This window comes from Eriocheir sinensis, unplaced genomic scaffold, assembly GCF_024679095.1.
Source record: "Eriocheir sinensis breed Jianghai 21 unplaced genomic scaffold, ASM2467909v1 Scaffold1384, whole genome shotgun sequence".
Classification (NCBI taxonomy): domain Eukaryota; kingdom Metazoa; phylum Arthropoda; class Malacostraca; order Decapoda; family Varunidae; genus Eriocheir; species Eriocheir sinensis.
In genome coordinates, this window is record NW_026110722.1 from 1 (window position 1) to 65,000 (window position 65,000).

The 65,000-nt window shown below is 41.1% G+C and overlaps 1 protein-coding gene and 1 long non-coding RNA gene across 8 annotated transcripts; one reads left to right on the forward strand and one right to left on the reverse strand.

Annotated features, from left to right (window-relative positions):
* Positions 1-191: 191 nt before the first annotated feature.
* LOC126989944 (uncharacterized) lies at positions 192-2,856 on the reverse strand. Its single transcript, XR_007743902.1, has 2 exons — positions 1,496-2,856; positions 192-1,381 (listed from the first exon to the last, which is right to left on the reverse strand). It is a non-coding gene; the product is annotated as an uncharacterized LOC126989944 (long non-coding RNA).
* A 9,780-nt stretch (positions 2,857-12,636) lies between these two features.
* Positions 12,637-44,475, forward strand: LOC126989942 (uncharacterized). Of its 7 annotated transcripts, none has more exons than XM_050848536.1 (7): positions 12,637-12,793; positions 39,042-41,461; positions 42,423-42,676; positions 42,782-42,942; positions 43,098-43,257; positions 43,557-43,751; positions 44,145-44,475. In XM_050848536.1, exons 2-7 carry the CDS (start codon positions 39,260-39,262, stop codon positions 44,167-44,169), a joined length of 2,997 nt encoding a protein of 998 aa, XP_050704493.1. In that variant the 5' UTR covers positions 12,637-12,793; positions 39,042-39,259; the 3' UTR covers positions 44,170-44,475. The 7 variants fall into 7 exon arrangements, with proteins under 7 accessions (XP_050704493.1, XP_050704499.1, XP_050704496.1 ...); XM_050848542.1 differs by lacking the exon at positions 12,637-12,793 and adding an exon at positions 24,149-24,613; XM_050848539.1 differs by lacking the exon at positions 12,637-12,793 and adding an exon at positions 37,542-37,622.
* Positions 44,476-65,000: the final 20,525 nt, after the last annotated feature.

The window sequence follows — 65,000 nt, forward strand, 5'->3', positions numbered from 1 at the left end:
TGAACAGGCGTGGGAGGGATTCAGGGGTACAGGACTTCTGGGATGTAGCAAGGCATGTAGACCTCGGGGTGGGGATACAAAAGCCACCTTTCACATGCAGTGGTGGTGCCAAAGGGGGCTGAAGCTTTCCCCCAAACCCATGCAGCCCCATTAATCCAGAAACAAATCATTGTTCCCTTCCCTTGGGCAACCACTTTCCATTTGGGATGGACAAGGGCAATAATACAAGAAAAGGGAGTGGTTCCTGGAGCTCTTTTTCACTTTTTTGATAACGCCTCACCAAGTTTCAACGGCATCTGCCAAAATTTACACCACAGGTTTAAAGGTTCAGGGCTCACTGCTTTACATGTGGGTTCAAGCCACGAAGTATCTAAACAGCCTTCACATGTAATTGTTTTTATTTTCCATGGAAAATAAATGAAGTAAGATAATCTTCAATAGCAACTCAGAGTTTTAGAGGTTTATTCACAATGTGCAATGTTTCATCTTTTTCAAGGTTGAATATCTTTGTAAAGATGCATCAGGTGTGATTGTTATTTGAGACTATTTTTGTCATAACATAAATGCCATAAATAACATCTATAACTAAATATCTAGATTGGTCCTTAGGTAAAAAAATGAATGAACTACATACTATCAATTTTAGCTGGCTGTCTGTAGCTGCACTCCTAAATATATTGCTGTCTCTCATAATTAGTCTTGACCTCCCTAAAACTTATAGTTTCCTTTCAGATGTGCTTCAACTATATACTATGACTAGACTACTTCACATCTTTACTATATTTACTCCCACAAAATATTGGTTTTGCGTGTCCTGCAGTGGCTCTTCAGTAATTTGTAAATGTGATCTCTAGTTACTATTCCATTTCAAAGGACCAGATATTAGATGCTGTCTCTGTCCTACTTTTACTGTACAACTTCATAAACCTTAATTGTGTAGCATCTCAACTTTTGGTAGGTTTGAATCCAGATCTGAGGAATTGGAGTGCAGCTCACCCAGCTGTTCATCTGTAATGCGGGGAAAACCGAGAAATCGATAACCTGTAATAACTGATGTGTTGCTTGTGAATTAGGTGGTTACGAACCGCAAGTCAGACAGACGAACCAGATGTGGAGCTGGTGGCGTGACTACGCCTTGGCCGAAGGTGCCGAATGATCATTAGTTAGTTTTTTCACGGAGGACTGACGAGCAGAATTTTTCACCTGTATTGAGTGAGAGAACCAGTTGCTTCGAAACTCTTTCTGAACTGGCAGAACCAGCCAATTGGATGTTAACTAAACCACCAATAAATGCGTTCACTAGCCTCTGGCTAGCCGCGGGCAGTGGGAAGAGGTGAGAAGCCGACCGTGTGAGAGTGTCCCCCTCACACACCATCTCAACCTCACCCCCACAGGTACGTTGAAATCCAGCTCCTAGGCACCAAGCTTGTTAGTGTTATCTTGATACAATGTTAATGTTACTTAAAGAGTGAATTGTCACACACACCATCTGGACCTCACCCCCACAGGTACGTTGAAATCCAGCTCCTAGGCACCAAGCTTGTTAGTGTTATCTTGATACAATGTTAATGTTACTTAAAGAGTTGAATTGACACACCGTCTCAACCTCACCCCCACAGGTTCCCTAGCATACTGAGTGAGCTGGTACCTCACTTGTTGTGTCACTATGTAGTGCGTGAACATCCCCTTTTGTGTGGGCTTATGATCACCGCCTTGGTATCTTAACCCTACACAATACCTTGCCCCCATACTCATCTTTGTGAACACATACCGATCGGTGGTTGAAGGGATACATTTTATTGTATAATTATGCACCATAGAAACTTGACTAGGGTAGTTTTTGTTAGCTATGGTCAGAACTCTATATCTATACACATTTTATGAAATTGTCTGTGATTGAGTATGCCCTTCTGGTGAGTGGAATGATGAGTTGTAATCAGTGTTGTAAAGTAACTCAGTAAGCTCGCTACCATTACCAACAGAATGATGAATTGTAAATAATATTGCTACTTAATTTCCATAAGCTCGCTACCATTATATACCAACATAATGTGAATAAACCTCATTTAGCAATGTCCTTTGCATGGTGGGGAGACCAAAACCACATATTCCAAGTGGGGTCTGACTAAACTATTGTAGAGTGGAAATATTACATCTTTATTCTTGAATAAAAAGTTTCTTTTAATGAAGCCCAACATTCTGTTCGCTTTATTTGCTGCATCGATGCATTCCTGTTAGAATTTGAGGTTTGACACGATTTTGACCCCGAAGTCCTTAACGCATTGAATGCTTTTGAGTTTAATGCCGCGCATTTCGTAATCGAACTTCTTATTCCTCGTTCCAACTTTAAGGACCTGGCATTTGTCTACGTTAAAGGGCATCTCTTATTTATCAGACCAAGCTGAAATTTTGTGCAAATCCTCTTGGAGGCTTTGCCTGCCTTCGTCAGTGTGAACCGAGTTACCAATCTTTGTGTCATCTGCAAATTTACTAATGCGATTATTGAGTCCAACACCCACATCGTTGATGTACATAATGAAGAGCACTGGGCCAAGAACAGAGCCCAGAGGGACGCCACTAGTGCCCGGCACTCACTTAAATCCGTCAATCACCACTCTTTGTTGTCTGTTGCTCAACCAATTCGCGATCCATTGGTGTACTCGACCGTCAATACCTATTTGCTTTAATTTGTAAAGTAATTTATGATGTGGGACTTTATCAAATGGTTTCTGGAAATCAACATAGACTACGTCCAGTTATTTGGTTACGTCAAACTGAGAGGAGGTCGTTATAAAAGGTCATTAGGTTTGATAGGCAGGTGGGTTTTGGTGCCACGTGACACAAAGGTAATATATGTAGACGTTAAATACTCAATGGTCGAGGGATTTGGTAGGGGGGCAAATCACCTTGCTACGCTACTGCAAACAGCAACTTATGCCTCATTAAATGGCTAGTTAGGTGTCCCTGAGTTATTGGTTTATTTCTCGTCACAGGCTCAAGGGCCAATATGTGATGGAGATGAGCATCAAAACAATGTGCAGCCGTAGATCGTACGTGCCCTTAGCTAGGCTATACATGAACCATACTCAGTAAACAAATATACGTAACAGATCAAACCCTGTAACTGCCACTCACTACTTTGTCAAAGCGAAAGGAACTAGACCACGAACAGCTCCACACGGTAGTACCTGTATGTTACAAGCCGGCCACAGGACCCTAACGGTGCTGTCAAGGGGCACAGGCGAGGCGGGTTACCAAGCGAGTCGTGTGAACCAGCGAAGCACCGCGTCACCCTCTTGGATAACACCTGTCGCCGTGCGCACCACCAATCCAGGAGGGCGGTGACAGCCGAGACAGGTGTGACATTACAGCTGACTTACCTGGTGGGAAATTATGGTGCACGAAGTGGCTTGAGCTTCCACTACACGGCGCGAAGATCAACTGAAGAGTGAGCTGACTGACTGGAGTGCAACGTCACCACTAAGGACTCTAGAGTATATTTTAGATTTCTTGGTCACCACTAAGGGCAAGTTGATTTCAATGATTTGTGATATTGACGAGCCAGACGCAGGAATTTAATAACTGCATGCAATTCAATCAAATTTATTAGGTAGTGGTTGTACTCAGACACGCATTAAACCCTTCACTTGTTAGAACAGAGAGAGAGAGAGAGAGAGAGAGATTCCTACCTACTACTATTTCCATCTGGGCTTGCAACACCTGGTAATTACTCGGCCCAGGTAAAGAACAACTGATGCAAAGGGAGGGAAAGAAAGGGGGGAAGGCAAGTGAAAGGGAAAGGATAGGGAAGAGAAGGAAAGGGAAAGAGTACTAGGGGAAGGGGGGCATATATTATTAGGAGTGAATGAGGAAGGGAAGACAGAAAACAAAACCAGACAAACGAAGAGAAGGGAAGGAAATGGATGGGAAGGGAAGTATGTATAGAGATAATGAGGTAGGGGAGAAGGACAAATAGAAGGGAAGGGAAAGGATAGGAAGTATGTAAAGATAGAATAAGGAAGGGGAGAAGAACAAATAGAAGGGAAGGGAAAGGATGGGAAGTACGTAAAGAAAGAATGAGGAAGGGGAGAAGGACTAATAGAAGGGAAGGGAAAGGATGGGAAGTACGTAAAGAGAGAATGAGGAAGGGGAGAAGGACAAATAGAAGGGAAGGGAAGTATGTAAAGATACAATGAGGAAGGGTAGAAAGACACATAGAAGGGAAGGGAAAGAATGGGAAGTACGTAAAGAAAGAATGAGGAAGGGGAGAAGGACAAATAGAAGGGAAGGGAAGGGAAAGAATGGGAAGTACGTAAAGAAAGAATGAGGAAGGGGAGGAGGACACATAGAAGGGAAGGGAAAGGATGGGAAGTACGTAAAGAGAGAATGAGGAAGGGGAGAAGGACAAATAGAAGGGGAGGGAAGGGAAGGGAAGGGAAAGGATGGGAAGTATGTAAAGATACAATGAGAAAGGGGAGAAGAACAAATAGAAGGGAAGGGAAAGAATGGGAAGTACGTAAAGAAAGAATGAGGAAGGGGAGAAGGACAAATAGAAGGGAAGGGAAAGGATGGGAAGTATGCAAAGAGAATGAGGAAGGGGAGAAGGACAAATAGAAGGGAAGGGAAGGGAAGGGAAAGGATGGGAAGTACGTAAAGAAAGAATGAGTACGGGGAGACGAACAAATAGAAGGGAAGGGAAAGGATGGGAAGTACGTAAAGAAAGAATGAGGAAGGGGAGAAGGACAAATAGAAGGGAAGGGAAAGGATGGGAAGTATGTAAAGAGAGAATGAGGGAGGGGAGAAGGACAAATAGAAGGGAAGGGAAGGGAAAGGATGGGAAGTATGTAAAGAAAGAATGAGGAAGGGGAGAAGGACAAATAGAAGGGAAGGGAAAGGATGGGAAGTATGTAAAGAAAGAATGAGGAAGGGGAGAAGGACAAATAGAAGGGAAGGGAAGGGAAAGGATGGGAAGTATGTAAAGAGAGAATGAGGGAGGGGAGAAGGACAAATAGAAGGGAAGGGAAGGGAAGGGAAGGGAAAGGATGGGAAGTATGTAAAGAAAGAATGAGGAAGGGGAGAAGGACAAATAGAAGGGAAGGGAAAGGATGGGAAGTATGCAAAGAGAATGAGGAAGGGGAGAAGGACAAATAGAAGGGAAGGGAAGGGAAGGCAAAGGATGGGAAGTATGTAAAGATACAATGAGAAAGAGGAGAAGAACAAATAGAAGGGAAGGGAAAGGATGGGAAGTACGTAAAGAAAGAATGAGGAAGGGGAGAAGGACAAATAGAAGGGAAGGGAAAGGATGGGAAGTATGTAAAGAGAGAATGAGGGAGGGGAGAAGGACAAATAGAAGGGAAGGGAAGGGAAGGGAAGGGAAAGGATGGGAAGTATGTAAAGAAAGAATGAGGAAGGGGAGAAGGACAAATAGAAAGGAAGGGAAGGGAAGGGAAAGGATGGGAAGTATGTAAAGAGAGAATGAGGAAGGGGAGAAGGACAAATAGAAGGGAAGGGAAAGGATGGGAAGTACGTAAAGAGAGAATGAGGAAGGGGAGAAGGACAAATAGAAGGGAAGGGAAGGGAAGGGAAGGGAAAGGATGGGAAGTATTAAAGAGAGAATGAGGGAACAGAAAAAAGCCAATAAAAGGGAAGGGAAATATATAAAGAGAGAGTGAGGAAGGAGGGAAGGAAAAATGGACAACGAAAAAGATGGGATGGGAAAGGAAGTATGTTATGAGAGAATGAGGAAGGGGAGGAAAAAAGACAACCAGAAGGAAAGGGAAAGAATGAGGAGGAAAGGACCTTACCCGTACGAGGCACCCTGCACAGGAAGGGGGGAGGGATGGGAGGAAATGGAAAGAAGGGCGGGGGAGGAATTGGAAGGGAAGGAAAGGATAGGAAATAAACTGAAAGGTAAAGAAATATGAGAAGGAAGGGAAGGAAAATCGAGGAATGGTAAAGTGAAAATGTGAAAGGAAAGAAGAAAGGTAAGCGCTTTTCATAATTCCAGAAATCATTATCATTAAGCTTTGGAAAGTCTGTGAACCCAGAAGTGATTTATGGCCTTAAATTTAATATTATATCAACACACATAGTATTCATTGTTACCAATTATAATTATTATTCACACTGATATTTATAATATACACACGTACATGCCTTATATAAAAAGAGATTCCATCATCACCATTATCATTGTAATCATCATAGTCATAATCATTACTGCATCGAGTTGACAATGACGAAAAATACAATAGAAATCTAAAGAGGAGGAGGAGATCGAAGGAGGAGGGAGAAAATGGAGGTGGAAAAGGAAAGGGAGGGGGAGGAGGAGGAGGAGAAAGTGGAGGCGGAAAAGGAGAGGAAAAGGAGGAGAAGTAGAGTTGGTATTAGTACAAGCCTTATAATGCGACTTAACAACAACATAAAGATAATACGTAATGATATGCGAATAACAAACGCTTGCACGCCAGAAATCTTTGCAAAAATGTTAGGTTTCTTCGCTATAATTCTTCCTCTACACGAGTACAAACGTTTGGGCTTGGACAAAGTGCGTATGGAAGGTCTTGGGCAGGTCTGTTTAGCAGGTCTTGGGCTTGGACAGGGTGCGTATGGTAGGGCTTGGGCTTGGACAGGGTGCGTATGGTAGGGCTTGGGCTTGAACAGGTCCGTATAGCAGGTCTTAGGCTTGGACAGTGTTCATATGGTAAGTCTTGGGCTTGAACAGGGTCGATATGGTAGGGCTTGGGCTTAGACAGGGTGTATGGTAGGCTTTGGGCTTGGACAGGGTGCGTATGATAGGCTTAGATAAGGTTCGTATGGTAGGGATTGGACAGGGTGCGTATGGTAGGTCTTGGGCTAGGAAAGGGTGCGTATGGTAGGTCTTGGGCTTAGATAAGGTTCGTATGGTAGGGCTTGGACAGGGTGCGTATGGTAGGTCTTGGGCTAGGAAAGGGTGCGTATGGTAGGTCTTGGGCTTAGATAAGGTTCGTATGGTAGGGCTTGGACAGGGTGCGTATGGTAGGTCTTGGGCTAGGAAAGGGTGCGTATGGTAGGTCTTGGGCCTGGGTCACTCGCAACGCGTCCCCTTCTTCTCTTGACAAGGAAGGTGGCGAGTGATATCACAAAGTTACCTTCCTCACGAGGTCATCAGGTGGTGCCAACAAATACAAACACTCGAGACGAACACTTAACAACACACACGCAAAAAATGGCGCGCAGAAAACCAAGCGCTCAAAAAATGGCGCACGCAAAAAGCTCCCAAATGTAGGAAGCTGTCTCCAAACATGAAGAAGACACATATTAAATTTATAGTATATCAAATGTCAGAATTTTCTCTTTACTACACTCACACACGATCTCTGCGTGTAATGAAACACACGAAAAATTAATCCAGACAAGGAATGGTTTAGCCGGCGCCGGGGATCGAACCCGGGACCAGCGAGACGGGAGAGCCACTCCTTAACCAGTCAGCCAAAGGGGTAGGTATCCCACTCGCAGAGTGAGTTATGGGAGGCTCCCCCATCAGGCAAGTCGCTGCACTACACGGCTCCCCATTACTCTTTAGATTAATTTCCGTGTGTTGAGATTTCCCATTTTCTATGAATTTCGGAGAGCATGGGCCATTACTCTACCTGTTACATACTCGGGATGACACAACAGAATTACAGGAGAGGATGCCCACCACCTTGCCACCAGTGAAATGCCAGAATTTACTACACTCCCACACGACTTCTGCGTGTAACGAAACACACGAGAAATTAATCCAGACAAGGAAAGGTTTTGCCGGCGCCGGGGATCGAATCCACGACCAGCGAGACGGGAGAGCTACTCCTTAACCAGTCGGCCAAAGAGGTACCCCCCTCGCAGAATGAGTTATGGGAGGCTCGTCCATCAGGCAAGTCGCTGCACTAAATGCATATGATGGCAGATATGAGAGAGAGAGAGAGAGAGAGAGAGAGAGAGAGAGAGAGAGAGAGAGAGAGAGAGAGAGAGAGAGAGAGAGAGAGAGAGAGAGAGAGAGAGAGAGAGAGAGTAAAGTAAAGAATGGGGTGGTAGAGAGGCTCAGTTTGTGTAGTTTTAGAGCTTAATGGACATTTCACATATGTTAATAGTATGCTGATTTGATAGCATGTGAATTAAAATAGTCTATTAGTACGGATGTTCATTGCTAATAAAACTCATGCCTGAATTCCTCTCCTTGAACTCATCCCCCTTTCCCTGCCTTCTACTGCCTCCCTCCGTGCCTCTCCTTCCTTGTTATCTTCCCTTCCCTTCCCTTCCTTTTTCCTCCCCACCCACCCTTCCTCCCGCCTTTGTCTGTCCTAAAGTGGGAGAGTGGTAAGACAGGCACTGGCATACAGGGCGACAGGCTGATGCAGAAGGTTGATATGGCATGCTGATATGAAAGACTGGCAGATGTGGTAGATAATTATGACAGACTGGTAAATGTATTCGGCAGTAGATATGGCAAACTGGAATATATGACAGACCGGAAGATATGAAAAAACTGGCTGATGTGATAGACTGGGAGATGTGAGACAAACAGATATGAAAAACCATGGTAAATATGACAGGTCAGCTGTATGAGAATCTGGCTGACATGATAGATTAGTACATGTGACAGACAGGCTGTTATGATGGATTGGTAGATGTGACAGACTGGTTGATATGATGGATTGGTAGCTGTGACAGACTGGCTGATATGATGGATTCGTAGATGTGAGAAACTGGCTGATATGATAGATTGGTAGATGTGACAGACTAGCTGATATGATGGATTGGTAGATGTGACAGATTGGCTGATATGACAGATTGGTAGATGTGACAGAGTGACTGATATGATAGATTGGTAGATGTGACAGAGTGACTGATATGATAGATTGGTAGATGTGACAGACAGGCTGATATGATAGATTGGTAGATGTGACAGACAGGCTGATATGATGGATTGGTAGATGTGACAGACTGGCTGATATGATAGATTGGTAGATGTGACAAACAGGCTGATATGATGGATTGGAAGATGTGACAGAGTGGCTGATATGATAGATTGGTAGATGTGACAGACTGGCTGATATGATGGATTGGTAGATGTGACAGACTGGATGATATGATGGATTGGTAGATGTGACAGAGTGGCTGATATGATGGATTGGTAGATGTGACAGACTGGATGATATGATAGATTGGTAGATGTGACAGACAGGCTGATATGATGGATTGGTAGATGTGACAGACAGGCTGATATGATGGATTGGTAGATGTGACAGAGTGGCTGATATGATAGATTGGTAGATGTGACAGACAGGCTGATATGATGGATTGGTAGATGTGACAGACTGACTGATATGATGGATTGGTAGATGTGACAGACTGGCTGATATGATGGATTGGTAGATGTGACAGAGTGGCTGATGTGATGGATTGGTAGATGTGACAGACTGGCTGATATGATGGATTGGTAGATGTGACAGACTGGCTGATATGATGGATTGGTAGATGTAACAGTGGCTGATATGATAGATTGGTAGATGTGACAGACAGGCTGATATGATGGATTGGTAGATGTGACAGACTGGCTGATATGATGGATTGGTAGATGTGACAGACTGGATGATATGATGGATTGGTAGATGTGACAGAGTGGCTGATATGATGGATTGGTAGATGTGACAGACTGGCTGATATGATCGATTGGTAGATGTGGTAAACTGGCTGATATCATGGATTGGTAGATGTGACGGACTGGCTGATATGATATTTTGGTAGATGTGACAGACTGGATGATATGATGGATTGGTAGATGTGACAGACTGGCTGATATGATGGATTGGTAGATGTGACAGACTGGCTGATATGATGGATTGGTAGATGTGACAGACTAGATGATATGATAGATTGGTAGATGTGACAGACTGGCTGATATGATAGATTGGTAGATGTGACAGACTGGCTGATATGATGGACTGGTAGATGTGACATACTGGCTGATATGATGGATTGGTAGATGTGACAGACTGGCTGATATGATGGATTGGTAGATGTGACAGACTGGCTGATATGATGGACTGGTAGATGTGACAGACTGGCTGATATGATGGATTGGTAGATGTGACAGACTGGCTAATATGATGGATTGGTAGATGTGACAGATTGGCTGATATGATGGATTGGTAGATGTGACAGACCGGATTATATGATGGATTGGTAGATGTGACAAACTGGCTGATATGATGGATTGGTAGATGTGACAGACCGGATTATATGATGGATTGGTAGATGTGACAGACTGGCTGATATGATGGATTGGTAGATGTGACAGACTGGCTGATATGATGGATTGGTAGATGTGACAGACTAGATGATATGATAGATTGGTAGATGTGACAGACTGGCTGATATGATAGATTGGTAGATGTGACAGACTGGCTGATATGATGGACTGGTAGATGTGACATACTGGCTGATATGATGGATTGGTAGATGTGACAGACTGGCTGATATGATGGATTGGTAGATGTGACAGACTGGCTGATATGATGGACTGGTAGATGTGACAGACTGGCTGATATGATGGATTGGTAGATGTGACAGACTGGCTAATATGATGGATTGGTAGATGTGACAGATTGGCTGATATGATGGATTGGTAGATGTGACAGACCGGATTATATGATGGATTGGTAGATGTGACAAACTGGCTGATATGATGGATTGGTAGATGTGACAGACCGGATTATATGATGGATTGGTAGATGTGACAGACTGGCTGATATGATGGATTGGTAGATGTGACAGACTGGCTGATATGATGGATTGGTAGATGTGACAGACTAGATGATATGATAGATTGGTAGATGTGACAGACTGGCTGATATGATAGATTGGTAGATGTGACAGACCATGGCTGATATGATGGACTGGTAGATGTGACATACTGGCTGATATGATGGATTGGTAGATGTGACAGACTGGCTGATATGATGGATTGGTAGATGTGACAGACTGGCTGATATGATGGACTGGTAGATGTGACAGACTGGCTGATATGATGGATTGGTAGATGTGACAGACTGGCTAATATGATGGATTGGTAGATGTGACAGATTGGCTGATATGATGGATTGGTAGATGTGACAGACCGGATTATATGATGGATTGGTAGATGTGACAAACTGGCTGATATGATGGATTGGTAGATGTGACAGACCGGATTATATGATGGATTGGTAGATGTGACAGACTGGCTGATATGATGGATTGGTAGATGTGACAGACTGACAGACATGGTAGAGTGACTGACAGATATGCCATATAGGTATTCAGTAGTGGTAGGTACCTATATGGTGACCAAGGTGTGTTTGTCAACTCGTAGACATCATTCCAATTTGTACTCATGTCAGGAAAGTAAAGAACTACTCTGAAAAATAAAATGTTCAAATAAAGTTCGATGATCCAACTTTGTTTTGACAATATTTAATGTTATACCCTTTCCCCCCCTTTTTTTTTTTCGTAGCTTTGTCCCTTCTGAATCCACAAACCGCAAGTCTTCGTCTCATCAACTCCCCTCTTCATACTGACAGTCTTCTACCTCTTAAATTCCGCCGCCATGTTGTATCTTTTCTATAGATATATTCATGCTGACTGCTTTTCTTAACTTGCTAACCGCATGCCCCCCCCCCCCCCCCCTCCCCTTCCCGCGGCCCCGCTGCACTCGAATTTCAACTATAGCCCCTATACTGTCGAAACCACTTATGCAAGAGTTAACAAGCATCTTCACTCTTTCATCCCTTATACTGGTAAGCTCTGGAACAGCCTTCCTTCGTCTGTATTTCCTCCTGCCTTTGACTTGACCTCTTTCAAGAGGAGTGTATATATCAAGATGCCTCTCCGCCCGAAATTGACTTTTCTTTTGGCCACTCTTCACTTTTTTCTTTTGAAGGAGCAGCGATTAGCGTTTTTTTTTTTCCCTACACTTTGTTGCCCTTGAGCTGCTTCCGAAGCTGTAAAAAAAAAAAAAAAAAAAAAAAAAATTGCGGAACAAAGATTTTAGTTTGTAATTTGTGTTTGCAACAAATCCTACAAAATTTTGGGGATATGCGCCTTCAGAACCACTTCTGCAAATGCAAACCTGTCCGCAAACCCTCACATGGTGGCGTGTTGCGTAGGAGTGAGGCTGGCCACAAAAGTGTCCCCCCCAAAAAAAGCTACTGAAATCTTAATAATATCCGTGGGCTACCCGCGGATGTTCAAATCCGTGGATGTTTAATGGGCGGATGTTTAGATTTGACTATATATATATATATATATATATATATATATATATATATATATATATATATATATCTATATATATATATATATATATATATATATATATATATATATATATATATATATATATATATATATATATATGGTCCCGTCCTCAGCCGATTACATACCTGACAGCCTCACCGCCTTTCTAGCCCCTTCCTCCTCGATGCAACCAGCTTTCTTGTAATGAGGCTTTTCCCAACTGGTGGTTCATCGTTGGAGTGAAGAAGATATTTATTAAACAAAGCTGTCTTTTGACGCTCCTGCTGTTCATTTTTAGTAAGAAGGCAAAGTGTGGCAACCGAATTCTTATCTACGTTACATGACTCACGCCTGAAACGGCCAAGTAGGCGTATCAGTGTGCTTCCTGGCGGCGTATAGTACGTGGGTACCATAGTTCCTTGATATCACCCTAGGAAGTACTGTCTCCTTGATTGCACCCTATCTGTGGTCATGGCCGGAGGTCAAGCAGGAAAAGGTGGGTCGCTGCACGTGGCGGCAGGTGGGTCTGTGCATAGTGATGATCAGTGTGCATGATTTTGGACGAAGATGACAAACAAGGAAAAAATACGTGATTTCACAGGACCTTCAAAGGGGCAAAGAGCCAATTAATCCAATGAAATACCAGTGTCGGCACAAACGGCATCAAATCGTTGATTCCGTGAACGGCGTTCAGGTTTTGGAAAAAGTCTTGATAGTGAAATTTTCGAAAAGTTAACACTTGACGATAAATAATTATAAATGGCGCTTTTAGTATTTTTAAGCTTTTTTTTTTTTTTAGTTAATTAAGTTTTTAAAGGTTAACGGCATGTAAAGGATGGCGTTATGGTGGAATTTTGGGGTTAACGATCTAACGAAAACGGCCAACAACTGACCTGTAAATCAAGGCCCAACACAAACGACGTTAGCCTGTACGTTAACGATTTATCTGTTAACGGCGTTACCCTTTAGTAGCATCTTCCATTTGACACAAAACCCGGAACCAGGTTCGGCTTTAAACCCAGACCCATGTCTGGGTTTTCGCGCCGTAAATGGAACGCATTTAGGCGGATATGTAGATGTAGATGTAGATGTGGAGCTATTGCCTTTGCAACGGCAGCTCCTACTAAGGATTTCAGAGGCTGTGCGGCCTCGTTTTTTGGGAATAATATCGTAACGAACAATCGTATCGGTACGAGATTTTGCGACAGTGTATTTCACACACTGCCTTAATTTTGAAGGGTATCGCCAACCGCCACAAGTAGAGAATAAAGGCACTTGTCCCTATACCAAGAGGGTAAAGTCATCAGTGTCAGGCAAAGATACGAACACAACTCCCAGAGGCTCCGCCCACCTTGTTCCTCTTCCCTCAATCTCCCGCCTCCTCCCCTCTCACTCAATCTCTCTCTCTCTCTCTCTCTCTCTCTCTCTCTCTCTCTCTCTCTCTCTCTCTCTCTCTCTCTCTCTCTCTCTCTCATGTAGCTTCGTAACTATAATGAATGAAAGGCATGCATTAATTGTAGTGGCGTTATATACTCTTTCTAATACTGATAGGCATCCTTTAAATAAAGTTGAGAGTAGGGTAACGTGTTACTTACATAGCCTAATTACCTCCGTAACTATTGGTAGCGTAGTGGTTTGGTGGTTTATGGTGTACGTTTTCGTAGGGCTATTGTATAGCATGTACCTACTGATAAAAGTAATGGTGCTCTTATCGCTAAATTATAGTGGTGCTATTAATTTTATTGTCAGGGAAGAGCTGAAAGTATGGTAACGGGAAGAATTGCGAAGGTATAAAATGTTTGAGGTACTACTAAAACGAGAGAGAAACAAATACAAGCGAGCAATCGTTCTACCATCAATCATGGTAGTCATCATTTACTACCTCACCCTACTCTCACATGTCATTACGTCCACGGCCCAGATGTGTATCACTATGCTCAAAATTAAAGTCCCAGTATCACATCAAGCATGCCTTAATTGAAAAAAAAAATCATTCTCGAGTATGTATGTATCTTCCAGAGAGAGAGAGAGAGAGAGAGAGAGAGATTGAGGGAGAAGGGAGGCGGGAGATGGAGGAAGAGGAACAAGGTGGGCGGAGCCTCTGGTAGTTGTGTTCGTATCTTTGCCTGACACTGATGACTTTACCCTCTTGGTATAGGGACAAGTGCCTTTATTCTCTACTTGTGGCGGTTGGCGATACCCTTCAAAATTAAGGCAGTGTGTGAAATACACTGTCGCAAAATCTCGTACCGATACGATTGTTCGTTACGATATTATTCCCAAAAAACGAGGCCGCACAGCCTCTGAAATCCTTAGTAGTGTTCTCTCGGTCTTGATTTATTCTTCTGTCACTGCTGTTACTATCATTGTAGCTTGTTGTTCTTTTTGTTGTCTTCTCTTTTCCCGTAATAACCACATTCTGTGTATATTGTCTTTATTTTTCTCTGCGTCGGTAAAGAGGAGGCATCCAAGCGGCGCGATATGTTCTCCTGCAGCAGCTGGCAGCGGCAGCGGCGGCGCCTGCACTGCCCGGCGCACGCCCTGGTACCCCGGGCAATACAACAGGAAGTGCTGGAGGTTCTCCTCCGCCCCGCACATGATGCATGTTGTGTCTTCATTGTAGAATCTTTTCCTATCATTGAGTGCTAGGTTATTTGTTCTGGCTCTATAGAGTGTAACTGATGATGGTGTATTGTCGTATATAAGTTCTTCACATTTTATTTCAGGCTTGTATATTTTATATAATTCAAGGCTTCTTTTACTTTGGACTTCTTGTTTCCATTCTTCTGTGTCCCAGCTCCTCAGCTTTTCCTTAATTTCTTCTTTCTTTAACTTTCCAATATCTCTCAGAGTTAGCTTGGAGCATTCTAAGTACTTATTGATGTTTTTTATCCAATTTTGCTGATTTCCTTTTGCCATTTTATATACTTCTTTTAACAAGTTGTTTCTGTTATCTTCCTCTCTTGTTAGATTTTCCTGTGTTGTTGTGGTGTATGCGTCTATGATAGATTTCAGATATAGTAATTTACCCTCCATTATTCTCTTCTTCATGCTTGAAGCTCCAACTTCACCTCGCAGCGTGCAGGTTTGGGCGAATCTTGGTGCTCCCAATATATGCCTGTACACTGTTTTCAATGATCTGTAGTTGTTGGATATCTCTTTCAGTAAAATTTATAACATTTGCTCCATATAGAATTGAGGGTAGGCACACACTTTCCAATAGGCTTTCCCTACGGTGATTTTATGACAGCTTTTCGCTATGATTGAGTATGTAAGATTGGCCAGCTTTTGTGCCTTCTCTATCATAATTTTCTTTTGTTTAGTAAAGATATTTCTGTTGTTTAGTAGAGTTAGGCCCAGATATTTGATTTCTTCACAGACTTGTATGTTTTCTATCTGTTGTGGACTATTTTCTAAGTTATAGATGATGATCTTGCTCTTATTTTTATTTATCTCCAGTCCACATTCTCTACTTATTTCTGTTAATAGTCTAATGCTGTGTTGTGCCTCGTCTATACTGTGAGACAGTAGTAGGCCATCATCAGCAAAGAACAGGCTATTTATGTGAATGTTGGTGTTATTGAAGCCTCTGCCTTCCTCCAGTTTCATCATAATGGCATAAGTAATAAGTTTAAATAATGTGGAGCCGGTACACCTTGCCTTATACCACTTGTGACTGGTATCTCTGTTTGTCTGTCTTCTGTCAATTTTATCAGGGTGTTATCCTCTTTATAGATGTTGGCTATTGTGTTTATTATTGTGGGTGCACCTTATATTTCATCATGGTTTCCACGATCTTTTCCCTCTTTATGGAGTCAAAGGCCTTGGTATAGTCAATGGATGTCACAATCAGAGCTTTGTGGTTTGTATAGCTGTCTTCTATGCAGTATTGCAATATGAGAAGGTTATCTTCAATTCTTGCACCTTTGCTGAATCCTGCTTGGGCTTCATTTACTTCATTACTGCTTCTTAGGTGGTCTTCTATTTTGTCTTTCAGTATTGCCATAAATATTTTGTAGGTGTAATTTGTCAATGCTATTGGGCGCAAATCTTTTGCTGTTGGTTGAGCAGTGTTTGGTATCATTTTTGTATGAGATGTTCTCCATTCCTTTGGTATGTTGCCAGTTTCTAGGATCTCATTAAAGCAGTTCAACATTATTTCCATGCAGTCTGGTTTGTGGACCAGTGCCTTGTAAAATTCTGGCTTGCATTTATCAGGTCCAGCCGCCTTTTTATTCTTCAGTTTTTTTAGGACTTTTGTTAGCTCTTCCCTGGATATTTGTACAGTCATCATGGGTCTTATTTCCTTGTGGACAATGCAGGCCATATCCATGTGCTCTCGTAGTGGCTCGGGCACTGTGTAGTCTGGAGCTGCGGTATCTGTAAACAAACATTCTTCCTCTTCTTCTTATGACCTGTCCTCCTCCTCTCGGGCGTCTCTCCTGTTTATTCACACTTTTCCTTTCAATTGTGCTGTGTAGCTTAATTTTTCTTCACTGCAATATACTATCACACTTTACTTTTCAGTTTGTTGCTGGAATAACTTACTGACATTGCTTATCCGTGCGCTTATTCAAGCATTTGTGCCCTTTTTTCCCAGCACTGCATCTCCATCCAACACGTGCCGTGCGATGGCCCCGTTGTCCTCCTCCAGCCTCTTAGCCCACTCCTCCCTGGTGCTACTAATAACTTCCCTCTCTGCCTCTCATGTTTGCTGTATTCTATTATTGGGTGTTCCACTGATTCTTTCTCCCCTGTCCTACAGCTACAGTTCTGGTTTCCCCATTCCCTATTCCTGCCATTTAGCTGCGGGGTTCTCGTTCTTGCTTTAAACATCAGCTTGCTCCCCCAGTCTCCTACATGCCAGTCTACTCCCTCTAGCTTCTGTGTCTTGCTGTACCATATCTTAATGTCGACTCTTTTACTCTAAAATTCATAGGCCCAGCCTAGGCAGATGGCACACCACCTGTTCATCTTACCTTTTTTTTTTTTTTACAACAAAGATGGCAGCTCAAGGGCACAAAAAAAAGGAAAACAATAATAAAAAAGCCCGCTACTCGCTGCTCCCAAAAAATAATTAAAAGAGGTGGCCGAAAGAAAGATCATTTTCGGGAGGAGAGGTGTCCTGATACCCTATCAGGCTGATGGATAAATGGGTTTTCTGGGAAAGCAAACTCTTAACTTAGACATTAGATACTTGCCTGTGTGTTCTCACTTGACGCAGGCTTAAGGGGGGCGGCTACGGGGTATTTTTGGCCGAATATTTTTGAAATCTGAGAAATTCTTTTTCTTCGCTCACTGTGGCCGAGATAGCCTAAATTATCAAGTGGTAAGGTTTGTTTTGGTCAAATTAAATCCCTTACGGCCGGGAAGCCATGTTTAAATACCCCGCGCGGTTGCGTCAGAGGCCTGAGTCACGCGGTTACACACGTGGTGTCATTCAATGCTTATATACGCGTAAATTTTCAATAAAAAATGATTTCTTCTTTATGAATCTGCATCACTTGGCATCTCAGAGAGGGTGGATGGAGTGAGTCATGCTGCCCGAGGGCCGAGAGGACTGTAGATCACGCGTCAGTGCGTCCTTGCTTTGCTTAGAGGGAGGTCGCACGTTTGCTGCTCTGGTTTACCACTACATTCTTCCACATCCAGTCCAAAAAGAAAAGAAAACAGCAGAAGAAGGATGAAGAATACCAGCCTGGAGAATATTGATAAAATCTGGCGACAGTGAGAAAGGTGGCGCCTTTGACACCCTCACATACCAGTGAATAATACTTTCTCAACACTGAGAAAGGGGGACCAGATGCCTTATCAATATCTCCAGTCAATCAGCAAGGTTTGCACAATCATGTGTGAAAATTTCATCTCAATCGGACAATTATGAAGGGCATGACAGGGGTAAATGCAAAAAAAAAAAATAGGAGCCGATTTCTCAAAAGTTGGTTTTTACACTTCAAAAATTTCAAAAATCAGTAAATCATCTGACTGACAATTGTTAGGTATCAATAAAACTTCAATCAAAGGCCGATTTTTTATTTGAATAGATTTTTCAATATGTCCATAGAAAACTGTATACAGAGCGGAGAAAATCAAGTGTGAAAAACAATTTTAAAAATTTTATCTCAAAGATAAAAGCAAAAATCAAAAATCTGTTCCCGACAAAATGTAGATATATAATCGAAGTTTCATTGGTAATTTTTTCAAAGTGATTGACTTAAAAATAAAGCCTGTGAAACAAATTGAAAAAAAACGCGTTTTACCTCAGTGCCCCCTATCATTCACCCAATCTCCATGAAATTCACAATACACTCCTCATTAACACCAACAAACAACATAATAAAATTTCAAGGCTATTGGACCTACCAAAGAGCTGTAGGGGAGTAGTCGCCCCCCTTAAGGGCCAGAGACAAATAAGCGCTGATGAACAACACACTTGTGAGACCAACACTAGCATGCTGTTCCACGGTGTGGGATCCTTACACACACACACACAAACATTTATAAGTTAGCACTAATCAACACCAAGGTGGTTCGGTTCATTATAAACAATGAGCTTGAACACCAGGCACCATAACACAGATCAAACAACAGATTAATATGTAACCTCATCACATGTGCAGACAAGCACACACTTAAAATTCTGTACAAGATCACATACACTTACATTGACATTGACCCACACACATACTTACAGGACGCAAACAGTCAGCGTACTCGTAACACACTCAACCAAAAATACCAAATGTATCACACAAACACTGACACATGTACGGACTCATACTTTCCACGCACCACACGTGACTGGAACAGCCTCCCCCTACAGACTTTAGACTGCGGTACAATAGACTCATTCAGAAAACAAATACACACTCACTTGTCACAACACACCAAGACTAACTATTAGTACACCTATTCATTTCCCTTCCCTACACACTCGGCACCCCAGTTCCCCCAGCAGCCAACACAAATATCCGTGTTATGCACCTGTACTGGTGCCCTGTGCATTACTTGTCAAGATCAAGACAACACAGCTTATCAAATGCCTCCAACCTTACCTAATGATAACACTGCTGAACTATAACTCTCTCATTCACTCAGCACAAATAGGGTCATGAAAATCAAGATCAATTCTATCCTCCGGCATAAGAAAATAAAGCAAAACAACTGTACAAATGCATTTATTCAACTAATAAAAACATTGAGGACAATTATCAACAGGTACAAATTTTTTTTTTCTTATTACACAGATTAATCAAGAAAGAAACTGAATTTCAAGACATTGCTGGGTTCCCAGGTGTGATTGGGGACATTGATGGAACATGCTGACTCGAAATTAAAAAATACACGAAACTATTAATAATGATTATCATAACTGGGTACATGTTAACTTTACAGTTTTGACTCACTCTAAGATCAGAAGAAACTAATAATGACACTTACAGAGTTTGTGACTTGAGCAAGTTGATAAATCCTGCCAGGAGGTACTCAGGATGAAAGAGATCCCTGCATGGAGACTTGTCCGTAGGGACCCTCGGACTTGACGTTGTAGGGTGGGTGAGGCGACACACACCCCAGCATATGCCACCTTTGATAGATGACTGTATATTGATAATCCAAATTGGATACTTTCTACAACAATTGAAATGCCCTCAAATTATACCTCGGCAACAAAAATATGATGGAATATAATTTTAAACAAAACTCATCATTTAGGAAATTTAACCTATTTGGACCGCCAGAGTCCAGTGCTGCCAAATCGTCAAGACGAAAATGTGCTAAACGTGCTGTGAAAATATGTTAACTCTACCCAAAATGTGTTAAATATAATAATAAAGTATGTTAAAATTATTCTGACTCATTATTAGCTAAACATAATAAACCGAAAGATATATTAAAAACAGTGCATGTTACTTAACATACTTTAATGGAAACATAATTGATATAACTCAGATAGCCTTTGAGTAAAACTCAGATATTGAATAAATGAAGAGCAGCTTTGCAAACCAGATGATGACAAGGAACTTAAACTATGGAAACTATGCAAAATTACCCATTAAAGTCGGGTTTCAAGAAAACTTTTCTCAAAATAAAACTTATAAGGTCTTCAATTGGTCAAGTTAATTACTATTTACTGATCATTTCGTACGCCACTGATTGAATATATTCTTACCCATCGACTCTCATGTCTTCTCAAGGCTCAAATTTTACGCACTCACTTTGTCTGATGCCTTCGATCTCCACTTACGATTTAATTTGCCAGACTGCTGTTTTTGAGCCTGTTTCTTTTCTCTGTCTTTTTCAAAGTAACCATTGAAAATATTCTCTTACAGTCTGCATTAGAAACTGGTATTGTTAATAATGCTTTAGCAAGTTTGGAGACTATAGTGGGTATTTCGACCCTGTGTGACATATTATAATATAGACCAAAAGACTTCAGTGTCAGTGGCAGCATTCAGTGAGAGAATATTCTTTGCATCATCACTTAATTAGGATTAGTAACCACCATTCAGCATCCAACTTTTGTTCATCGATCTTCATCTCTAACAATTTCAGGAATCTTGGCATTGATATTTGCAACAGACATATTACTTCCACGCATAATTTCCTCAGGATCAAGCATAGAACAGATATCAGAGCGAACTGTATTACTGAGAGGTAAGCGTTGCTGAAGCTGAATGGACAGTTCTACCAGAAACTGAAGCAACCGTTCAAATATTTGATTGGTACTCTGCAAGTCCCTCTTAAATGATATAATGAAACCGAGTTTTAAAGAATGATATATGCTAAAATTTATTCCAGACAAATCAGAATTATGCTAGAATTATGCTAATTAAAAGATCAATTGTGCTAGAAATAATGCTAGATACTTAATTTGAGTCTAAATTATGCTAAATTTGGTAACACTGCGCCAGACCCCAACAGTCACAGCGGCCACGCTAGTGATCATCTTGTCTGTAACTTGGAAGGAACAATAACAATTATTTCTGAAGATAGATTTAAGATTATTCGGCATATTATTCAAAGAATACGAATACTTTTCCCAAGTATTCGAATACGAATGCGAATACTTTGATGTCAGATGACAAGTATTCGAATACGAATACGAATAAACCCAAATACTGTATTCGAATGTATTCGAATACGAATATTGAATACGAATACCCCATCCCTGACTCCCGGTCAGCCAATCGGGTCCTGACCGCCGGTAAAACAGGCAATATTCCCGGTACAGCAGGCAGACCGGCGGCTTACCGCCGCGCCGGTAAACCGGCGACCATATACGATTTTCGATTTCTCCGACCGGCGACTACAGCAGGTCAGCCTGCGGTAGGCCGCCGGTCTACCGCCGGCAGACCTGCGGCACGTCGACGATCAAACACGTTCGTTGCCACACCCAGTGGGAAGGGTGTGTATAATGAACGCCCCTCCAGGTGTTTTTGATCATTCATGTGTCTGACCTCGCCATGGCTTTCCTCAGCTCTCGTGAACGTGAGATTGAACTTCTTACATTTGACGTGGATAGTGACCAGATTTTGTTGATGCTCGTTTACCTGCTGGAAAATAGACGATTGAAAAGAATAAGAAGAGACGTACGTAGGGCAACATGAGTGAGAACATGGATGCAGAGAAGAAAATCCGAATGGGCATGGACAGGGACATGTTCCAGGAGGTACTGAAATGAGTCGCACCAGGTGTTGTTTTAATAGAGTCCGGCCGCCTAATCACATGCCACTCCTCCCTAATCTCTAGGTCAAACACAGGTGTTAACTCGCGGTCTACCGCCGGTCTACCGCCAGTCTGCCGTCGATTGACCGCCGGTCGACTGGGAGCAACCCCGATTTTTTTTTTAATTTTGAAGTTGACCGGCTGTGGTCGGCGGCGTCTACTGTTATCAGGGTTGACCGGCGGTGCACCGGCGGTTTGCCGCCGACCATTCCCGATCTTACCGCCGGTCAACAGCCGACTGGCTTATCGGGAGCGATCAAGGACGAACGGGACTGGTGTGGTGTCATCTGCCATCCACGTATCCTAAGACATCCCATCCTGATTGCGCATGTGCGGGCTTTGTTTACAAACAGAGGGTGGATGAATTTCGACACGGTACCGTGTCTTTTGTCGACTACCTATTGTATTTCGTACCACCTAAGTTTTTTTTTTAATAAATGATGACGTATATTTTGAATTTGAAAATTGCTTGCAATATTACATTTTCTTCCTGCACCCCTTGTATGTCAGTAAATGTGATAAAAGAGATAACCTGCACCCCTTGTATGTCGGTTAATGTGATAAAAGAGATAACCTGCACCCCTTGAATGTCAGTAAATGTGATAATAGAGATAACATACACCCCTTGTATGTCAGTAAATGTGATAAAAGAGAGAACCTGCACCCCTTGTATGTCAGTAAATGTGATAATAGAGATAACCTACACCCCTTGTATGTCTTGCCGCCATCTTACGTGGACAAACTACGATATCGACATTCTGTGTTTGTAAACATCGGGTTCCGCGCATGCGCAGATCAGGATGGGATATCTTAAGATACGTGGATGGCAGATGACACCACACCGGGACCGGGAATGTGTGCGAGCCGCTTTACACACCTGCAGGGACGCCTATGTCGGTACTCTCTCTATCAAGGGACTCTGCGTTTAGGTTAACGATGCACTGTCAAATACTCGGATACCGGCTGTAATGAGCCTCGATCGTCTGTCTCATTATACACATAACGACAAATATAAAGTAAACTGTGATATTCGAAATGTTCTGAAGAGATTAATGAGAGTTAACTACCTATCACTTTGCTGTCTGTCGGAAGTTAATGAATAAAATCACAACACACAAATTGAATTGAATCGAAATATTTATTGTTGTAAAATACAACAAAGGGGGGTGGCTGGAATATTATTCAGTTTTCATGGGCTGCAACTTAATAACTATAATAATTAAGTAAGGTTATTCGGTGCTCGCAGAGTATGAAAAACACCTGCCAGATATGATTATGATGAATTATATATATGATGCAGTGCGCGGCTACACGTACAAAGCTGAACAAGATATAATGGATATAATAGTAGCCTACGGATCGGTAGGTATGTGAATGTTAAATTACTTCTTCACTGGATGGCAATGATTTTACTTGCAACAATAAACTATCAATCAGTCAATCATGATATAAGGATTGAAAGGGATTGTTGTGCTTGAAGAATAAACACGTAGTAAAGGAGGATCAGCTGGCTTGCCTTCTTATTGTTTTATGATTGTCTTATTGCTGTCTAGTCTTCTGCTGTTGTCTTGTGATCAAAGAAACTGTTAACTGATGCTTGAGGGGAAACACAAGCTATCACCTCGACTCGTATTTGTCTCACTTGTGAGTGAAACTATAAAGAAGAGCAGTGATGAATTTTGACACACCGCAGGAGGAGGGAGTGTTTAATCTCAAGCAGGTAGCCAGGGGAAGAAAACCGCCCTCCACTACACACTACATGTGTTGTTGTTATTGTTGTTGTCTGTCGTTTCATAATTATGTTGTTGATGTTGTTACTGTATTGTTGTCAGATCTGCCAAAATAATTGGTGGAGTACTAGAAGCAAAAGTAACATTAATATTAATATTAGTATAGTAGTATAGTCCGTTTGCTTTGAGTTGATCCAAGAAGTCCCGCCCAATATCCTCCTACTGACTCCACCTAAATATGTGGGATTGGCTGGCTAGGGAAGTGGGAGGTGCAGTGCACTACGTCAAAGTTCGTTTGGTGACGAGCGAAGGGTAGGTGGACAGCAGGACGGAGGTCAAGGCCACAGGCTCTCCCTCGAACCTCGGGATTAGCGACCCAACCCAACCCATCACCAGTGGCGTCACCAGGGGGGGGCTATGGGGGCTAAGCCCCCCCAAACCAAGGACTCAGCCCCCCCAAAAATACTTCTACCCTCAAAAATTAATATTTCTCTAGTTTTAGCCCACTTGGGCCACTTTACATGTCAAAGCATAACCTTATTTTCGGGTTTAAAAAAAATTGGTTTCACTTAGATATTGAAATATGTTTCCTGACAGATCTCCATATTTGTATGCTCTATTATACAGATATTCTATTTTATTCATTATTCTATAGAATCATCGGTACCTCTGCTGAACCATCCCTGCATCAGAGCATTAAATAAACAAAATAGTTACCTCTCATTTTTTATTAGTAAGACTCGTTTTCTTTTATGGCATGCAGTCGTCAGTCGAGTCCATGCTTCGCTTCAGTGTTGACGTGTTTATCACAGGAAGGGGATAGTCTCCCGGATAGATGGACAGTCATCTCGAACTTTAAGGTAAAGACGTATTTAACTTTTGTTTCTAACGTTAGGTAATAGGCCTACAAGAGAAAAACTGCCGCTGTCTGTAATATGGCTAAAAACAAGCAGGCTTGCAATGACATGCCACTGTCAGCTCGATCCTAGGTTAAGCGAATAAGTTTTCAGTATTCTGTAGGCAGGGCGGATCCAGGGGGGCCAGTGCCACGGGCCATGGCCCCCCAAACGCTCTGAGAGTATGTTTTGGCCCCCCCCAAAGAAATTCGGAACCCAGTCACCAGTGCTACCAGCGCTTGAAAAATTTTTCAAGATCTTGAAATATTTACACTATTCTTGAAAGCTTGAAAAAAGTTAAAATTAAAATCTTGAAAATCTACAGTGACTACATAAAAGTCGCATAAAATGAGAGAGAGAGAGAGACAGAGGATCAGGTGATGTCCAGCTGACGCGAACAAGTACAAAACACGTCCCACGGTCCCACACAGGCCACGCCGCCACAGTGGCAGACAGTATTGACAGACTAGTCCTTCCGCTAGTGCCTTTGTTTTGCTTCGCTGGTCACTGGTGAGTGTATCTAGTGAATTGAAACTTAAAGAGTTTGTTAAATCGTTATTGATATATTTCCACCCTATGTCATGGTGTATTATTCATAAAGAACCTTATTATTTGTCCCACGAGAACACAATGAAAGTTTCATTGTGTTCTCGTGGGACAAATCATCATTCGAGGGAGGGTGTGTCAGTTAGGTGCGTGTAGCCTATGTCTGTATGTCTGTTCTGTGTGTGTGTGTGTGTGTGTGTGTATGTGTGTGTGTGTCAGTAAGGTGCGTGTAGCCTATGTCTGTATGTCTGTACTGTGTGTGTGTGTGTGTGTGTGTGTGTGTGTCAGTGGGTGTGTAGCCTATGTCTGTATGTCTGTACTATGTGTGTGTGTGTGGGGGTGTGTGTGTGTGTGTGTGTGTGTGTGTCTGTCTGGGGGGTGTAGCCTATGTCTGTTTTTCTGGAGTATGTGTGTGTGTGTGTGTGTGTGTGTGTGTGTGTGTGTGTGTGTGTAGACGATGGCTGGATGTCTGTACTGTGTGTGTGTGTGTGTGTGTGTGTGTGTGTGTCAGTAATTGGTGTGTGTAGCCTATGCTGGTTGGGCTCGCGGCGCTCGCCCGACCCCCAAAATAACCTAGGGGCTAAAGCCCCCCCAAATTTTTTTCCCTGGTGACGCCACTGCCCATCACACACACACACACACACACACTCTCTCACTCTCTCTCTCTCTCTCTCTCTCTCTCTCTCTCTCTCTCTCTCTCTCTCTCTCTCTCTCTCTCTCTCTCTGTTTTAAAATACTTAATGGTTTCACGAATATAGACAGAACAAAATTGTTTATGATTGATGACACTTTGCGAACGAGGAACAATGGCACAAAACTCAAATGTAGACAAGTAAATTCAGACTGCACCAAATTTTTCTTCACCAACGTTGTAGTGCGAGAATGGAATAAGCTCCCACCATCAGTGGTCCAGTGTAACACGATTGACTCCTTTAAAAAGAAGCTCGACCGTCACTTCCTTGAACTTAATATTAACTAGAGTAGAAAAGCAACGTTTTGGAGCCATCTGATTAATGTAAAATCACTTAGGTTTTAGGACAGACCACCTAGTCTGGACCATGGGGTCTGTGTGGTCTGATTTTCTATGTAAATCTCTCTCTCTCTCTCTCTCTCTCTCTCTCTCTCTCTCTCTCTCTCTCTCTCTCTCTCTCTCTCTCACTAGTGGCGTCCATCAGGGCTCGGTTCTTGGTCCAGTGCTCTTCCTTATTTACATCAACGACGTGGATGTTGGACTCAATAACCGCATTAGTAAATTTGCAGACGACACAAAGATTGGTAACTCGGTTCTCACTGACGAAGACAGGCAAAGCCTCCAAGAGGATCTGCACAAAATTTCAGCTTGGTCGGATAGATGGGAGATGCCCTTTAACGTAGACAAGTGCCACGTCCTTCAAGTTGGAACGAGGAATAAGAAGTTCGATTACGAAATGCGCGGCTTTAAACTCAAAAGTATTCAATGCGTCAAGGACTTGGGGGTCAAAATCACGTCAAACCTCAAATTCTCACAGCAATGCATCGATGCAGCAAATAAAGCGAACAGAATGTTGGGCTTCATTAAAAGAAACTTTTTATTCAAGAATATAGATGTAATACTCCCGCTCTACAATAGTTTAGTCAGACCCCACTTGGAATATGCGGTACAGATTTTGGTCTCCTCACCATGCAAAGGATATTGCTAAATTAGAAGGTGTTCAGCGTCGGGCAACGAAAATGATCCCTTCCTTGCGCAACAAATCCTACGAAGAAAGGCTTTCTACCCTTAACATGTTTTCTCTTGAGAAACGTCGCCTCCGAGGAAAACTGATCGAATGTTTTAAAATACTTAACGGTTTCACGAATGTAGACAGATCAGCATTGTTTATGATCGATGACACTTTGCCCACGAGGTACAATGGCGTAAAACTCAGATGTAGACAAGTAAATTCAGACTGCACCAAATTTTTCTTCACCAACGTTGTAGTGCGAGAATGGAATAAGCTTCCACCATCAGTGGTCCTGTGTAACACGATTGACTCCTTCAAAAATAAGCTCGACCGTCACTTCCCTCAACTTAATATCAACTAGAGTAGAAATGCAACGTTTTGAAGCCTTCTGATTAATGTAAAATCACTTAGGTTTAAGGACAGACCACCAAGTCTGGACCATGGGGTCTGTGGTCTGATTTTCTATGTAATTATATGTAATTCTATGTAATTCTCTCTCTCTCTCTCTCTCTCTCTCTCTCTCTCTCTCTCTCAAGCTCCTTCAAGTTGGAACAAGGAATAAGAAGTTCGATTACGAAATGCGCGGCGTTAAACTCAAAAGCGTTCAATGCGTTAAGGACCTGGGTTTCAAAATCGCGTCAAACCTCAAATTCTCACAGCAATGCATCGATGCAGCAAATAAAGCGAACAGAATGTTGGGTTTCATTAAAAGAAACTTTTTATTCAAGAATAAAGATGTAATACTTCCACTCTACAATAGTTTAGTCAGACCCCACTTGGAATATGCGGTACAGTTTTGGTCTTCCCCACCATGCAAAGGACATTGCTAAATTAGAAGGTGTTCAGCGTCGGGCAACAAAAATGATCCCTTCCTTGCGCAACAAATCTTACGAAGAAAGGCTTTCCACCCTTAACATGTTCTCTCTTGAGAAACGTCGCCTCCGAGGAAAACTGATCGAATGTTTTAAAATACTTAATGGTTTCACGAATGTAGACAGATCAACATTGTTTATGATCGATGACACTTTGCGTACGAGGAACAATGGCGTAAAACTCAAATGTAGACAAGTAAATTCAGACTGCACCAAATTTTTCTTCACTAACGTTGTAGTGCGAGAATGGAATAAGCTTCCACCATCAGTGGCCCAGTGTAACACGATTGACTCCTTCAAAAACAAGTTCGACGGTCACTTCCTTCAACTTAATATCAACTAGAGTTGAAATGCATCGTTTTGGAGCCTTCTGATTAATGTAGAATCACTTAGGTTTAAGGACAGACCACCTAGTCTGGACCATGGGGTCTGTGTGGTCTGATTTTCTATGTAAATCTATGTAAATTCTCTCTCTCTCTCTCTCTCTCTCTCTCTCTCTCTCTCTCTCTCTCTCTCACAGACACACACACACACACAAGCATACATATTCCCCCCACACACACACACGATTTTTTTTTTTTTTGGCCATCAGCCCTAGCGGGGCTATTAGGCCATATTTATTGTTTCTAGAGGTTTGCAGTTTTTTTTTTTTTTGTTTCATCAGCATATATACAGTCATTCATTCACCTCATGCACATAGATTACCAAAAAAAGAAAATGAAATCAATAAAAAAAAAAAAAATGATCAGGGAGTGCGAGAGAGTGAGTGAGTGAGTGAGGGAGAGGCCTCTCGTGTCAGGACCCAAGAGGGGCCTGAGCGGGAGGGGAATTAGAGTTCCATTGGTGACGGTGGGCGAAATGGAGGCGATCCTATCTGACCTATCCTGCTCCTTTTCACGCTAAGGTCTTTTTGAAATGTTCATTCCCTCACCCAATATCTGCTTCACGATTATGGACACCCATTACTTTTTATGTTAGGTGACAGCAAATGTATTCAGGATTCTCGTTTGTTGATGTATTTCACGCATTACACAGAATATGAAGAAACTTTAGTAAATTAAGAAGCCCTGTGGAGTGTCCGTTCTCCAACATGTTTCACCCAAACCAAATCGCCCTAGCTGCCCATCACCATCAACCAATCACCTGCAACAGAGTGGCTATGCCCTTCCTACATCGCCTGTGGGGAGGGGCTACTGGGTTCAACTCGAGTTAGTAGTAGTAGTAGTAGTGGAAGGAGGAGGAAGAGATGGAGGAGGATATGAAGGCTAGGAGGAGGAGGAGTAAGAGCACATTGAGGAAGGAAGTAGGAGCAGCAAATAGGGGAAGGAAGGACGAAGAGGCGGAAGAAGATTATGATAAATTTATTCTCTAAATTTATTATACCATTGCTCTTCCTACAACTGGTGCTTTTACTACTACTACTACTACTACTACTACTACTACTACTACAAATACTGATACTAATACTCCTATTGCTACTACTACTACTACTACTACTACTACCACGTTTACTACTACTACTACTACTACTACTACTACTACGACTACTACTACTACTACTACTACTACTACCATTACTACTATTACTACCACTACTATTACTACTACTACTACTACAACATAAATGATACCTCCACCCATGTTTATTTTCCCGACACATAATCAGGGAGGGCTCCATAACAGAGGTCATTAGCCCCAACTCTGTTCGCTAATGACTGTGGCATCCAACCATATCACTAATACTACCTGACACTAAATCACCTATCATCTATTACGTCTAGATCCCCTTTCCTTCCCTACTCAAGTCACTCCCCGACCCACCTAATGTCACTCTCCACCACTGTGGCTTCATAGTCCATATTGGAGATGGTGGTGGCTTTTGGGCCAGAGTGTCTGGTGCCCCTGAGACATAGGATGGCCGACCTGAGCAGGGAGAACGAGAGGCGACTCCTCATCCAGGCGACAACGTGGCTCCTTGGCTGTTGCTTCTTTTCTGAGATTAGTTTCGCGAGGCGTGTGTAGAAGCATTGGGCCCTGGGACCCATCCCGCCGGATGTGGTGAAGACGAGGGGGGTGAAGCTGCCCTGATCCACATGTTGGATTCTTTCACCGTATGCCCTTGTCTTCTCCTGCTCGTTCCTGTGGTGGGCGGCTTGCAGGGGCAGCTCACGGTGACAGGCAGCCATCGGGTCGAATATGCGGATGTCCATGAACGCCCGCTGTCCGCGCACCCAGAATCCGAGGGCACTTACATCAACCCGTGCCTCCTGTGAGGTATTGGCTGTCCTGTACCGAAGGTGTTCGCCGTCCAGGGAAAGCAGTGCCGGCTCGGTAGTGACGTCTTGGCATACCTCCCCGAGCATGCTGGCTGTCAGATCCCTCACTTCATCTACTACTACTACTACTACTACTACTACTACTACTATCACTACTACTACTAGTACTACTACTACTACTACTACTACTACTACTACTACTACTACTACTACTACTACTACCACTACTACTACTACTACTACTACTACTACTACTACTACTACTACTACTAATACTAATACTAATACTAATACTACTAATACTACTAATACTACTAATACCACTACTACTACTACCACTACTACTACTAGTACCACTACTACTACTACTACTACTACTACTACTACTACTACTACTACTACTACTACTACTACCACTACTACTACTACTACTACTACTAATACTACTACTACTACTACTACTACTACTACTACTACTACTACTACTACTACTACTACTACTACTACTACTACTACTACTACTGCCATTACTAATTATGGTGATATTAATAATAATAATAATAATAATAATAATAATAATAATAATAATAATAATAATAATAATAATAATAATAATAATAATAATAATAATAATAAAAAATAATACGTAATAATAATAATAATAATAATAATAATAATAATAATAATAATAATAATAATAATAATAATAACAATAACAATAATAATAATAATAATAATAATAATAATAATAATAATAATAATAATAATAATAATAATAATAATAATAATTTTAAACATAATAATAATAATAATAATAATAATAATAATAATAATAATAATAATAATAATTTTAATAATAATAATAATAATAATAATAATAATAATAATAATAATAATAATAATAATAATAATAATAATAATAATAATAATAATTTTAATCATAATAATAATTATAATAATAATAATAGTAATAAATAATAATAAAAATAATAATAATAAGTGTAAATGGTAGAATTGACCGCACGCTAAAACGGCACCTGTAATAGTAATAGTAGTAGTAGTAGTTATAGTAGTAATAGTTATAGTAGTAGTAGTAGTAGTAGTAGTAGTAGTAGTAGTAGTAGTAGTAGTAGTAGTAGTAGTAATCTCTCTCTCTCTCTCTCTCTCTCTCTCTCTCTCTCTCTCTCTCTCTCTCTCTCTCTCTCTCTCTCTAGCCCCGTTCACACTGTGCCGACTCTAGGTCACGACTACCCACGACTCTATGGGTACACGAGGTCTTGGGCGTTGATGTGAAAGGGTCGGAAATGTCTTGAAAGAGGTCTTGACTCTCAGGCCCGGATTAAGCTTGCATTGGGCCCTACGCCACCAACAGTTTTGCCCCCCTCCCCCCCTGAATAAATTAGGCAAGATCTGGACAATTTCATATTTTATTGAAACATCAGAATGAATTAATGATACAATATATTTAATACAGATTGCCATCATCTTTATTTTCTTTATATTCTGTATTCGCAGCATACATACCATACTTATGTACATAGGTAACTCTAGCAGCTACACCAATGCCCGTTTTCTTGATTTCTTTTGTGAAAACCGTTCCGGTTTAAAATGTCATTGAGGAGGTGACATCATTTTCAATTGAAATAACAGACAAAGCATTCAGTCGTTTTTTAGTCATTGTTGAACGAAATCTGTTTTTGATATAAGACAGTTTGGAAAATGAACGTTCACCTTCACAGACTGTGACTGGTAATGTTAAGAACAGTCGCAGAACAGTTGAAACATTGACAAATGTTGACTCTACAACTGGATTCTTCCTTAAGTATTTTGACAGGACATGAGGATAATGATCCAACTTCAAATGGGTTACAAATTGAGAATGTTACAAATTCATCCTCGCAGTGGGGTTCCAAGTCATTGATGTATTTTTTCACCAAGCTGGATGCATCAACTCTCAGCTGTGCAGTACCATTCTCCCTCAGTGACTTGATAATGGCAAAGTCGTCAGATGATGACAACAAAACTCTGTACAGGGAATTTTTTGTGCATCTTGAAGATCTCCATCAGGTTCAGCAGAATCATCAGCTTGACGCCGCCGTCTTCTCTTCCGTACCTTTTCCGATACATATACTCGCTGAACATTTTCCATGAGACTTTTTGCATCATTCTGCAGTTCATCAAATTGACCACGAAGCTCAGCAACAAAACTTTCAAGTGATAGAAACAATGATACAGCCATGTTGATATCAATATTCGTGCTTTGGAGAGGAGTATTAACTTTCTGAAAGCGCTGGAGGATCTTGTAAAAAAAAAAAAAAAAATGCATTTTCAAGAAGGCACATTTTCTCTGCAAAAACTGATGCAGCAAGTCGAGCATCTCCTTTTAGTTCCTCATTGTCTCCAATTTCATTTAACATAGATGCTAGAGTAGTGTAAGTGCAGTGCTTTCACTGATTCAGAATGGAAATGTCGACGTGTGGAAGATAATGTTTTTAGGGTTAGAATTCTACCATTTTCATTAGGTGACAATCCCTTTGTTAGTAAATTCCAGCGCTTTGTTGATCCAACTGAATATGCATATAATTCCTGCACAAGTTCAAAGAAATTGCAAGCACTGTTGACTTTTGTTGCCAACCCAAACAAGTTTTTGCTATTTTATTTTATCTATTTATTTATTTATATATATTTTCTTTCGATCAACAGTCCAACGAAGCATACTGATCTCCCTGAGGCTACAGGCATTTCCGGGATTTCCATTATGTGGGGGCCCAATTATGGGTCGGGTCTATCTGGTTTTGTGGGCCCCTCAGTGCTGGCAAGGCAAGTATAGAGAAGGTATCGTCATACAGGCGGGAGGAAATCACTCGTTGGCAACTCCAATAGCCTTCACGCTTGGCCACGCCCCATCCTCGTTGTCTGCCCAAACCGACGACTTCACACACCTCACTCCCACCCTGTTTCCTGACCCCAACATTCATTTTTACGAAAAACTAAGACCACCATCATCTTCTTGAGAAAAATATGCATCACACTAGCATAAATTTGTAACAATAATGTAAAATTACACATACGAAAATCAGAGTTAAGTGAAGGATGGAGTAAACATCTTCTTGCACTTATTTCCCTTCAACTCCTTAGTGCTCAGCTGGTTTTCGTCGCATCACTTTTATAAGCCCAGATCCTGAATCTGCATGCTTTTCTGCTTCTGATGGTGTGTGGTATCTCCCGAGGTAAAAATATACACAGGGTCAAAGTCGTCTCCGAACATATGCCGCGCCGTGACGGCTTTCATTCACTTCGGCATTTGTTTACTCAAGTCAGACTCGCCGCTCACATACCGATGAGGCGTGAGGTGAGCGGTGAGTCTGACTTGAGTAAACAAATGCCGAAGCTAATGAACAGCATCACGGCATGGCTTATGTTTGGAGGTGTTTTTGACCCTATGTATATTTTTACCTCGGAACGTACCACACACCATCAGAAGCAGAAAAGCATGCAGATTCAGGATCTGGGCTCATAAAAGTGATGCGACGAAAACCAGCTGAGTACTAAGGAGTTGAAGGGAAATCATCAAATTTTCTCAGGAAAATGATGGTGGTCTCAGATTTTCGTAAAAATGAATTTTGGTGTCAGGAAACAGGGTGGGAGTGAGGTGTGTGAAGTCGTCGGTTTGGGCAGACAACGAGGATGGGGCGGGGCTTAGTTAGGCTCGAGGAAGGGGCGGAGCTTATCGAGACGCCAGCCAATCATCGTCTAGGATGAGATGCCGTGAACATTTCTATTTATATTTTTTATTCACCGACAATTGCTTCATAGGGTATATAACAAAAAATCCACATCTTATTTTATTTTATTGTAGTAGTTTATAACATAAAAAACATCCGAGAGGTCCTAATAAAAAAGCTCATTTCAAAATTTGGTTCTTCACGTTCTATGAGAGTGACTATACCTCTCTTTACTTGCCTTGAGTGCTGGGGCCCTACGCCATTGCGTACTTGGCGTACAAGATAATCCGGCCCTGTTGACTCTTGAGACTGTTGCCGAATGCTGCGCCGACGTCGTGACGGGAGTCTGGAGTCGTGAGGGTTAGCACGACCAGGATCCTGAGCACGACATGCTGCAGGCAACTAGTTGGCCGAATGTCCCAGACAGTCGGCAAGACACCAAGACCTCAATAAAACCTGCCCCCCTTCTTGGAGCGTGGGAACCTACTTGTCAAATGGAAAAGTCGCTGGGTTGTCGGCACAGTGTGTACGGGGCTTCACGATCGCTCTCTCTCTCTGCTTAATTTTTTTTTTATACATTCTGTATATATATATATATATATATATATATATATATATATATATATATATATATATATATATATATATATATATATATATATATATATATCGGTGTGGCGGTGGCTGAATCGACAGGGTAACAGCACCGCGTTCAGGAGGACGCGAGTTCAATCCCCGCCCGGAGCCACCAAGCTGGGGGTTTTCAGCCGCCGCCGAGTGGCTTAAAACTACCCACATGCTGTCCAGAAGACCACCTATCAACCCGGACTCTAGATTCTAGGATTAAAGATGAGCTCCGGGAGGGCAGCATGAGCCAATGCAAGATGGCGCCACTATAAACACTCGCCTGCGCCAGAACGGGCTGGGCCGACCATCAGGACCCACCGGGAAGAAGCCTTGGGCCGACCATCAGACCCCACCTGGAAGAAGCCTACCGGCGCTATTGGCCGCGACGTAAAAAAAAAAAAAATATATATATATATATATATATATATATATATAGATATATATATATATATATAGATATATATATATATATAATACGGATCTTTCCGGTTATACGAACTATCGATTTTTTGGGTATTTTTACATTTTTTCAATGTATTTTTTTCCGTAGAATCCTAAAATGACAATTTTTTTTTTGGAGAAACCAATAGGTAAAAAGTTATTCAACTTTAAAGTTATTTATTCCCTATGTAATACTGAAGAAATGCTAACTTTCATTTTTCCTCTCTTTCAGGTCAAAAATCAGCTAACCTAACCTAACCTAACCTAACCTAACCTAACCTAACCTAACCTAAACTAACCTAACCTAACCATCAAAGAATGTATGTCTTACATTTGATAAAAGAAAGGAAAAATAAAAGTTTGCATTTCTTCAGTAATGCATAGGAAATAAATACCTTTAAAGTTGAATAACTTTTTATCTATCCATTTCTCCAAAAAACCAATGTTATTTTCGGATTCTTCGTAAAAAAATACATTGGAAAAATGCAAAAAAAAATAAAAAGTCGATAGTTCGTATAACCGGAAAGACCCTATAATGGATAATAATAATAATATGTATATATATATATATATATATATATATATATATATATATATATATATATATATATATATATATATATATATATGTATATATATATATATATATATATATATATATATATATATATATATATATATATATATATATATATATATATATATATATATAGGGGAAGGTGGGGTAAGACGGACCCCTTAAGAAAGAAATGGGTCTATAAGCCACATTTTGATATTTTTTTAATGTTTTAGGGGTTGTGGTGGTACTTTAGGGTCTTATGATTCCAATACGCAACCTAGGCACGGTTATTTGATGGAAAAATTTAAACTATGATTAAAATAAAAAAGTAACTTTTATTGTTTCCGAAAAAAAATGACGGGGTAAGACGGACCCCAGGGGTCCGTCTTACCCCGTCATTTTTTTCGGGTACTTTCTAAGGGTTCATCATAGTCCTTGACAAAAAAAAAAAAAAGAAAAAAAAAATCTTCCTGGAATAAATGACAAAGAAAACCCTTCTTTCAGCATCCCTTACCATCATACATTTGCTTCTGTGCCCATTTTACATCTACGGGGATACTTTATAGTGCTATATTATGCCAAATTGCCTGATCATTCCTTGCATAGATCACAAATAAAACACTCAATATCATCCTCATCATCCAGTATCCCTGCACATTGCTCGTGTGCCCATCGTTTACAATTGTCACAGCAAACCCACCCTTCACCTCTCTTAGAATTTCCAAACTTGTCACTGCAGTACAGGCAGACAGTTCCATCTCCCTCTTCACTCTCGCTACTGCTTTCATGAAGCCAGGATGGTCCAGCAAGGAAAAAAAAGAAAATGCTAAGTGTTTGTAAAATATTTAGAGTATGGGGTGAGATGGACCCCTTGGGGTCCACCTCACCCCATACGTAAATATTCGCATTATGCATTTTTTAATAAAACATCAATGTTTGATATATCATTTTATGGCACATACCTATAATGCACAAACGATTGGCTATATGCAGCATGATTACTAAATCATTACAACCAGTATATCAATGCAAAAAAATAATTATCTTACCTTCTCCAAATAACATCAGCACTGTCCAAAAACACAAACCTCCACATCGAGCGCAAATGCGGTACTGAACCTGGCTTCCGGTTGCACCCGCGTGAGTTACAGTTGATGTTGAGGACATCTAGCGGCATCAAGTTTAATCATGCCATTTGTAATTCAGATTTGAGTTGTGGTTCCATCTCACCCAAGGGTCCGTCTTACCCCACCTTCCCTATATATATATATATATATATATATATATATATATATATATATATATATATATATATATATATATATTGTTGTGCTGGAAGCTTCCCCCGGCGACCATAGACCTCTAGAAGGCTCCCGGAGAAACGAGCAAGGGGGCGGGGAGCAAGACAGGCCGTCCAGGCGCGGCCAGGCGCCAGGCGGGAAGTGTTGCCAACTCGCATATATTTTTGCTACATGTTCTTGTATGATCTAAAATATACTGTAACATTCTAGACTGTACTGTTCTGGATATATATAGGAGAAGAGGGCGAGAGAGTCCCAGTCATAGTAAGCTATAGTGTAAGTGAAGAGTCCGAGTGAAGTGTACTACTAGGGAAGAATATTAAACTACAGAAGCTGTGGGAAGTGTTTACATATCTCCCTCCCACGGAGTCTCCTGACGGCGACACGGAACCCAAGTAACACGTCCGGCATATATATATATATATATATATATATATATATATATATATATATATATATTTATATATATATATATATATATATATATATAGCTTCATAATAAGGGTCAAATTCATAAATTCAGTATAATCAATAATATTAAGAAATAAATAATTAAGTGGATCAGCTGTCACTGCGTGGGGCAAGGTGCCATATAAACCAAGGCCTACGTAGGCCTTGGATGAACCCAGGGCAGCTTCCATTCTTAAACTCATCGATCATGCATATACATTTTTTCACTCGATCAGTAATGCACCAGCTAGGTAGCCTACAAGTCTTAATTGTTGTATTGTTATAGTTTTATGACTGCCTTGTTGTGGATGAAGAAACTGTTAACTAGAGAAGATGGTTAAAGGCTTATGTTCGGTGAGGGAAATGACGTCATGAGGCGTGCCAGATTCAAGCCTTCAAGGTCAGGCAGGATCAGCTGATTGTTGTTGCTGTGCCGTGCCTCCAGTCTAAACAAGGCACTGTCACCATAAGATGTAGTATAAACGGGGAGGGCCAGGAAGTACACTTTAATAATAAGGCATGCACATGAACAATTAGTGTACTATGATGGTTCTGTCCCTTGCACATGATGCTAATCTTTCCGCTAAAGCAAGTGTAGGCTGCTTTGTGGACGGGATTTACATTACCCAGTGTTCAGAGGAAGGTTGTCAGTGGTGCATGGCAAGATGCATGTTACATGTGTACTGTAGGTAAAACATAGTTTACTTCACAGAGAAATCTCTCCCAATCCTGCATGCTGTGATGATTATGATCCTTTAAGCAATAATGATGATTTTACAAAGACGTAGAGACCAAATACATAGACCCTATGCAGTGACATAGCTAGGTATTTATCAAGGGGGGGGGGGGGGGTGAGGCACTGATGAATATGGGGGTTACTATGCAAGTGGAGCTTCTGATGCCACATGGAAGGTTACTGGGGCATATTCTGAAATCAGATCAGAGGTGGGTATGAGGACATGGCCAGTGGAGGGGTGCGTGCCCCCCTGGCCACTAGTGTCCAGTCCACACCCTGTAACCCCAAGTTCAAGTAAATTGTAGCCCATGTTGACATGTGGCAATCTACCATACGTTCATGTATTACATAGCCCCCTAAAACACCCCAGAAGAAGAAGACCCAGCTGATCTGGTCAGTGTAGTGTATCCTCTCTGTCTCTTCCCCAATGTGTGTGATGGTGAAGATAACTAATAATGAAATGTAGACGGATTTCTTATTTTTATGTAAAGAAGAAATCCATCGTACATCACGTTAATAATATATGACGGATTTGGACGTTAAATTCTTCCTTATTTTTGAGGAGCGTCAGGGCTGGGTGTCAGCTGTCACATGTTTATTTTGTAACCAAAACCATCCAGTAACAATGATATTTGAGTGAGAAAATTACTATCGGCTGCATGGTTATGTGAGGGTCATGCTAATCTGCATTCCATGCTGTTTTGATAGTCTCGTTTTTGTTCCACATTTAGCTATTTCTCAGCCACTCATAGGTTAAAGTTAGCCGAAGTAAACAGGTTAAGCTGGACATTTCATAATCAAACTATTTATGTTTAGTTCTGATTTAAAGAACCTGTGAAAAGGAGTTTGCCTGAGGAATTTTTTAATATTGGCGGCTTTTTGAGATTTTGTAATGTTATTTATGCCTACACTAAGATTTTAACCCCAAAGTTTTAAGTGTAATTTGGTGAATTCTCCCCACTTTAGAAAACAACAACTATAAATAAATAAAAAAAAAAATATATATATATATATATATATATATATATATATATATATATATATATATATATATATATATACTATATATATATATATATATATATATATATATATATATAACAAAAAAATTATTAAATACTGAAAAAATAATTGGATTTCTTTTTCTCCTCAACAGCCACAAACAGACCGTCTGCATTATTGGGGTGGTGATCTATGAGGATTCATCATAGCAACAAGCCAGGGGTGAAGGAAAGCACCAAACACTTCAGAACAAGCTGGAATGATGAAAGACGGCCTACACCTTTCCTGCAGAACTGAAGAGGCAGCATTTAGTTTAAACAGCATCCACATCTATCAGTTCCTTCTACAAGACCCATCACTTCACAAATCAAAATGTCATTACAACCCTTCCTTGGTGGAATAGGAGACGAGGATCGCAGGGTGTTCAGACTCATGAAGATAGTGGCTAGTGAAGGTCGTCATGCCCTTCACTTTGTATTCAAGTGGGGATGCAAGAAAAAACCCACAGAGACAATAGAGGACTACTTAAGAAATAAAGGCATGAGCATTGAGGATTATGAAGAAATATTTCCCCCTATGTTACAAGAAACAATCAACAATGATCCTTCTGGAGAATCTTATGATGTTACCCTTATTTTTCCTTGCATCAAGTGGGGTTGTTATCAGCTTGCAGAACCAAAAGATGATAAATGGAAAGATGGGCAAGAAAACTTGGAATCCCTCTGCACAAATCTTAAAAATATTAGGAATCGATTGTTTCATGGGGAGAAAATACCTAATGATGATGTTATGAATGAAAAGTGCAAAGTCATTAAAGAAATATCAAAGAAAATTGTTAAAAAAGCAGGGAGTAAGTATGGAGTGTCTGATGATGAAGTCAAAAGTACCCTCAAGGAAATAAATAACCAAGTCTGTCATATTATGAGTGCACGCCTAGGAGAAAAAGAATTTAACGAACTGTCAAAGTTCAAAGAAGAACAGAAAAAATCCATTCTTGAAATTGGGAGAAAGGAGTTGCCAGAGCAATATAAAAATACATCAAAGATTGATCCAGCATCCTTTGTGACAGGGAAGGAACGGCTGGATGTTAAGAATGTGTTTACTAAGCTTGAAGTCATATGTGAGAACATGGATGAAACTCATGAAGTGGGATACAAGGAGCTGCTTGAGGTGAAGACTGAACTTGAGGAGAAGCCAACAGTCATAATAGTGGAAGGTGATGCAGGAGCTGGCAAAACTACTTTAACAAAACTGATCCTGTCAGACTGGGCTGAAGGATCCACCATTTTTACGGGTCTTGAACGCTATGACTTGGTTTTCCGAGTTGAAGGAAAAAAAAGGATCTCCTCTTACTTAGGGCTAATTCAGGGCCTCCTGCCAACAGCTTCATATGAATATGATGATGATGACCTAGTTAGGTCTGTACTTCAGCTGAAGGTCTTGCTTGTCATGGATGGCTTTGATGAACTAAATACAGAGTCTGAGAAGCTTATCAAAGAACTATTAGACCAACAAATACCAAGTAGCAAAGGTCGCTTACAACTCCTGATCACCACAAGGCCCAGCAAGCTCTCTGACCTTTGCAATGTTCTTGGTGCACACACTAAGAAGATTCAGACAAAGCTAAGAGGAATATCTTTAGAAAAAAGAGTGGAATTTGTAACAAAATTACACGATGAAATGATCAAAGAGGAACAAAGTGATCAGGACACCCAGAAGCTGGTTGACCTCTTGAAACAGTCCCAGGCCCGCCTTGGTGAGCACTATCGACTGCCTCTCAACCTCACACTTCTGACCTACCTCTGGGCCTCTGACCCCACCAAAGTGAATCCTGAAACGACCTCAACTGGTCTCTACATTGCCTTCCTGGAGCTGATTGAGTCTCGCTTGCAGACACGACTCCAAGAAAGGTTAGGTTGTGTGGCCCTGCCCAAAGGTAGAAGTAAAAAAGTAGTAAGGGAGTTTCAGAAAGATTTGTACAGAGTTTGCATGGACACGCTTCTATCAGACTCAATGCAGCTCTCTACTGAATCAAAAGATGTACTGGGAAAGAAGTGTGAAGACTTAGAAGTCCCTTTCGATGAAATGATTGAAGCTTTTCTTGTAGTTGAAAAGGAGTGGACAAGCAGTGGCTACAAGACTGAGCTGACTGTGCCTCACAAAAGCATTTTAGAATTTTATGCTGCAAATCAATTCATGACATATATTAATAATAAACTAAAGAATGATGAACCAGAGAAGAAGATTGTATCTTTGTTGATGAATTGTTACATTACAAAAGCTGAAATAGATGATATCCTTCAGAGATCTGAAAGTGAAGATGTAAAGTCGCTGAAAAAGATTTGCAATGATCTTCTTAAAACAGACCAAAACTTGGCCAAGTATGATAACATGTTCTTACACCTGACAGGTCTGTTGACTCATCAGTGCCCTGACATGTTACATAGGTATGCTGAGGATCTTGTTGATATACTAAAGGAAGCTGAGTTCAAGGGAACCAAGTGGCTTGACATTCTTGTGGAAGCCAAATGTGATGACACGCTGGCCACCCTCCTCGCTCCACTAAATGACCTCGTGAGTAGTTATGAACTCAAGCCATGTCTTATTACTTAGATGCAATGGGAACACTGCCATTGCACTCAAACAACACTGTACTGGAAAATTATTAGTGACTGGAAAGTTGGCTAATCACTTGTGGACATCTGTTGTTACACAGATTAACAGCTATAAGGGCACACAACTGCCAATGAGGTGTATTGATCAGACCATTTAGTGCTTATTCATTAATGGTATACTGTCTCATTCAATGCTGTATTTTTCCCTTAATCTGTTAGGCATTCATGCTATGGCAACAAGTAGAGAATTATGGCCTGTGTAGTGTGGACAAATGTCACCAAAACCCTCGACTCCATCTTGCCGATCTTTTTATGACACCATAATTATGAGTGTACAACCGGCAACTTGAGGGAAGCAGGAAGCTAATTTGACCTGAGAAAGAATTCAGATCTTTACAAAATCATGGCCAACTTTGTCGCACCACTCCAAATTTAGACACAAGTTCCTCCCAATTATAATAAAATCGATTGCTGTCAGATTTATTAATCATGATTGCAAGAGCTTCTGGCCTGGGTTCGAATTCCAGCCTTGGCAGTCTGCTTGCAGTCCACTCAGCTGTTCATCCTTCCTTTTGGGATGGTCGGTAAATGGGTATTTGGGGAAACTTGGGGAAGGTAAACTGTGGTAACCCGGATGTTGCATTGGCCCTATGTCAGGTTAAGGGTTCTCCCCCCCCACCGGGTCAAAGAGCCAAAAGGACGGAGATGAGCAGTGTTGCCATGCGCAGCTATAGTGTATGCTCCCAACTCTACCTCTATAATTGTAATAGTAATCTGGAGTTTTCCAAGTAATCATACTTGAATATAATAGCCGTGGAATCTCCCCAGGCCTGCCATCAACTCACAATGCAGGAAATATTGAAACATTTTGATCAGCCTCTGTCATGAACACAGATTAACACGTTTTGTTCTGTCCTCAGCAACTCATAGTCCGCGATGGCCATATGGGAGCTGCCCTTGCACTGTTCAAACACCTGGACACCAACATCCCTGTGCAGGTTATTCTGGAGAATGAAGTGACCTACATTCCACGCCTGGATGATATGTTGTGCCAGCTCTCGCAGAGGGACTGTGCAGTGCAAATTTTCTTCAAACACCAATGGAAGAATAAGGAATGTGGCTCTTCTGATGAATACCTAGGCAAGCTGCGGCCTGGGGGGTGCAGCAGTTATGGGTACGGAAACAGGAAATACTTGGGGGAATATTGAGGCAGTGTCTTGATGAATTGTTCCAAAGCACAGAACACTCCCTTCAAAACATGCTACATTTGTTTCTGCAGGTGCAGTGTGACTAAATTCACAGGCCATCTGGGCACACTTTCCTGCCTTCCAGAGACCACAACAGAGCTGAAGATTGCCTTTGCCAACACCGAACATGCCAAGCAACTTCTGGTGGAACTGAATGACTTGGTGAACAAAAGAAGTGATATTACATATATAGGTGAGAAGATGACCATGCAGGTACTTTATAAAGTGGTTTATGATACCTTCTCTTGAAACTTATTTCAGGAAACATAATATGTTTTTCAAATGCAACTTTTATGGTTAACTTTATAGTGTTTTCTGAATATTAAAACTACCCTCTTGATTTGGCAGGAATCCACGTGATGTCAGAGGTCAGGCCTGATGGCCTGACGCCTCTGCCTGTTCTAAAACCCCTTCAGGGAAGAGAGACTGGCAGTCTTTGGCTCTCTGGGGTAGATAAAGACTGGCAGATGAAGTGTGGAGTGATTCGTGCACTCCTTCCTGATGAGGGGTAAGTCAAATCTGACACTTAATTGTGCTGGTAAAACTGGCAATTACATTAGTTTTAACACATCTTTCCCTTTGATATGGAATTTTATTTCTCATGGACTGATTTTATCAAAGAAAAGTACGAATTTCCTTCACTGATTATTTTTTTATATCAAATACTAATAAGTAGATTGCACTTTATTGACTTGATAGAACATCTGGCACCAAATGGACATCAAATATAGCAGCAAACATGTTATTCAAGTGTTCCACAGCCAGAGTACTTCACTGTAATGATCAGCAAAACCAATGGTCTTGCAGGATGTTCAACTCCATTATGTTCCCTCAATGCAACTTTACTGCCAAGCGTTGCACTGACATCCTTAAGTGCCTGAAGGAGCTAGGAGTAAAGGTGAACAAGAAAGGAGGCATTCGCTTCTTCTCCACTCTCAAGAAAATTGAACTATTGGAGCTTAAGGAGTTTGCCAGGCAAAGTCTTGGCTGTGCCCTGTACTGGTAAGGCCTCATTCAAGTATTATTATGAATCCTCTCATGCATACAGTGGGGAAAAAGGGAATTAGGGGAGTTACTTCACAAAAAAAAAAGAATAAAGTGTCAAACATAAATAAAACAACTTATAAGAATACTAATTGTAACTATTTAGAGCTAAACTGTAAGATGTGATGCCAAACTCCATTTTTATTGGTACTACTGGACAAGCTAAAGCAATGTGGGTTAGTCCAAGTTAGTCCGAGTTATTCAGAAGGCATCGTGAACAGTACTGGAAGAGCAAGGTTCAGGAATAAAAAAGTTGGACAGTTAAAGTCAACAATGGAATGAAAGTTGAGCTGAATACTTTAAAATGACCCACAAAATGTGTTGTTTATAAACAAAAATATTTCCCCACAGCTCTGATGAGTCCAGTGTGTGGTAGCCTGACCGGTGAGACAGGAAGCCTTCATGTGGCGACACATTGCGGAGGTAATGAATGGCCCAGGCCAAGATGGGGTGTGGGATTCAGTGTCTCCCATGCACAGGCCCTTTGTGATTTGAGGCTGTGAAGTACTGGGCTTTCATTCATTAAAGTAAGTAAAGGTTAAGTTTGGGGCATATTCTACAGTGGCTACATTGGCGCTCATCTTCACCCTCCCAGCCCTGGAGCGTGTGGTAGGTAAGGAGCTGAGAACCCACAACCCAGGGCCACAGGGCCAGTGTGACGGCTCAAGGGCAACAAAGAGGAAAAAAAAAAAAAAAAAAAAAAAAAAAAGGTGAGGCCGGTGCTCAAGGGAGGGGTGAGCAGTGGTTTTTTTTTTTTTTTTTTTTATTTTTTATTAGGTTACCACAGTTTACATTTAATGAAGTGGAGATAAGCACTGAGGCCACCTGCAGTGACAGCATATGTCCCCAAGTTTACCTTTGAAGGGGAGGATGAACAGCTGGGTGGGCTACATGCCAACTGCCCAGGCTGGGACTGAACCCCGGCCCGTAGATTCACAGACAAGTGTGCTAACTGCCACATCATGGAGGTGCTTTACTAAGTTGCTATGAAATATGTTTTAGTATTTTCCTAGTGTGATGCCCAGTCACCTTCAAGGGTTTTGGTGTACACATTGCTGTTATGTATTCTTTGCTATAAGATGTCAAAGAGTTGGTTTGCTCATTGGCTAATGAGCATAAAAGATTATAAAGATAAAACTCTACTCAAACCAGGCTTGGATTCAAGTTTTTTTTTTTTTTTTTTTTTTTTTTAAAGCAGAGGAGTCAGTTCAAGGGCATAAAATAAGGTAACATGTAAAAAAAAAGGCCTGATACTCACTGCTCCTAAAAAGAGGTAGAGGAGTGGCCGAAAGATAGGTTAATTTCGGGAGGAGAGGTGTCCTGATACGCTCCTCCTGAAAGAGTTCAAGTCGTAGGCAGGAGGAAATGCAGAAGAAGGAAGATTGTTCCAGAGTTTACCAGCGTGAGAGATGAAAGAGTGAAGATGCTGGTTAACTCTTGCGTGAGGGATTTGGACAGTAAAGGGATGAGCTTGGGGAGAAAGTCGTGTGTGACGAGGGCGCGGAGGGGGAGGCATGCAGTTAGCAAGTTCGGAAGAGCAGTCAGCATGAAAATATCGATAGAAGATAGAAAGAGAGGCAATATGGCGGCGAAATTTAAGAGGAAGAAGACTATTAGTAAGAGGAGGAGAGCTGATGAGACGAAGAGCCTTAGACTCCACTCTGTCCAAGAGAGCTGTGTGAGTGGAGCCTCCCCCACACGTGAGATGCATACTCCATATGAGGGCGGACAAGGCCCCTGTAAATGGATAGCAACCAAAGGGGGAGAAGAACTGGCGGAGACGGTACAGAACTCCCAGCCTCGAGGAAGCTGATTTAGTAAGACAAGATATATGAAGTTTCCAGTTGAGATTTTGAGTTAAGAATAGACCGAGGATGTTTAATGTTGAAGAAGGTGATAGCTGAGTGTTGTCAAAGAATAGGGGATAGTTGTTTGATAGTTTGATAGTACAACTGATTATACCTGAGTACGAGTATAAGTACATTATAATACATATTACATATCCAAGTGTGAACATGTCTCATTACTCTAGTTGAACTAGAGTACAAACACAAGTGCTTGAATCTTAGTGCTAATACCAGTTAGTTACTTTAAGATTTAGATATTTTAACAGTGGTATAAACCATATTTTACATTCAATTATTGCATACATGTGATGTATCCTGCTGACATAGCCTGTATGGTAATTAGGATATATTGGGCCACAACTTTGTTGCACCTTTGCCCTTCCTCTGTGCTGCCTCCACTGGTCACCTGTCAACACACATTCACTGTGCTTGTGCTCCAAATTACAAGTGCAAGTCCCTGAGTCCAAGCAGAAGTACAAGTACATGCTGAATAGTGTATTGAAGCGCAAGTGCCAGTGTATGTATCCAGCCCTATTCTAAACAAGTGCCACCTTCTCATTACTCTTTCTGAGCTCGACAAAGTTCCTCAATTGTAACACGATAATTTAATATTGCTATATGTAGTATTTGTAATGCATATAATGTAACCAGTGATTGAAGAATCAGAAACTTGTGATAACAATGCTGCAGTGAGGGGAGTCTCACCAGGAGATGATAGTAAACCGTTTTAAGGGACTGTTGGGTTTTAATTGAAAGTAAAAATGTAAATCAATTCTATTTTTGTTAGATTCATGACTCCTCACTAACACAAGGTCCAGTATATACTTTGACACTGAAAGAATTTTTAATCTGCAGGGTTATGACACTTTTTTTTGTCTTTAAACTAAGCCATGATCCAGCCATTACTCTGACATAACGAGTTAATACTTTTTTTCCAGTGAGTTTTCATTAACATGCTGTGTTCTGAATCTAACAAAAATAAATACTGCAGTCATATAGTGATGGAAACTGATTCCTTAATGTTCCTTTCCTTTCTTAAGTAGGTAAGTCTTTTTGGGTTGTGGGATGAACAGGCGTGGGAGGGATTCAGGGGTACAGGACTTCTGGGATGTAACAAGGCATGTAGACCTCGGGGTGGGGATACAAAAGCCACCTTTCACATGCAGTGGTGGTGCCAAAGGGGGCTGAAGCTTTCCCCCAAACCCATGCAGCCCCATTAATCCAGAAACAAATCATTGTTCCCTTCCCTTGGGCAACCACTTTCCATTTGGGATGGACAAGGGCAATAATACAAGAAAAGGGAGTGGTTCCTGGAGCTCTTTTTCACTTTTTTGATAACGCCTCACCAAGTTTCAACGGCATCTGCCAAAATTTACACCACAGGTTTAAAGGTTCAGGGCTCACTGCTTTACATGTGGGTTCAAGCCACGAAGTATCTAAACAGCCTTCACATGTAATTGTTTTTATTTTCCATGGAAAATAAATGAAGTAAGATAATCTTCAATAGCAACTCAGAGTTTTAGAGGTTTATTCACAATGTGCAATGTTTCATCTTTTTCAAGGTTGAATATCTTTGTAAAGATGCATCAGGTGTGATTGTTATTTGAGACTATTTTTGTCATAACATAAATGCCATAAATAACATCTATAACTAAATATCTAGATTGGTCCTTAGGTAAAAAAATGAATGAACTACATACTATCAATTTTAGCTGGCTGTCTGTAGCTGCACTCCTAAATATATTGCTGTCTCTCATAATTAGTCTTGACCTCCCTAAAACTTATAGTTTCCTTTCAGATGTGCTTCAACTATATACTATGACTAGACTACTTCACATCTTTACTATATTTACTCCCACAAAATATTGGTTTTGCGTGTCCTGCAGTGGCTCTTCAGTAATTTGTAAATGTGATCTCTAGTTACTATTCCATTTCAAAGGACCAGATATTAGATGCTGTCTCTGTCCTACTTTTACTGTACAACTTCATAAACCTTAATTGTGTAGCATCTCAACTTTTGGTAGGTTTGAATCCAGATCTGAGGAATTGGAGTGCAGCTCACCCAGCTGTTCATCTGTAATGCGGGGAAAACCGAGAAATCGATAACCTGTAATAACTGATGTGTTGCTTGTGAATTAGGTGGTTACGAACCGCAAGTCAGACAGACGAACCAGATGTGGAGCTGGTGGCGTGACTACGCCTTGGCCGAAGGTGCCGAATGATCATTAGTTAGTTTTTTCACGGAGGACTGACGAGCAGAATTTTTCACCTGTATTGAGTGAGAGAACCAGTTGCTTCGAAACTCTTTCTGAACTGGCAGAACCAGCCAATTGGATGTTAACTAAACCACCAATAAATGCGTTCACTAGCCTCTGGCTAGCCGCGGGCAGTGGGAAGAGGTGAGAAGCCGACCGTGTGAGAGTGTCCCCCTCACACACCATCTCAACCTCACCCCCACAGGTACGTTGAAATCCAGCTCCTAGGCACCAAGCTTGTTAGTGTTATCTTGATACAATGTTAATGTTACTTAAAGAGTGAATTGTCACACACACCATCTGGACCTCACCCCCACAGGTAGGGTCGTGTGGTCACGACCTGGACAAGGTCTCGACCCGGACAGTCTTGATTAACCAATGAACGATAGAGCCTAGGATGACGTCAGAGCTATGACGTATGAGGGAGGGCGGTCCTAACTAGACGCCATTTGCAAACCTCCCCGCCGACGCTCCGCTTGTAAGCATGGTAAGAATTTCGATTTTAAGAGGTCGCGATCTTAATTTTCGGCATCAGGATATATTGTGCCATGACCACGAATAAGGCGTGATCAACTTGTGATAAGTTTTGTTATGTAATATAGCCATATTGGCATAAAATCAGTGATAATACGGAGTGCCTAAACAACAATGGACTCGTTTGGGGTGCCCGCTAGACAAAATTATGCCGTGTTCTCGACTCGGACAATTTTTGACAATTCATGCAAATTAAGTGTACTGGAAAAACCAATTAAAAAGTGAATGATTGCATAGTTCTTACAACTATAATGTACCATATGTGAGATAAAGCCATGGAAAAGGCTGGAAATGGGTGTTTGCCACGGCTAAATATCGAGTGATTTTTCGAAGTGTTTTATTGATGGAAGTGAATTATTTTTAGCATTAATATGTGCCCCCCATTAGTGTTTACTTCTCCAAATTGAAATATTTAACCTAGGCCAATTGTTTATATTTTTTACGAATTTTTAAAAAAATGATGTGCGTGGTCTCGACTCGGACAGTGTGCACGTGATGTCCGAGTCGAGAACACGGAGGTATAAGAAGGATTTTTTTTTTTTTTTAAATGACTCTGTCAATCACTCTCATTTTAACCTAAAACCAATATTAATACTATATATTAACATACGAAAGAAAAAAGGCGTAGTTTTAAGGAATTCAGTTACCTTTGTTTTTATCATATATATTTTTTTATTACATTGATATTTTGCTACCAATTGTTTTATTCCACCTTTCAGTGTCATGTTCTGGATGTTCTTAGTAAGAAAAAATATAAAACATTGGTGTAAGTGTGTTTTTGGTGGACCAAAACATCCGTCCGGGTTGAGACCACAACCCCGTCCGGGTCGTGAACACGCGGTCTCGACCCGGACAGAGAATTCTGGATTTTAAAAACGGCTGTAAAACCAATACTATGATATCTACAGATATGAAACTCATAGCATAAGATGGGGAATTAGTTAAGCTTTCTTTTAAGCACAAAATATCTCCTGTAGCTCAATAACTTTTTTTTTTATGAATATTATTCACTTTACTGTCCGGGTCGTGAACACATCACCGGTCGTGTGGTCACGACCCGGACAAGGTCTCGACCCGGACAGTCTTGATTAACCAATGAACGATCGAGCCTAGGATGACGTCAGAGCTATGACGTATGAGGGAGGGCGGTCCTAACTAGACGCCATTTGCAAACCTCCCCGCCGACGCTCCGCTTGTAAGCATGGTAAGAATTTCGATTTTAAGAGGTCGCGATCTTAATTTTCGGCATCAGGATATATTGTGCCATGACCACGAATAAGGCGTGATCAACTTGTGATAAGTTTTGTTATGTAATATAGCCATATTGGCATAAAATCAGTGATAATACGGAGTGCCTAAACAACAATGGACTCGTTTGGGGTGCCCGCTAGACAAAATTATGCCGTGTTCTCGACTCGGACAATTTTTGACAATTCATGCAAATTAAGTGTACTGGAAAAACCAATTAAAAAGTGAATGATTGCATAGTTCTTACAACTATAATGTACCATATGTGAGATAAAGCCATGGAAAAGGCTGAAATGGGTGTTTGCCACGGCTAAATATCGAGTGATTTTCGAAGTGTTTTATTGATGGAAGTGAATTATTTTAGCATTAATATGTGCCCCCATTAGTGTTTACTTCTCCAAATTGAAATATTTAACCTAGGCCAATTGTTTATATTTTTTACGAATTTTTAAAAAAATGATGTGCGTAGTCTCGACTCGGACAGTGTGCACGTGATGTCCGAGTCGAGAACACGGAGGTATAAGAAGGATTTTTTTTTTTTTTTAAATGACTCTGTCAATCACTCTCATTTTAACCTAAAACCAATATTAATACTATATATTAACATACGAAAGAAAAAAGGCGTAGTTTTAAGGAATTCAGTTACCTTTTTTTTTATCATATATATTTTTTTATTACATTGATATTTTGCTACCAATTGTTTTATTCCACCTTTCAGTGTCATGTTCTGGATGTTCTTAGTAAGAAAAAATATAAAACATTGGTGTAAGTGTGTTTTTGGTGGACCAAAACATCCGTCCGGGTTGAGACCACAACCCCGTCCGGGTCGTGAACACGCGGTCTCGACCCGGACAGAGAATTCTGGATTTTAAAAACGGCTGTAAAACCAATACTATGATATCTACAGATATGAAACTCATAGCATAAGATGGGGAATTAGTTAAGCTTTCTTTTAAGCACAAAATCTCTCCTGTAGCTCAATAACTTTTTTTTTTATGAATATTATTCACTTTACTGTCCGGGTCGTGAACACATCACCCTATCAGTGTGCTTCCTGGCGGCGTATAGTACGTGGGTACCATAGTTCCTTGATATCACCCTAGGAAGTACTGTCTCCTTGATTGCACCCTATCTGTGGTCATGGCCGGAGGTCAAGCAGGAAAAGGTGGGTCGCTGCACGTGGCGGCAGGTGGGTCTGTGCATAGTGATGATCAGTGTGCATGATTTTGGACGAAGATGACAAACAAGGAAAAAATACGTGATTTCACAGGACCTTCAAAGGGGCAAAGAGCCAATTAATCCAATGAAATACCAGTGTCGGCACAAACGGCATCAAATCGTTGATTCCGTGAACGGCGTTCAGGTTTTGGAAAAAGTCTTGATAGTGAAATTTTCGAAAAGTTAACACTTGACGATAAATAATTATAAATGGCGCTTTTAGTATTTTTAAGCTTTTTTTTTTTTTTAGTTAATTAAGTTTTTAAAGGTTAACGGCATGTAAAGGATGGCGTTATGGTGGAATTTTGGGGTTAACGATCTAACGAAAACGGCCAACAACTGACCTGTAAATCAAGGCCCAACACAAACGACGTTAGCCTGTACGTTAACGATTTATCTGTTAACGGCGTTACCCTTTAGTAGCATCTTCCATTTGACACAAAACCCGGAACCAGGTTCGGCTTTAAACCCAGACCCATGTCTGGGTTTTCGCGCCGTAAATGGAACGCATTTAGGCGGATATGTAGATGTAGATGTAGATGTGGAGCTATTGCCTTTGCAACGGCAGCTCCTACTAAGGATTTCAGAGGCTGTGCGGCCTCGTTTTTTGGGAATAATATCGTAACGAACAATCGTATCGGTACGAGATTTTGCGACAGTGTATTTCACACACTGCCTTAATTTTGAAGGGTATCGCCAACCGCCACAAGTAGAGAATAAAGGCACTTGTCCCTATACCAAGAGGGTAAAGTCATCAGTGTCAGGCAAAGATACGAACACAACTACCAGAGGCTCCGCCCACCTTGTTCCTCTTCCCTCCATCTCCCGCCTCCTCCCTTCTCCCTCAATATCTCTCTCTCTCTCTCTCTCTCTCTCTCTCTCTCTCTCTCTCTCTCTCTCTCTCTCTCTCTCTCTCTCTCTCTCATGTAGCTTCGTAACTATAATGAATGAAAGGCATGCATTAATTGTAGTGGCGTTATATACTCTTTCTAATACTGATAGGCATCCTTTAAATAAAGTTGAGAGTAGGGTAACGTGTTACTTACATAGCCTAATTACCTCCGTAACTATTGGTAGCGTAGTGGTTTGGTGGTTTATGGTGTACGTTTTCGTAGGGCTATTGTATAGCATGTACCTACTGATAAAAGTAATGGTGCTCTTATCGCCAAATTATAGTGGTGCTATTAATTTTATTGTCAGGGAAGAGCTGAAAGTATGGTAACGGGAAGAATTGCGAAGGTATAAAATGTTTGAGGTACTACTAAAACGAGAGAGAAACAAATACAAGCGAGCAATCGTTCTACCATCAATCATGGTAGTCATCATTTACTACCTCACCCTACTCTCACATGTCATTACGTCCACGGCCCAGATGTGTATCACTATGCTCAAAATTAAAGTCCCAGTATCACATCAAGCATGCCTTAATTGAAAAAAAAAAATCATTCTCGAGTATGTATGTATCTTCCAGAGAGAGAGAGAGAGAGAGAGAGAGAGATTGAGGGAGAAGGGAGGAGGCGGGAGATGGAGGGAAGAGGAACAAGGTGGGCGGAGCCTCTGGTAGTTGTGTTCGTATCTTTGCCTGACACTGATGACTTTACCCTCTTGGTATAGGGACAAGTGCCTTTATTCTCTACTTGTGGCGGTTGGCGATACCCTTCAAAATTAAGGCAGTGTGTGAAATACACTGTCGCAAAATCTCGTACCGATACGATTGTTCGTTACGATATTATTCCCAAAAAACGAGGCCGCACAGCCTCTGAAATCCTTAGTAGTGTTCTCTCGGTCTTGATTTATTCTTCTGTCACTGCTGTTACTATCATTGTAGCTTGTTGTTCTTTTTGTTGTCTTCTCTTTTCCCGTAATAACCACATTCTGTGTATATTGTCCTTATTTTTCTCTGCGTCGGTAAAGAGGAGGCATCCAAGCGGCGCGATATGTTCTCCTGCAGCAGCTGGCAGCGGCAGCGGCGGCGCCTGCACTGCCCGGCGCACGCCCTGGTACCCCGGGCAATACAACAGGAAGTGCTGGAGGTTCTCCTCCTCCGCCCCGCACATGATGCATGTTGTGTCTTCATTGTAGAATCTTTTCCTATCATTGAGTGCTAGGTTATTTGTTCTGGCTCTATAGAGTGTAACTGATGATGGTGTATTGTCGTATATAAGTTCTTCACATTTTATTTCAGGCTTGTATATTTTATATAATTCAAGGCTTCTTTTACTTTGGACTTCTTGTTTCCATTCTTCTGTGTCCCAGCTCCTCAGCTTTTCCTTAATTTCTTCTTTCTTTAACTTTCCAATATCTCTCAGAGTTAGCTTGGAGCATTCTAAGTACTTATTGATGTTTTTTATCCAATTTTGCTGATTTCCTTTTGCCATTTTATATACTTCTTTTAACAAGTTGTTTCTGTTATCTTCCTCTCTTGTTAGATTTTCCTGTGTTGTTGTGGTGTATGCGTCTATGATAGATTTCAGATATAGTAATTTACCCTCCATTATTCTCTTCTTCATGCTTGAAGCTCCAACTTCACCTCGCAGCGTGCAGGTTTGGGCGAATCTTGGTGCTCCCAATATATGTCTGTACACTGTTTTCAATGATCTGTAGTTGTTGGATATCTCTTTCAGTAAAATTTATAACATTTGCTCCATATAGAATTGAGGGTAGGCACACACTTTTCCAATAGGCTTTCCCTACGGTGATTTTATGACAGCTTTTCGCTATGATTGAGTATGTAAGATTGGCCAGCTTTTGTGCCTTCTCTATCATAATTTTCTTTTGTTTAGTAAAGATATTTCTGTTGTTTAGTAGAGTTAGGCCCAGATATTTGATTTCTTCACAGACTTGTATGTTTTCTATCTGTTGTGGACTATTTTCTAAGTTATAGATGATGATCTTGCTCTTATTTTTATTTATCTCCAGTCCACATTCTCTACTTATTTCTGTTAATAGTCTAATGCTGTGTTGTGCCTCGTCTATACTGTGAGACAGTAGTAGGCCATCATCAGCAAAGAACAGGCTATTTATGTGAATGTTGGTGTTATTGAAGCCTCTGCCTTCCTCCAGTTTCATCATAATGGCATAAGTAATAAGTTTAAATAATGTGGTGGAGCCGGTACACCCTTGCCTTATACCACTTGTGACTGGTATCTCTGTTTGTCTGTCTTCTGTCAATTTTATCAGGGTGTTATCCTCTTTATAGATGTTGGCTATTGTGTTTATTATTGTGGGGTGCACCTTATATTTCATCATGGTTTCCACGATCTTTTCCCTCTTTATGGAGTCAAAGGCCTTGGTATAGTCAATGGATGTCACAATCAGAGCTTTGTGGTTTGTATAGCTGTCTTCTATGCAGTATTGCAATATGAGAAGGTTATCTTCAATTCTTGCACCTTTGCTGAATCCTGCTTGGGCTTCATTTACTTCATTACTGCTTCTTAGGTGGTCTTCTATTTTGTCTTTCAGTATTGCCATAAATATTTTGTAGGTGTAATTTGTCAATGCTATTGGGCGCAAATCTTTTGCTGTTGGTTTAGCAGTTTTTGGTATCATTTTTGTATGAGATGTTCTCCATTCCTTTGGTATGTTGCCAGTTTCTAGGATCTCATTAAAGCAGTTCAACATTATTTCCATGCAGTCTGGTTTGTGGACCAGTGCCTTGTAAAATTCTGGCTTGCATTTATCAGGTCCAGCCGCCTTTTTATTCTTCAGTTTTTTTAGGACTTTTGTTAGCTCTTCCCTGGATATTTGTACAGTCATCATGGGTCTTATTTCCTTGTGGACAATGCAGGCCATATCCATGTGCTCTCGTAGTGGCTCGGGCACTGTGTAGTCTGGAGCTGCGGTATCTGTAAACAAACATTCTTCCTCTTCTTCTTATGACCTGTCCTCCTCCTCTCGGGCGTCTCTCCTGTTTATTCACACTTTTCCTTTCAATTGTGCTGTGTAGCTTAATTTTTCTTCACTGCAATATACTATCACACTTTACTTTTCAGTTTGTTGCTGGAATAACTTACTGACATTGCTTATCCGTGCGCTTATTCAAGCATTTGTGCCCTTTTTCCCAGCACTGCATCTCCATCCAACACGTGCCGTGCGATGGCCCCGTGGTCCTCCTCCAGCCTCTTAGCCCACTCCTCCCTGGTGCTACTAATAACTTCCCTCTCTGCCTCTCATGTTTGCTGTATTCTATTATTGGGTGTTCCACTGATTCTTTCTCCCCTGTCCTACAGCTACAGTTCTGGTTTCCCATTCCCTATTCCTGCCATTTAGCTGCGGGTTCTCGTTCTTGCTTTAAACCTCAGCTTGCTCCCCCAGTCTCCTCCATGCCAGTCTACTCCCTCTAGCTTCTGTGTCTTGCTGTACCATATCTTAATGTCGACTCTTTTACTCTAACATTCATAGGCCCAGCCTAGGCAGATGGCACCACCTGTTCATCTTACCTTTTTTTTTTTTACAACAAAGATGGCAGCTCAAGGGCAAAAAAAGGAAAACAATAATAAAAAGCCCGCTACTCGCTGCTCCCAAAAATAATTAAAGAGGTGGCCGAAAGAAAGATCATTTTCGGAGGAGAGGTGTCCTGATACCCTATCAGGCTGATGGATAAATGGGTTTTCTGGGAAAGCAAACTCTTAACTTAGACATTAGATACTTGCCTGTGTGTTCTCACTTGACGCAGGCTTAAGGGGGGCGGCTACGGGGTATTTTTGGCCGAATATTTTTGAAATCTGAGAAATTCTTTTTCTTCGCTCACTGTGGCCGAGATAGCCTAAATTATCAAGTGGTAAGGTTTGTTTTGGTCAAATTAAATCCCTTACGGCCGGGAAGCCATGTTTAAATACCCCGCGCGGTTGCGTCAGAGGCCTGAGTCACGCGGTTACACACGTGGTGTCATTCAATGCTTATATACGCGTAAATTTTCAATAAAAAATGATTTCTTCTTTATGAATCTGCATCACTTGGCATCTCAGAGAGGGTGGATGGAGTGAGTCATGCTGCCCGAGGGCCGAGAGGACTGTAGATCACGCGTCAGTGCGTCCTTGCTTTGCTTAGAGGGAGGTCGCACGTTTGCTGCTCTGGTTTACCACTACATTCTTCCACATCCAGTCCAAAAAGAAAAGAAAACAGCAGAAGAAGGATGAAGAATACCAGCCTGGAGAATATTGATAAAATCTGGCGACAGTGAGAAAGGTGGCGCCTTTTGACACCCTCACATACCAGTGAATAATACTTTCTCAACACTGAGAAAGGGGGACCAGATGCCTTATCAATATCTCCAGTCAATCAGCAAGGTTTGCACAATCAGGTGAAAATTTCATCTCAATCGGACAATTATGAAGGGCATGACAGGGTAAATGCAAAAAAAAATTTAGGAGCCGATTTCTCAAAAGTTGGTTTTTTACACTTCAAAAAATTTCAAAAAATCAGTAAATCATCTGACTGACAATTGTTAGGTATCAATAAAAACTTCAATCAAAGGCCGATTTTTTTATTGGAATAGATTTTTCAATATGGCCATAGAAAACGGGATACAGAGCGGAGAAAATCAAGTGTGAAAAACAATTTTAAAAATTTTATCTCAAAGATAAAAGCAAAAATCAAAAATCTGTTCCCGACAAAATGTAGATATATAATCGAAGTTTCATTGGTAATTTTTTCAAAGTGATTGACTTAAAAATAAAGCCTGTGAAACAAATTGAAAAAAAACGCGTTTTACCTCAGTGCCCCCTATCATTCACCCAATCTCCATGAAATTCACAATACACTCCTCATTAACACCAACAAACAACATAATAAAATTTCAAGGCTATTGGACCTACCAAAAGAGCTGTAGGGGGGGGAGTAGTCGCCCCCCTTAAGGGCCAGAGACAAATAAGCGCTGATGAACAACACACTTGTGAGACCAACACTAGCATGCTGTTCCACGGTGTGGGATCCTTACACACACACACACAAACATTTATAAGTTAGCACTAATCAACACCAAGGTGGTTCGGTTCATTATAAACAATGAGCTTGAACACCAGGCACCATAACACAGATCAAACAACAGATTAATATGTAACCTCATCACATGTGCAGACAAGCACACACTTAAAATTCTGTACAAGATCACATACACTTACATTGACATTGACCCACACACATACTTACAGGACGCAAACAGTCAGCGTACTCGTAACACACTCAACCAAAAATACCAAATGTATCACACAAACACTGACACATGTACGGACTCATACTTTCCACGCACCACACGTGACTGGAACAGCCTCCCCCTACAGACTTTAGACTGCGGTACAATAGACTCATTCAGAAAACAAATACACACTCACTTGTCACAACACACCAAGACTAACTATTAGTACACCTATTCATTTCCCTTCCCTACACACTCGGCACCCCAGTTCCCCCAGCAGCCAACACAAATATCCGTGTTATGCACCTGTACTGGTGCCCTGTGCATTACTTGTCAAGATCAAGACAACACACAGCTTATCAAATGCCTCCAACCTTACCTAATGATAACACTGCTGAACTATAACTCTCTCATTCATTCAGCACAAATAGGGTCATGAAAATCAAGATCAATTCTATCCTCCGGCATAAGAAAATAAAGCAAAACAACTGTACAAATGCATTTATTCAACTAATAAAAACATTGAGGACAATTATCAACAGGTACAAATTTTTTTTTTCTTATTACACAGATTAATCAAGAAAGAAACTGAATTTCAAGACATTGCTGGGTTCCCAGGTGTGATTGGGGACATTGATGGAACATGCTGACTCGAAATTAAAAAATACACGAAACTATTAATAATGATTATCATAACTGGGTACATGTTAACTTTACAGTTTTGACTCACTCTAAGATCAGAAGAAACTAATAATGACACTTACAGAGTTTGTGACTTGAGCAAGTTGATAAATCCTGCCAGGAGGTACTCAGGATGAAAGAGATCCCTGCATGGAGACTTGTCCGTAGGGACCCTCGGACTTGACGTTGTAGGGTGGGTGAGGCGACACACACCCCAGCATATGCCACCTTTGATAGATGACTGTATATTGATAATCCAAATTGGATACTTTCTACAACAATTGAAATGCCCTCAAATTATACCTCGGCAACAAAAATATGATGGAATATAATTTTAAACAAAACTCATCATTTAGGAAATTTAACCTATTTGGACCGCCAGAGTCCAGTGCTGCCAAATCGTCAAGACGAAAATGTGCTAAACGTGCTGTGAAAATATGTTAACTCTACCCAAAATGTGTTAAATATAATAATAAAGTATGTTAAAATTATTCTGACTCATTATTAGCTAAACATAATAAACCGAAAGATATATTAAAAACAGTGCATGTTACTTAACATACTTTAATGGAAACATAATTGATATAACTCAGATAGCCTTTGAGTAAAACTCAGATATTGAATAAATGAAGAGCAGCTTTGCAAACCAGATGATGACAAGGAACTTAAACTATGGAAACTATGCAAAATTACCCATTAAAGTCGGGTTTCAAGAAAACTTTTCTCAAAATAAAACTTATAAGGTCTTCAATTGGTCAAGTTAATTACTATTTACTGATCATTTCGTACGCCACTGATTGAATATATTCTTACCCATCGACTCTCATGTCTTCTCAAGGCTCAAATTTTACGCACTCACTTTGTCTGATGCCTTCGATCTCCACTTACGATTTAATTTGCCAGACTGCTGTTTTTGAGCCTGTTTCTTTTCTCTGTCTTTTCAAAGTAACCATTGAAAATATTCTCTTACAGTCTGCATTAGAAACTGGTATTGTTAATAATGCTTTAGCAAGTTTGGAGACTATAGTGGGTATTTCGACCCTGTGTGACATATTATAATATAGACCAAAAGACTTCAGTGTCAGTGGCAGCATTCAGTGAGAGAATATTCTTTGCATCATCACTTAATTAGGATTAGTAACCACCATTCAGCATCCAACTTTTGTTCATCGATCTTCATCTCTAACAATTTCAGGAATCTTGGCATTGATATTTGCAACAGACATATTACTTCCACGCATAATTTCCTCAGGATCAAGCATAGAACAGATATCAGAGCGAACTGTATTACTGAGAGGTAAGCGTTGCTGAAGCTGAATGGACAGTTCTACCAGAAACTGAAGCAACCGTTCAAATATTTGATTGGTACTCTGCAAGTCCCTCTTAAATGATATAATGAAACCGAGTTTTAAAGAATGATATATGCTAAAATTTATTCCAGACAAATCAGAATTATGCTAGAATTATGCTAATTAAAAGATCAATTGTGCTAGAAATAATGCTAGATACTTAATTTGAGTCTAAATTATGCTAAATTTGGTAACACTGCGCCAGACCCCAACAGTCACAGCGGCCACGCTAGTGATCATCTTGTCTGTAACTTGGAAGGAACAATAACAATTATTTCTGAAGATAGATTTAAGATTATTCGGCATATTATTCAAAGAATACGAATACTTTTCCCAAGTATTCGAATACGAATGCGAATACTTTGATGTCAGATGACAAGTATTCGAATACGAATACGAATAAACCCAAATACTGTATTCGAATGTATTCGAATACGAATATTGAATACGAATACCCCATCCCTGACTCCCGGTCAGCCAATCGGGTCCTGACCGCCGGTAAAACAGGCAATATTCCCGGTACAGCAGGCAGACCGGCGGCTTACCGCCGCGCCGGTAAACCGGCGACCATATACGATTTTCGATTTCTCCGACCGGCGACTACAGCAGGTCAGCCTGCGGTAGGCCGCCGGTCTACCGCCGGCAGACCTGCGGCACGTCGACGATCAAACACGTTCGTTGCCACACCCAGTGGGAAGGGTGTGTATAATGAACGCCCCTCCAGGTGTTTTTGATCATTCATGTGTCTGACCTCGCCATGGCTTTCCTCAGCTCTCGTGAACGTGAGATTGAACTTCTTACATTTGACGTGGATAGTGACCAGATTTTGTTGATGCTCGTTTACCTGCTGGAAAATAGACGATTGAAAAGAATAAGAAGAGACGTACGTAGGGCAACATGAGTGAGAACATGGATGCAGAGAAGAAAATCCGAATGGGCATGGACAGGGACATGTTCCAGGAGGTACTGAAATGAGTCGCACCAGGTGTTGTTTTAATAGAGTCCGGCCGCCTAATCACATGCCACTCCTCCCTAATCTCTAGGTCAAACACAGGTGTTAACTCGCGGTCTACCGCCGGTCTACCGCCAGTCTGCCGTCGATTGACCGCCGGTCGACTGGGAGCAACCCCGATTTTTTTTTTAATTTTGAAGTTGACCGGCTGTGGTCGGCGGCGTCTACTGTTATCAGGGTTGACCGGCGGTGCACCGGCGGTTTGCCGCCGACCATTCCCGATCTTACCGCCGGTCAACAGCCGACTGGCTTATCGGGAGCGATCAAGGACGAACGGGACTGGTGTGGTGTCATCTGCCATCCACGTATCCTAAGACATCCCATCCTGATTGCGCATGTGCGGGCTTTGTTTACAAACAGAGGGTGGATGAATTTCGACACGGTACCGTGTCTTTTGTCGACTACCTATTGTATTTCGTACCACCTAAGTTTTTTTTTTAATAAATGATGACGTATATTTTGAATTTGAAAATTGCTTGCAATATTACATTTTCTTCCTGCACCCCTTGTATGTCAGTAAATGTGATAAAAGAGATAACCTGCACCCCTTGTATGTCGGTTAATGTGATAAAAGAGATAACCTGCACCCTTGAATGTCAGTAAATGTGATAATAGAGATAACATACACCCTTGTATGTCGGTAAATGTGTTAAAAGAGATAACCTGAACCCCTTGTATGTCACTAAATGTGAAAAATGAGATAACCTACACCCGTTGTATGTCTTGCCGCCATCATGCCTGGACAAACTACGATATCAACAGTGTCTGTAAATGTCGGGTTCCGCGCATGCGCAGATCAGGATGGAATATCTTGAGATACGTGGATGGCAGATGACACCAAACCGGGACCGGGAATGTGCGAGCCGCTTTACACACCTGCAGGGACGCCTATGTCGGTACTCTCTCTATCAAGGGACTCTGCGTTTAGGTTAACGATGCACTGTCAAATACTCGGATACCGGCTGTAATGAGCCTCGATCGTCTGTCTCATTATACACATAACGACAAATATAAAGTAAACTGTGATATTCGAAATGTTCTGAAGAGATTAATGAGAGTTAACTACCTATCACTTTGCTGTCTGTCGGAAGTTAATGAATAAAATCACAACACACAAATTGAATTGAATCGAAATATTTATTGTTGTAAAATACAACAAAGGGGGGTGGCTGGAATATTATTCAGTTTTCATGGGCTGCAACTTAATAACTATAATAATTAAGTAAGGTTATTCGGTGCTCGCAGAGTATGAAAAACACCTGCCAGATATGATTATGATGAATTATATATATGATGCAGTGCGCGGCTACACGTACAAAGCTGAACAAGATATAATGGATATAATAGTACGGATCGGTAGGTATGTGAATGTTAAATTACTTCTTCACTGGATGGCAATGATTTTACTTGCAACAATAAACTATCAATCAGTCAATCATGATATAAGGATTGAAAGGGATTGTTGTGCTTGAAGAATAAACACGTAGTAAAGGAGGATCAGCTGGCTTGCCTTCTTATTGTTTTATGATTGTCTTATTGCTGTCTAGTCTTCTGCTGTTGTCTTGTGATCAAAGAAACTGTTAACTGATGCTTGAGGGGAAACACAAGCTATCACCTCGACTCGTATTTGTCTCACTTGTGAGTGAAACTATAAAGAAGAGCAGTGATGAATTTTGACACCGCAGGAGGAGGGAGTGTTTAATCTCAAGCAGGTAGCCAGGGGAAGAAAACCGCCCTCCACTACACACTACATGTGTTGTTGTTATTGTTGTTGTCTGTCGTTTCATAATGTTGTTGATGTTGTTACTGTATTGTTGTCAGATCTGCCAAAATAATTGGTGGAGTACTAGAAGCAAAAGTAACATTAATATTAATATTAGTATAGTAGTATAGTCCGTTTGCTTTGAGTTGATCCAAGAAGTCCCGCCCAATATCCTCCTACTGACTCCACCTAAATATGTGGGATTGGCTGGCTAGGGAAGTGGGAGGTGCAGTGCACTACGTCAAAGTTCGTTTGGTGACGAGCGAAGGGTAGGTGGACAGCAGGACGGAGGTCAAGGCCACAGGCTCTCCCTCGAACCTCGGGATTAGCGACCCAACCCAACCCATCACACACACACACACACACACACTCTCTCACTCTCTCTGTTTTAAAATACTTAATGGTTTCACGAATATAGACAGAACAAAATTGTTTATGATTGATGACACTTTGCGAACGAGGAACAATGGCACAAAACTCAAATGTAGACAAGTAAATTCAGACTGCACCAAATTTTTCTTCACCAACGTTGTAGTGCGAGAATGGAATAAGCTCCCACCATCAGTGGTCCAGTGTAACACGATTGACTCCTTTAAAAAGAAGCTCGACCGTCACTTCCTTGAACTTAATATTAACTAGAGTAGAAAAGCAACGTTTTGGAGCCATCTGATTAATGTAAAATCACTTAGGTTTTAGGACAGACCACCTAGTCTGGACCATGGGGTCTGTGTGGTCTGATTTTCTATGTAAATCTGTGTAAATCTCTCTCTCTCTCTCTCTCTCTCTCTCTCTCTCTCTCTCTCTCTCTCTCTCTCTCTCTCTCTCTCTCTCTCTCTCTCTCTCTCTCTCTCTCTCTCTCTCTCTCTCTCTCACTAGTGGCGTCCATCAGGGCTCGGTTCTTGGTCCAGTGCTCTTCCTTATTTACATCAACGACGTGGATGTTGGACTCAATAACCGCATTAGTAAATTTGCAGACGACACAAAGATTGGTAACTCGGTTCTCACTGACGAAGACAGGCAAAGCCTCCAAGAGGATCTGCACAAAATTTCAGCTTGGTCGGATAGATGGGAGATGCCCTTTAACGTAGACAAGTGCCACGTCCTTCAAGTTGGAACGAGGAATAAGAAGTTCGATTACGAAATGCGCGGCTTTAAACTCAAAAGTATTCAATGCGTCAAGGACTTGGGGGTCAAAATCACGTCAAACCTCAAATTCTCCCATGCACTGCATCGACGCAGCAAATAAAGCGAACAGAATGCTGGACTTCATTAGAAGGAACTTTATATTAAATAATATAGATGTAATACTCCAGCTTCACAATAGTTTAGTCAAACCCAAGTCTACTTGGAATATGCGGTTCAGTTTTGGTCTCCCCACCATGCAAAGGATATTGCTAAATTAGAAGGTGTTCAGCGTCGGGCAACGAAAATGATCCCTTCCTTGCGCAACAAATCCTACGAAGAAAGGCTTTCTACCCTTAACATGTTTTCTCTTGAGAAACGTCGCCTCCGAGGAAAACTGATCGAATGTTTTAAAATACTTAACGGTTTCACGAATGTAGACAGATCAGCATTGTTTATGATCGATGACACTTTGCCCACGAGGTACAATGGCGTAAAACTCAGATGTAGACAAGTAAATTCAGACTGCACCAAATTTTTCTTCACCAACGTTGTAGTGCGAGAATGGAATAAGCTTCCACCATCAGTGGTCCTGTGTAACACGATTGACTCCTTCAAAAATAAGCTCGACCGTCACTTCCCTCAACTTAATATCAACTAGAGTAGAAATGCAACGTTTTGAAGCCTTCTGATTAATGTAAAATCACTTAGGTTTAAGGACAGACCACCAAGTCTGGACCATGGGGTCTGTGTGGTCTGATTTTCTATGTAATTCTATGTAATTCTCTCTCTCTCTCTCTCTCTCTCTCTCTCTCTCTCTCTCTCTCTCTCTCTCTCTCTCTCTCTCTCTCTCTCTCTCTCTCTCTCTCTCTCTCTCTCTCTCTCTCTCTCTCTCTCTCTCTCTCTCTCAAGCTCCTTCAAGTTGGAACAAGGAATAAGAAGTTCGATTACGAAATGCGCGGCGTTAAACTCAAAAGCGTTCAATGCGTTAAGGACCTGGGTTTCAAAATCGCGTCAAACCTCAAATTCTCACAGCAATGCATCGATGCAGCAAATAAAGCGAACAGAATGTTGGGTTTCATTAAAAGAAACTTTTTATTCAAGAATAAAGATGTAATACTTCCACTCTACAATAGTTTAGTCAGACCCCACTTGGAATATGCGGTACAGTTTTGGTCTTCCCCACCATGCAAAGGACATTGCTAAATTAGAAGGTGTTCAGCGTCGGGCAACAAAAATGATCCCTTCCTTGCGCAACAAATCTTACGAAGAAAGGCTTTCCACCCTTAACATGTTCTCTTGAGAAACGTCGCCTCCGAGGAAAACTGATCGAATGTTTTAAAATACTTAATGGTTTCACGAATGTAGACAGATCAACATTGTTTATGATCGATGACACTTTGCGTACGAGGAACAATGGCGTAAAACTCAAATGTAGACAAGTAAATTCAGACTGCACCAAATTTTTCTTCACTAACGTTGTAGTGCGAGAATGGAATAAGCTTCCACCATCAGTGGCCCAGTGTAACACGATTGACTCCTTCAAAAACAAGTTCGACGGTCACTTCCTTCAACTTAATATCAACTAAAGTTGAAATGCATCGTTTTGGAGCCTTCTGATTAATGTAGAATCACTTAGGTTTAAGGACAGACCACCTAGTCTGGACCATGGGGTCTGTGTGGTCTGATTTTCTATGTAAATCTATGTAAATTCTCTCTCTTCCCCCCCCCCCCTCTCTCTCTCTCTCTCTCTCTCTCTCTCTCTCTCTCTCTCTCTCTCTCTCTCTCTCTCTCTCTCTCTCTCTCTCTCTCTCTCTCTCTCTCTCTCTCTCTCTCTCTCTCTCTCTCTCACACACACACACACACACACACACACAAGCATACATATTCCCCCCCCCCCCCCCACACACACACACGATTTTTTTTTTTTTTTTTTTTTGCCATCAGCCCTGGCGGGCTATCAGGCCATATTAATTATTTTTAGAGGTTTGCAGTTTTATTTTTTTTGTTTTGTTTCATCAGCATCATTCATACAGTCATTCA

Coding starts and splice junctions, on each gene's coding strand:
- LOC126989942 (XM_050848536.1), top strand. CDS start 39,260: ATGTCATTACAACCCTTCCTTGGTGGAATAGGAGACGAGGATCGCAGG. Junction 42,677..42,781: donor GGGGGGTGCAGCAGTTATGG/GTACGGAAACAG, acceptor TTGTTTCTGCAG/GTGCAGTGTGACTAAATTCA. Junction 42,943..43,097: donor AAGTGATATTACATATATAG/GTGAGAAGATGA, acceptor TTGATTTGGCAG/GAATCCACGTGATGTCAGAG.